Here is a 72,089-nt window from a genome sequence, read left to right on the forward strand (position 1 = left end):
GGATCCTGGACGGCTTATCGTTTTGTTTGGTTTTGTATTATAATCTGGTTATGTGGGATTTTTACATGCATCGCATGTTAATGGCATCAACACCGTTTGTTTCCAAAAAGACAAAGTGAGATGTGTCGAGTATAAGAAACAGGATTATGACTTGTAAATCATAAACTATGATTATGCACACACTAATTTAGTCCTCTAATCATCTGGCCTGTACACTGAGCTTCTTTAACTCAACCTTTTTACTTTACTCAATTCAACTAATCTCAGTAGTGATGCAGACCTTTTAAGTGCAGACGGTACCTTCTAATTCATAAAGTCCATCCTAGTGATATTTCGCCAAACATCTAATCTCTTACTAATGACGCTTCATTTTGTGTTTAACTTGTTCATCATGATTTTTTAAATTACGAATCAGACGGTCCCAAATTTTGTCCCAACTCGTAAATTCAAATGCATATGATTTTTTCTTTATAATTATAACTTTTTTTCACATTATACTTTATTTCTTAAGGTTCTGATTATGTGAACGAGTATTTTAGCCCCGAATCTTTATATATGATTCTGGTTTTGTTCAGAATCCAAATTTAAACATTTTAAAACGGTAGAATTGTTTATACTACTAATATTTTAAGTACGGTTTGGCTAGTGTGTGCCCATGGGCACATGCTAAGCGCGGAAATTTTTGTATTTGGGAGATTTTGATTGGTGTGGTTGGTGTATTTGCAGGGGGGTCCATCATTATCATGAGATAGGAGCCAATCAAAATGATCCAAGCACAAAATTTTCCGCGCTTAGCATGTGCCCATGGGCACACCATAGAAAAACCGTTTTAAGTATGCAAGCTGTAAAAAATTTCATCAACTTTGTGCGGGGTAAAATAATGATTCGCCGACGCAGAGTGGTTGGTAAGGAACGGAATTATTATTGAACGTCCAAGCACTCATTGCATTTTAAAGATGCTACCAGAATTTCTGGTATATGATTGGAGGCTTGGAGCCCCTACCTCTAATCATTCTCTTCCAAGACAGCTATAGCCAAACAACCCCTATCTACATTTTTTCTTATTCGGCTCCACATTTTTTTGTTAAAATTATCAACATACTTCAACCCTGAGTTGGCTAGACATGGCACCCGTACCAATGCAGAGCCATTATTTTTGCATCAATTCTGATTTTTTTAATGCTTCGTAATTGTAGTAGTAGTACCATTGATAAATAGGCCTGGCAGAACAGCAAAATCACATGGTAACAACAGTGGAGCTTTGTGTTAAATCATATCTCATGGTACTGTTGTATGGGGTTCCCGAGTTGATCTTTCTGGTAACAGATTTGATATTTAAATTAAAAAATGTATAAAAAATGACTAGTCACTCCTTTTGACGCATGGAAAATAGTAATTTACACGTTAGGAAGACTTTAGAAATACGTTTGGGTGATTTAAGGTAAAGAATAAAGGAGAGAGACTTTCCCACATGAAAGTCTATTTGGAGGCTTGAGAAAAATGGAAGTGGAGCCTATGCACATTGGAGTATTGGACTACTATTTGATTTCATATCTTCAAGTGTGGGATATGCAGATTTGTACGTGTTGGTCCTTCTCTATGTATTGAGTTGCTACTATATTCTACCAGGCACTAACCTAGATCTCAAAAAGCCAAAATCAAATCGTCCCAAAACTTCTATTTACTCCGTGTACGTATCCAGCTGGAAATGTGTGTTGCGTGATAAAGTTTACTGTTTTCTCCACGTAGGAATGCACTACTTTAAATGTACAACAAATACTTTAAATGTACACATACTCTACAAAACTTCAGAGCAGGGGCGACTTCGTTTTACACAGCATTAAGCATGTGTACAAAATTACGACTTTGCAATGAAAATTACTTAAAATGATCAAGATACCACCCAGGGACAAGCCCAAGCTAAGCTTATGCCAATATTTTATTTTTTTCTCAAAATATTAAAAATTAGAAACTGCTCCTTTATTTATATTAGTTGAGCTAGTTGATTTTAGGTACGCAACTTAAAATTCCTTAATCATTTAATTCCGAATTTTATTTTAACTTTTTTTTTGTAATTAAAAATTTCATATTCAAATTTTATTTGCAAGAATAAAATTTTGAAAATAAATTAGGTAACTATGCGGCAATGAATCTTAAATTGCACATCCAAAATTGACCCACTCATCTAATTTAGAATACATCTAATTTAGAATAGAAGTATTCATAAACCTTCTCTCATATTTTCTTTCTTTTTCTTTCTCTTTATAATGACAAAATGTAATACCTGGCAGAAAAAAACACTGTCCAACTTATAAAGACATGTATCGTACTACTACTATAGTTTCGTTACCAGAATTATAAACCTATCTGGACATGTAAACGGCAAGGACTGGGCCTAAATTGGGCTGCACAAACTGTTGATGCACTTGGGTTTACTTTATGCACCAGTAAATATTAACATTGAAAGATCTGGCCAATAATAAAATAAGAATTACAATTGTGTTTTAGCCTTTTAGGTGCAAGTGTTTGTGGGCTTTGTTACAACTGGATCTTATCAAGTTTTGAAATCGCTTTAGGTTATAAAGTGGACGTTTGGGTAAGGTTAAAATAAATGCTTTTTGCTTAAAGTAAAGAAGTGGAGAAGAAGTTGGAAGTAAACTGAGACTTATAAGTGGTTAAAGTGTTTGGCAAATAAGCGGAAGTCCTGAAACAAAAGTTAGCATTCCTAGCTTTTTATAAGTGCTTCTTGACTTTTTACACAAACGGTACGAATAAGTGCTTCTAACTTATAATCCAGAAGCTGGACTTTTAAGCCTTTCCCAAACACCTCCAAAGTAACTTATAATTTATGAGTTTAGGTCCCCAGCAAATGACTGCTGGGGAGCCGGTATCCAACATTCAATTTTTCCACCGTTGAATGGCTGGCTGAACGACTGTGATTAAAAGTTGGATTCGCCACGTCTAGCGATTTTTAAGCGCTAGACGCTAAATGTCTAGCGGTTAAAAAACGCTAGACGGTGCGAGATTATTATTTCACCCTTAGACAGCTGCAGCAGTTAAAAGAAATCAAACCAAAAACGCTAGCATATGGACCATAACCTCAAAATTAACGCTAGCATATGGACCATAACCTCAGAATTCAGTGCAACAGCCTTGTTGTATACTCCCTCTGGTCCTTATTATAAGGCGTTTAAGAGAAATGTATATGGTCCAGTATATAAGACGTTTTTATAAAAACTAGGTTTATTTATTACAGATACACGTATGTTCATATTCCACTCTCTTGAGTCAAGCTAGAAGTCCGTAACTATCATAAATATGACTCCTCTTTTTCTTTCATCTTTTTTTATAAATATCAACCTCTATTTTTTTGTGACATACATATACCATACATTCTTTTTCTCTCTTTATAAGTTTAGATATATCAAGATGAATCTTATGTGTGTTGAAGAAGATGGTGATGATGATAAGGTGACAAATACTGTGATGAAGAAAGGGTTTGGTGATCAAGATGACAAAAATAGGGCAAAAGAAAATAAGCCACGCACTACAAAATCAGGGTGGGATCTAAATGAGTTATCTCCTCCTGAGAAGTTAAAACTTTGGATGGAAGAACCTTCAAACAAGCATATCTATATGATGTATAAAATTTATTTTCCATTTGTATTGGGTATGAGTAAGACAGAAAGTGAGAGGTACATGGAGGATGAAGGTGAAATCAAGGAAGATTTGGTTGATCCTATTGATCTGAATTTATCTCCATCCCTGATTGAAAAAAAAGATTCTGGAGCTCAAGTTGTTGATATGATGACGGAAATTTATTTTCCTAGCATATTTTGGTAAAAATATGTGTATTTTAGTTTTTGAGTGTTATTGGTGGCATTGTCAAAATATCTGAAGTTTAATTATTTTTCATTAAATTTTGTTTTTATTTTTATTATTCACACTTGCTTTTTTTATTTGTGGATATAATCTTTCCATTTTAAAACTTATGTTTATAAAAAATTGTGTTATTTTGTTTTTTAAAATAATAACTTAGAGGGAGAGTTTAGAAAAACATATATAAACAAATTTATAAACTTAAAACTTAAACGAATGTATATAGAATTTTAATTTATTTTCTATAAAAAATAAATAAAGGAGACGTAAAAATAAAATTAGCTATATAAAACAAAGATAAATTGATGCATACAAATTTTAAATTTATACAAATTCAAATTAACAACTTATATATATAGTGACAGAGAGAGTTGAGAAAAACAAAACAAAACATGTTATTGTTAAAAAGTTAAACAGATTTTAATTTATTTTTAATAAAAAATAACTAAAAAAGATATATAAATAAAACTAGTTATGTAAAATAAATCTGAACAAATGTATACAAATTCATATAAATAACTTAGTTATGAAAAATAAAGATAAATAAATGCATATAAACACCATCCTAAAAATAAAAACAACTACAAAAACAAACATATTAATGTTAAAATATTTCAACTAGAAAAGACAGAATAATAAAAATAATTACTTAGAGAAGGAGTTGAGAAAACAAAAAACAAAAATCATTTTGGACTTGTAAATATATTGTACTTTGATAATTCTCTTAAAAAATATTATTATATGACAAATTTAATATATTTTATAGAAATTATTATATGACTATTTAATTATATTTTAAAAGAAAGAAGATTGTTAAACAAAAATACTCCAACATTATACTTCATCTTTTTATCCATTTTCTCAATAGTTTACATTGTATTTAGCCATGCCAAAGTGTTCTCAACAAGCTGATTGTCACAACTAAGTTGACATGGAAGTCGACCTTCTCTTTGCAAGCGAGCTTTGTTCATGTGTGAAATTTTATAGTTGTTGTCACCTCTCACTTTCATGATCTCCACCATAACTTGCTGCAGAGTCAAAAATATATGATTTGAAGATATGGGCGAAAAATCTTCATATGCTTTCTCCACTGCACTCACAAGCTCATCAACAGTTTTTGGTGACTCCTTGTAACGTAAAGACTGTATAGCGTTAAAAAAGCCAAGATCCAACACATTCAAATCCGGTGAGTTTGGAGGTTGACATCTAACATATATATTAAACCCTTCTTGTGCTGCAGCTTGACAAAATTCAGGGTCATCCGGATCGATGTGAGTTCTTGCATTGTCTTGTTGTATACATATACTCTTCCCATAATCTTCTCTCGGCCACTTCTCTCGAATTGCCTTTAATAATTTATTGATATAAAATGATCTTATGACATCTCTTCCAACTGAAGTCATTGCTTTAGTCTCAAGTGTCCCTGCAGGTCGATTAACACTGCTTCTTTTTGCTGGCTCCTTGGTTACAAATGGCCAGATTCCAAGCTTTCCAGAAAATGTTACATTTCCCTCGGCATCAAATCTCGGACGAGCGACGGCAGCTAAAAACATTACTTTATCAACAAAATTCTTGCTTTTGCAAGTGCGGTGAGGCTCACCTTCATCAAGAAGGAGATAATAGTTCTCCTTTTTCTTGGTCATATAGAACCACTTTTCATCAACATGAATCTTATTAGACATATCCTCAAATTGAGGATTACGTGGTATATGTTAGAAAATGGTAAGTTTAAGACTCGTTTTATATGGGTTCTTGATGGAATTACCTTAATCTAATTGTTGGAGGTTGTTCCTTGTAATGAGGACTTAAACTTTCATGTGTGGATCTAAGACATTTTCTTAGTGTAATCCATAAATAAATTGAGTTGAAATTAGTAGCTTGAATTAATTAATTAAATAAATCCTGACTTATAATTTTATTTTGAGCGCTGAATGTACGTGCCCCAGGGTGCTGAATGTACGTGCCCCTGAGCGCTGAATGTACGTGCCCCAGGGTGCTGAATGTACGTGCCCCAGGGTGCTGAATGTACGTGCCCCTGAGCGCTGAATGTACGTGCCCCAGGGTGCTGAATGTACGTGCCCCTGAGCGCTGAATGTACGTGCCCCAGAGTGCTGAATGTACTTGCCCCTGACTGGTGAATGTACGTGCCCCTGAGTGGTGAATGTACTGAAGTATATTCAATTAAAATAAAATGCATTAAGTCAGAATATTTATTGTAATTAATGCCATATCTTCAGTTACGTTTTATTTTGTATTATATACAGAATCAAAACGTTTTTGTGAGAGAGGGATATCAAAAAAAAATACAAAAACCCTAGCTGCTACTCTTCTCTATTTTTTTCTCTCTACAATAATACATACAGAACAGATTGCATAGGTTTTCTAGGCGAACTGAGGTCAGGTCGCTGTTGATCAATTGCGTGTCTGTGAACGAGTTGATCTGAGCTATTTTATCCTGGAGGCGAGATTGCTGCAACCCAACACAGCGTAAGTGGGGCAATTATCGTTTCAAGAACAGTCTAGGCTTTTCAAGGGCTAGGCGACTCAGCTGTGATTCTGATTTTGATCAGTATTTGATAAAGCTTTGCAAGCTAAGTGATTTCTGTCTTTTCTTGTCGATTTAAGGTACTGATTATATTTCTGTTTTGCCTTCGTGTATTGTTTCGTTATTTGGTGCCTTGCATGTTCTTGTTAATTCCTGATATATAACTGCCTCATTGTTGCGCTAATAGTTTATTATTTCCAACACTCTTGAAACGATAATTCGTGTTATATAGTTATTAGCAAGATGGTTAACGAAACTGAAACTCCTGTGGCTCCTAGTTCTGGTTCTGGTGGTACTGCTGCCATTGATTGGGCTACGTACCGTTTCCCTCAGCCTATTGATTTATCGGGCATGCCTGATAAATTCAGTGGGGGGGCTTCTTTTTCTCGTTGGCAGAAAAAGATGAAGCTCTAGTTAACGGTTAAGGGCTTATGGCCAGTGGTGCAGTATGATTCTCCTGTTGTGGATCAAGAGAAGGCTGATTCTACAAAGGTTTATGCTTTGTGGGCTGAAAAGGATGGGGTGGCTAGGGCTGCTATTTTGGCAGCGTTAGCGAACACTCTATTCGATGTATATTCATCGGATGCCTATACTGCTAAGCTTTTGTGGGAGAAGCTGGACCAAACCCACAATACTGATTCTCAAGGTCTTGAGAAGTATAGTGTGGCGAGGTTTCTTGATTTCAAGCTGGTAGATGGAAAATCCATGACGGAACAGGTGCATGAATTTGAGATGTTGGTGCATGCTTTGAAGGAGTCCGGAATGGACCTGCCTGAAAAGTTTCAGGTTATGTCCGTGATTGAAAAAACTCCCAAAGTCTTGGGAAGAATTTGCTCTCTCCCTGAAAAGACAGAAAGGAGAGATCACTTGGACTAATCTGATGTTGGACATCTCTGTGCAGGAGCAGCACAAGTCCAAACAAGGACATGTGATGCCTGCTGAGCATGGGAGTAGTTCGAAGGTGAACGTAGTAACTGTAGGACAGAAAAGGAAATCTGTCACTAAGAAGGATAAACCTAAGAAGGACAAGAACCAGGCTAAGAAACCAAAGGCAAACAAGCCATGTTGGTCTTGTGGACAGGTTGGTCATTGGAGCAAGGACTGTCCCATGAAGAAAGCTAAGAAAGCTGGTGTGGTAGCTCAGGATAATACTGTGCTTGGAACCACGAGTGGGCCTATGGCTAACATGGTTGTTGGTGAGGTTGTTGCCTCTGAAACCAATGACGGGTATGTTGCCTACAACCCTGAACTATTTTCCGCTTATCTGTCTCATGAATGGTTGATTGATACAGGAGCTAATGTGCATATTTGTGCTGATATTACTCTTTTTGTATCTTATCAACAGTGTCATGGAGTGACAGTGAGGATGGGGAATGCAAGTGCTGCTCAAGTGCTAGGAATTGGAAACGTGGACCTGAAGTTTGCTTCTGGGCGTATTCTGACCCTCACTAGAGTGCATCATGTTCCTTCTATTCATAGAAATATTATAAGTGGAAGCTATTTAGTTAAAAATGGCTTTGAACTTTCTTTTAAATGTAATAAAGTTGTGATTACTCAGACTGGTACATTTGTTGGCAAGGGTTACTTGTCGGATGGTTTATTTTTGATAAATGTGGAACCCGTTTTGGGTGGTTTTATTAATGTTCCTTCTGTTAATTGTGTTGAATCATCTGATTTATGGCACTCACGACTTGGTCATTTAAATTTTGGTGCTCTAAAGAATATGATGAATTTAGAGTTGATTCCAAAGCATTCCATTGATAAGAAATCTAAGTGTCAAGTATGTGTGACTGCTAAACAAACAAAGAAACCTTTTCATAATGTTGTTAGGGATTCTGAATTGTTAGATTTAGTTCACACAGACATATGTGAATTCGGTGGTGTTTTGACTAAGGATCATTATAGATATTTCATTACCTTTATAGATGATTATAGTAGATATTGTTATGTTTATTTGCTTAAACATAAGGATGAAGCACTAGAAAAATTCATTATGTTTAAAAATGAAGCTGAAACACAAACGAGCAAAGTACTTAAACGTTTGAGATCTGATAGAGGTGGTGAGTATACAAGTAACTTGTTTAATGAATTTTGCGCAAGCAATGGTATAGTTCATGAGGTTACTCCACCATACACACCTGAGTCTAATGGGGTGGCAGAGCGAAAGAACAGAACTTTTAAAGATATGATTAACAGCATGTTGATTAATTCGGGGTTGCCTAAATACATGTGGGGAGAGGCTCTGAATACGGCTTGCCATATTCTGAATAGGGTCCCTTTGAAACACATGGATAAGACACCATATGAATTATGGAGAAAACGTAAAACTAGTTTGAATTATCTTCGTGTGTGGGGGTGCCTTGCAAAGGTACTTGTACCTGAACACAAGAGAAAGAAACTAGGGCCTAAGACTGTTGATTGTATCTTTTTGGGCTATCTAGAGACCACAACCGCTATGAGATTTTTAGTTATAAAATCTGACATAGATGGCATTGTGGCTAATACGATAGTTGAGTTTCGTGATGCAACGTTCTTTGAGGACGTGTTCCCTATGAAGACTGGTATACCTCAGGGTAATTCTGAGGATGATCCGACTCTCACATCGAGTTCTATTCCCGATCATGTGGAAAAGATGACAAATGTGGGGACGAATCCTAGTAGTAGCTCTACTCCTAACGAAGTAGAGGAACCTAGAAGGAGTAAGCGTGCAAAGGTAGTCAAGGACTTTGGAAGTGACTTTCTCACTTACAATGTCGAAGATGAACCTTTAACTTTCCGTCAAGCCATGGACTCTTCGGAGTCAAGGCATTGGAAAGGCGCTGTAAAGAGTGATATGGACTCTATTGTTTCTAATGGAACATGGGAGTTAGTCGATCTCCCTCCTGGGTGTTCTACTATAGGATGTAAGTGGGTCTTCAAGAGGAAGTTGAACCCGGATGGCTCAATAGATAAGTACAAGGCGAGGCTAGTTGCTAAGGGTTTTAGGCAAAGAGAAGGTATAGACTATTTTGATACATACTCTCCTGTTGCTAGAATGACAACCATCCGAATGCTTATAGCATTGGCTTCTGTGCATGGTCTTATCGTCCATCAAATGGATGTAAAGACTGCTTTTCTTCATGGTGACCTTGAAGAAGAGATTTACATGGATCAGCCTGAAGGATTTATTGCTTCCGGTAACGAGAGGAAAGTATGTAAACTAGTCAAGTCCATCTATGGCCTTAAACAAGCACCTATCGACTGGCATAAAAAGTTTGATAAAACTGTTTTAGCATTCGAATTTTTAGTTAATGAAAGTGATAAGTGCGTCTACTATAAGGTTAGAGGAAATGAATGTGTGATTGTATGCCTATATGTTGATGATATTTTGTTGTTTGGAACCAATATTGCGATTATTAACGAGACAAAGAGTTTCTTGAAAAGGCACTTTGAGATGAAGGATATGGGTGAGGCTAGTATGATTCTTGGGATCAAGTTAACACTGTCAACTGATGGAATAACCTTGTCACAGTCTCATTATATAGAGAAATCTATACTTGAGAAGTATGGTTATTCAAATTGTAGAATCGCAAGTACACCCTATGATCCTAAAGTGGCCCTTGTCAAGAATAGTTCAGGTGTACCTGTGTCTCAGTTAAGGTATTCTCAGATTATTGGTAGTTTGCAATATCTTGCTAATGTGACTAGACCAGATATTTCTTATTCTGTGTCTAAGTTAGCTAGATATACAAGCTGTCCGAACAAGACTCATTGGGAGGCTCTGGATAGAGTTCTTAGATATCTCAAGGGAACTATTTCTCTTGGCTTGCATTACCGGAGATTTCCTGGGGTACTCGAGGGGTACAGTGATGCAAGTTGGATAGCTAAGAAATCCGGTTCCAATGGAGTGACTGGATATGTGTTTACCCTAGCGGGTGGAGCTGTGTCCTGGAAGTCTTCTAGACAGACTTTGATTACTCGGTCTACTTTTGAGGCTGAGTTGTGTGCATTGGATGCCACGGGGACGGAGGCTGAATGGTTACATGGACTGATGTCAATGTTACCTGTAGTAAGCAAACCGCTTCCTGCCATTTCTGTTCATTGTGATAGCCGTACAACTATTGACAAGATCAGAAGTGTAAAGTATAACGCTAAGACAAAGAGACACATCCAAGTTAGACTTAAGTCTATAAGGGGTCTTGTTTCTGATAGGGTTATAGCTATAGAGTTCATTGGAACTCAGGATAATATAGCTGACCCGTTGACTAAGGGGCTTGAGCATGCTGTAGTCCTTAAGTCGAGGTTGGGGATGGGACTGGTAACCCATCATGGTTCATCTACAGCGGGAACCCAATACACCTGAGAGGAGATCCCTCAAAGTGTATTCAATGTGGTAATAACAAGTTGTAAGGATGGATCGGTAGTACCTTTACTACATATAACTAGATACTTGTGTATCTGTGTCTATCCCCTGGAAACCTTAAAAGGTACTGTTACTGCATGTATAGCAAGAGTTTTAAAACTCTGAATGGGGTCAAGTCATTTGACGAGATGTTAGCAGTACATCTTTGGAGATGCCCAGCTAAGCGAATGTAATTGTGTGGTCGCAATTAGAGGAATGGGTTATTCCTTGAAACATTCGTCGAACAGGATCGAGACACGACCATTAACGTCTCAAAGCCGTAGATCTGTACCATAGCCTTTGACTTGTCGTCGTCTATGGAGTGTGGTTACACCAAACGGATAAAGATTCAAGGTGAAATATTCCATCTATATCCGGTAGCCATCGAAGTAGAGGACTTAGGAGGGTTCAAACCCGGAAGGGTACCTACTCTGAAAAACAATTCATGATAAAATCTGATATGCATTTCGGTATGGATTAGTGGGGGATTGTTAGAAAATGGTAAGTTTAAGACTCGTTTTATATGGGTTCTTGATGGAATTACCTTAATCTAATTGTTGGAGGTTGTTCCTTGTAATGAGGACTTAAACTTTCATGTGTGGATCTAAGACATTTTCTTAGTGTAATCCATAAATAAATTGAGTTGAAGTTAGTAGCTTGAATTAATTAATTAAATAAATCCTGACTTATAATTTTATTTTGAGCGCTGAATGTACGTGCCCCAGGGTGCTGAATGTACGTGCCCCTGAGCGCTGAATGTACGTGCCCCAGGGTGCTGAATGTACGTGCCCCTGAGCGCTGAATGTACGTGCCCCAGGGTGCTGAATGTACGTGCCCCTGAGCGCTGAATGTACGTGCCCCAGAGCGCTGAATGTACGTGCCCCTGACTGGTGAATGTACGTGCCCCTGAGTGGTGAATGTACTGAAGTATATTCAATTAAAATAAAATGCATTAAGTCAGAATATTTATTGTAATTAATGCCATATCTTCAGTTACGTTTTATTTTGTATTATATACAGAATCAAAACGTTTTTGTGAGAGAGGGATATCAAAAAAAAATACAAAAACCCTAGCTGCTACTCTTCTCTATTTTTTTCTCTCTACAATAATACATACAGAACAGATTGCATAGGTTTTCTAGGCGAACTGAGGTCAGGTCGCTGTTGATCAATTGCGTGTCTGTGAACGAGTTGATCTGAGCTGTTTTATCCTGGAGGCGAGATTGCTGCAACCCAACACAGCGTAAGTGGGGCAATTATCGTTTCAAGAACAGTCTAGGCTTTTCAAGGGCTAGGCGACTCAGCTGTGATTCTGATTTTGATCAGTATTTGATAAAGCTTTGCAAGCTAAGTGATTTCTGTCTTTTCTTGTCGATTTAAGGTACTGATTATATTTCTGTTTTGCCTTCGTGTATTGTTTCGTTATTTGGTGCCTTGCCTGTTCTTGTTAATTCCTGATATATAACTGCCTCATTGTTGCGCTAATAGTTTATTATTTCCAACAGTATACTTGGTGTATCAAGCATAGAAATGCAAAACTCTGCTCTTGCCCTTTTGTTACCTTCTTTCAACAATGGTTTGATAGCATTAGAGTGTCTTCTAAATTTTCCGAGCTTCATCTGTCTTATCAATGATGACTTACTAATTTTCATAGCAAAAGCCAAAGTACGCAGAGTTGTTCTTTTACAAAAAGGAACATTACGGAATTGTTCCATATCAATGGTCACACTCTTGCGGCCACATCTTTTGGTTTTCCTGTGAGACACGTCAACTTTAGCATGGACACTTGCTGTAGTTTTTGCCTGCTTCCAGATACGTTGAATGACACGTATAGATACACAGAAACGTGATGCAATCTCTTTTGTTGTCATTCTACCAATTTTACCATTTGTACTTTTCTCCAATAAAGCTAAATACACAGAATGACGTTCCTCATTTGACAAAAATTTTCTTTTTCTAACTGAGATGATTTCTTCTTCACCTGGAAAAAAAATTCAAAATATACAAAACACACACCAATTAATAAAAAAATGATAAGCTCGATTTTTTGTATAATTTACATAAAACTAATTTCAAAATTTTATATTTAAAATATGTTAAAACAAATTAACTATAAGATATACGTGTAATATAATAAATAAATAAAATTTAAAATAGCTATCACAACATTTTAAAAAAAACAACTCAATATTTTCATGTTACATGAATCCTACAATTAAAATAAATAAATCATGTTACATGAATCTTACAATAAGAAAAAACTTACATGATGCATGTTAAAAAAAACAAAAAAACTTACAATATTATGTATGATAAAAAAGAAATTGCTCATGTATTTTTAAGAGATAAAATAAACTTACATGGTGGTGTTTCATTTAGGTTAAAAGCATGTTGATTATGACTTTGAAACACGTTCCCTTGATTTGAATTTTCACCATCTGGATTGTCACTGATGTTTTGATTTGGACTCTGAGATGAATTTCCACGAGAAAACTCTACATCTGCAGAAAAATAAAATAACAAAGGAATATACAAAACACACACCAATTAATAAAAACAAATGATAAGCAAAATTATTTTTGTATAATTTGCATAAAACTAATTTCAAAATTTATATTTATTTTTTTAAAAAAATTATATATAAAATATGTTAAAAAAATTATTAATACAAGATGTATATGTAACAGGTTAATGAGAAACTTTAAAATAAGTATCACAACATCTGAAGTAAGAATGCAGTAGCTAAATATTTTCATGTTACATCTATTCTACAATAAAAAAAAATAAACTCACGATGTATGATAAAAAAAATTGTACATATTATTTTAAGGAATAAAATAAACTTACATGATGGTGTTTCATTAAGATTAAAAGCATGTTGATTAAGGTTTGGAAACAGGTTCCCTTGATTTGGATTTTGAACATCTGGATTCTCATTGTTACTGGTGTTTTGATTTGAATTTTGAGATGAATTTCCATAAGAAAACTCTACATCTGCAAACAAGAATGATTAAAGTTACAGTAAAACAAACACATGTGCATAATGATATAGATGGAGAAACATTACCCGGATTCACTTGAGAATTGAAAGTATTATTAAGATCAATAAAATATACTTCACTCTCAGCAGGGTTATTCAGATCAAACATAAATCCATCTGGCTCATTGTTTAAATCAAAATTATACAAGATATTCATACTTACTGTGTTTTCTTGTATTTGTATGAACAACACCAGACTCATCATTTTATAAGATAAAAATGGTGGGAAATATATGAAAGTTTATATTTTGGTGAAAAAACTGGAGGGAAGAAGATGAAAATTTTAAAATGACATAAAAGAAGTATTGGGTGTAGATGAAGATGTGTATACAGATGTATATATGCACGGTCAACTTCATTTAAACCTAGTTCAATTTTCTAGTTAAACATTAATTATATTGTCAAACTAAATAAGAGTGAAATCAAGGTGTTTTCTCAATTTTCTTAAAATCTTAATATATGTGCAAAGACTGCAAACGCCTTATAATAAGGACCAGAGGGAGTAAGCCATAAGCTTAGGTTTGAGTAATCAGACACAATAAAATTTGTTAAGAATTTATATTTCCAAACATTTATCTATAATTGTTATATACTACCTCCATCCCAATTTAGATGAGCCTTTTGCTCATTTCACACATACACATATTAAGGAGTATTAAATAATTGTTTTTTTTCCATCTCTGCCCATATTTATTGCGTTAGACTTTCTATAGTATTAGCTAGATGGCATGTTGGAAATGATAAAAAAGAAAGGGTAAAGTTGGAAGATGTTTGATAAATGTGCATGGAAAAGAGAGAGGCTCAACTATTTTGGAATAAAAAAATTTCTCAAAAGGGTCATCTAATTTGGGATGGAGGGAGTAAACTGAAGTACAACTCAATCATGTTAATTATTCAGTTTTCAATTCATTAATAATTTACCGGTACTTATTTGGAGTATACAATGTAATATTTTGTTGCTATCTTATTTTATTCTTGTGAACCAAGTGTAATCTTAAGACTTAGTGGGTGTTTGTCTAGGACTTATAAGTCCAGCTTCTGGATTATACGTTAGGAGCACTTATTCGTACTGTTTGTGTAATAAGTCAAGAAGTAATTATAAAAAGCTAGGAATGCTATCTTTTGTTTCAGGGCTTCTACTTATTTTTCAAACACTTTAATCACTTATAAATCTTATCTTGCTTCTAACTTCTACTCCACTTATTTATTTTAAGCAAAAAGCACTTATTTCAAGCTCACCCAAATGGCCCCTTAGTCTGCTACCTTGACTCATGACTAGCACTCTTTAAAGTAATGAATAATCTCTTAAAATGACTTCTGCAAAGCTGGAAGTTCTTCAAATTCAGAAGCAGTATAAGACTATCCTGAAAAATTTGCCAAGTGACTAAAAGCCTCTATCTTCCGTTGCAATGCTATTGACTAAAATTCATTAAACTACTAAAAATTTATAAAAGCCATACTGATTTGATATGAAACTATTAATGTGCTAATTTCTTTAAACTGCTGCAAACTGTCTAGCGCTTAAACGTACAATAATAATCTCAAACCATCTAACGCTTTTTAACCGTTAGACATCTAATGTTTAGCGCTTAAAAACCGTCAGACGTGGTGAATCCAACTTTTAATCTCAACCGTCCAGCAAGCCATCCAACGATGGAAAAACTGAATGTTGGATATTGGCTCCCCAACAGTCACTTGCTGGGGACCAGAATTCATAATTTATAAGGTATCTCTTAACGATCCAAACATGTAAATATATCAACAATTAATACCATTCATCTAATAAAATGAGATAGTGTTAAAATCCAAACTACTACCGTTTATGCAAATTTTCATCCAAATTCCTGTATATACTAGTCTTTAACCTGTGCGTAGCACGGACCAATATATAATTCATAATTTATTATTTGAATTTAACATCATCTTATTAGTATTTTAGTATTACAGAATTTAATTTTAATTAAATTATATGAAAATTTAGCATTTACAATTTCTTATCTATTTATAAATATTTTTCAGTTATTAATATGTGATAATTTATCATTCAATTAATATTAAATGAGATATTTCATATTTCGTATATCTTCGTGCGTATGAAAAAATATATTTATCGTGTACAATATTAGAGTTAAAAAGGGTTACGTAATGGTTACTGTTTAAAAAGATATTTAAAATTGGATATTTGTAATTTTATTTTTAACATCATTATATTTTTTTATAAAATATTATATGATAATATATTTTCACGAGTGTTTTTTGTATTTAAAACCATTTAACTATGTAAGAGTAATAGACATCCACATGTTATATACTTGTAATTTTAGAGGGAGGGTACTGAACCAAAAAATATAAATAAAAATTTGGATTACAAATTATAACCACGTTGGCTTATTATAGTACTATATAGTATAAATTTTATAAATATTATATTATATTATTTATTGTTTAGTCTTAAATTAAATATTTAATTATTAAGAACTATTTATATTATATTTGATGAATTAAATAACAACAAACACATTCATTTCATTGATTAATATATATTATATAAAATATAATTGATATGTACTATTATCAATTAAATAATTAAATAATCACAAAATCATTTTCAAATATAATAACTTATAAATATACAAATAACAAAATTATTATTTTAATATTAAAGCAAGCTGATGATGTTAGAACAGCTGCTAAGCTTACAAAAAATACTCTTGAGAAAACTTCATGTTAGCTCTGCACCATGTATGATTGCATGGACATTGAAGAACAGCAACAGAAGACATCTTCAACTTCATTGCTGTATACACACAACAAGCACGAGCAACGATCTAAATCTTTTCTCATTGTTTTACGAATTATTTCTACACCCTGGAATCAGACCTGCAAAGGCGTGATACGTCTAAGAAGAGTTCTTTTCAACAAAACTTGATACAAGGGAATTGAATAAGATTTCGGGTACAATTTATCATATTTTGTCGTTATAACCTACAAAATAATATAAGATGTACTTTACCAATGATATCAACGGCATCATGACGAAGAAACTTAGGCATTGTGCAAGTTTGCCTTTTATCAAAAAAAAGAAAGAAAAGAGGCTTATTATGTATTGTTGTTGGCTCAATTCTTTTGTAATATTAATTAGTCTACTGGGACTACTTTTGCTAAATCGAAGCAGAGAGGGAGGCATGGGCGGATCTGTGATTTCTCTAATATCTCTATATTTTCTAATTTTATGAGGCTACTTCTATAATTTTATAAAATTTAAAATGATGAAAAGATGTCAATTTCTTTTAGGAGGACACCCTCCTTACTAGATCCACCCCCGAAGGGAGCATCATTGTAGCAATTACTAGTATAAGTTGTATTTGCAGTTAAAAAAGCCGTTCATATATATGTTTATATGCAATGTGTGGACTAAATACTGATTATACCCAAGGTCTCACAAGTAGCAGCATGCAGATCCTCTGCAAAGGGCTTCAAGCCAGCAGACTCGTGAAAATTGCAATTGTTCTGATACATACATTTAAAGATTTTAAAAAAAACAAAAACAAAGGCAAAACTTGTTCCTCGTCCTGACATTTTAGTTGTACTAATAAAAAGGTTGCATCTTCGGATGATCAATTAGGATTTAATGTTCGATCATCTATTGTGAAAACAACTTGGGATTTTTGAAGACAAATCCATCAGAACAGAGGACATGGACAAGATATTATGGCTAAGGATTTATGGGTAGGCAGGATCTAGAATGCGGTGATATGTACACATGTTAAAGCTTATACATTAGTAACAAGATTGTTAAGATCTCTTAGCTTTGGCCTAAATATGATGGTTTAAGTTTAACTCTCATCGGAGACTCATAGATGTCAGTATCCATATTTCTTATAAGTTTGGTCTAATATGTCCATTGTACGTACACTGTATATCGTTTTTTGCACGAGGGAAACACCATCTGTGAAGAATAATACATTATAAAAATATATAATGTTTCAAGAATTATATTCGTGTTGTCCGAGTAGAAGAAAAGGCGTTGCTTCCCACACTGTCAGAAATCTGATCTCCAGATCAGAATAGGAAGCCACGATTAATTAGATAATGGTTATGTCTGGATCATTTAACTATTCATAAATGTATGCCCATATCGATTTGAATCCAATGCAGGCCTTGTTTTGCAGTAGTGATATATTTTTATAGGGTTAAATATCAACTAGGTGATTGATTGCGGCCCGATGACTCAATTTGGTCACTGATTGGAAAAGTGACTCAAATTAGTCACTCATTTAAAAATTTGTATCAAAACTATCACTTTATTCTTAGTCGAAATTCTGAAAATATTATATCTTGAGTTTCGCACATTTTTTATGAATGATATTATATTCAAATGAAAGATTTCGAGTTCTACTATTTTAGATAATATTGATAGATTTTTAAAATTTTATCAACTATTTATTTTTATTTAAATCAAATAAAACAATCAAAAAATTAAAAATAAATAGTTGATAAAAGTTTAAAAATCTAACAATATTAGCTAAAATAGTAGAATTCGAAACTTTTCATTTGGATGCAATATCATTCACAAAAAATGTGTGAAATTCGAGATATAATATTTTCAGAATTTCGACTAAGGATAAAGTGATAGTTTTGATACAAATTTTTAAATGAGTGACTAATTTGAGTCACTTTTCTAATCAGTGACCAAATTGAGTCATCGGGCCGCAATCAATCACCTGGTTGATATTTAACCCTATTTTTATACAATGATGAACTTGACACTAACGACGACTTTACCACCATCGTTTGTTAAGGGAAGTGGACTCATTTCACAGCCAGATTAACATATATTTCATGTTTCTTTGGTCTTAAGCTGTTGATTTGTACTGGTTGGATCTTTTCACCACTTTTTATTTGCTTTCCATTTTCACCAAACTAATCTGTGCATGATTACTAATTATATACATCCACCAACCTTAACAAACGTGGGCCAAACTAGTGTTGTTCTTGCAAAGATTCTCCAGGCACTACACAGTCACAGTCAGCTGTCCAAATTTGTAAAAATTATCAGCTACTGAGTTGCCAGGTCCTTGTCCAGATTCCCAATCCGTGCTTGCTTGACATGAATGTTATGCACATACATAAAACAAATTCAGCTTCACGAAATTTGTATACTATTAATTAATTTGTATGTAGATGATTTTACCTCTTCTACTATTTATGCGCAGATATTGTCTGAAGATTCAGTCCATTATTAAGATTTGGCACGACAAATTAATTTACTCATTACTTGGTATGATGATTTTTAGTGAAGACATCCACTGAAGCCTCAATTGAAATTTGAGACATAACTTGATTAACACGAGAAGTTATACTATTACTTGTTTGTCATCAGAATCTTGTAGCATAATCCAACCCAAAACTTGGATCTCAGTGGAGTAAAGAGTTGATAAATTAATAATGAATGAAAATTATAGTGTTCCGATAGAGAAACTGTTAAAGCGAAGGATATGTTACACAATTACAACAAAGAGAGGAATATGTGAGTTAGTTTATGAGGTAGAGTTGCTGCAATCGTTTTCATCCAGTTGAGCTGGAGAGTAAAAAAAACAGAAAGGACACTGAAAGAAAGGCCAAATGGTTATTGTTGTCACAGGATTTGACCTGGACAGTGAAAAAGAGGTTAGAAGTCTCTGTCCCTCTCTCAGTACACAACCAAATAAAAAATTTGTAGAATCAGAAAGTTCCAAGTGCATTTCTGTGGTTATAGTTTTTTACTCCAAACTGTATTTTTGTGGTTCTCGAATTTTGTCTGGTAAGAAATCGGACTAGATAGGAACAGGTCAGGACTTGTTGACAAAAAAATAAAATAAAATCAATTTCTTTTTTATCATGGTTGAGGAGAGGAGTCTGCAAAAATCATTGTTTGCTGTCTAAAACACGATGAGAACCTGATACTCAGAGACAAATGTCGAGAATCTCATGAAATGACTCGGTTAGTAGATTATATTTATTTATATCTGAATAATTTAATTCATCTAACTTCTGGAGTCAATGACTAGTTTAAAAAATGAACACGACTCGAAATCTCTCACTTCTGCTCTGATCCACACCTTCGTTGGCGAGTCGATCTAACATTTTACATTTTTCCATCAGTAACAATGGAAAATTTGCAATGGTTTTGCAGCAAATCTAATGACATGAAAATATTGATGTTTATGATCAAATCTAAATTATAAGAATTTGAAAGGATTATGCTGAATTATCTCATTCAATACGTTCCCGAATTCATTTCACATGTGACTTCTAGCATGAAACTTAAAGCTTGTATAGATAAACTTTATATGACAGAAATGGTGACCAAAATAGCCACAAATCTAAAAACATCTAATCCAATCGACGGAAAATTATAAGTTCAACTTGGTTTGTAATACAAATTGGGTTAATTGCAGTTTTTTGAATACAACTTTAATCACACACAAGAATCTATTAAACACAATTAACAACTCCTACATCACCAACTCCACATTCCATTCGATCGAAACGGACCAAAACAAATTAAGTGTCTGTTTGACTGCATAATTTAAGTATTTCTTTATCCGAGAAGTTTTTCTTGATCCGTTTGTGTAAAAAATTTAGAAAGTTGAGAATGCTAACTTTTGTTCCAAGATTTTTATTTATTTACCAAACAATTTAATAATTCATAAGTCTAAACTTGTTTCAAAATTCTACTTCACTTTTTTTTATTTAAGAAGCACTTATTTTAATCTAATTCAAACAGCGTTAAAGTCAATTGGGGGACGTTACAAACTTAATAGTGGTGGTGCACGAGCGAAGAAATATTTCAGAGGGAGGCTTTAAGAGCACCCACAGTGGAGTACCGTTTCTCGTCTCGGGCCACGCAAAATGGGATTAGTGCATGAAATGGGACTGACCACCCGTTGGAGGGAGAGAAGAAAAAGTGGGGAGTCCCACGGTAGTGGGCTCGTCCCACTTCTTACCTTTTTCTTTTTTTAATCAAGCTGTAGCCTGCAACTGTGATAGTAGTACAATGCTTCTCCTGCTTTATTAAATGTTAACGTTACAATAATAACGTTCAAATAATCTAACGTAAACTTAACCAACGGCTATATATTTCTACTATAAATACATAATTTTCATCCCTTTTATTGTTCATAATCTTCACTTCCTTAAAATTTTCAGATTCTTTTTTTTAATAAAAATGAATCCAAACAATCCCCCATCTTCAAATTCTCAAAACTCAAACCCTCATTTTCCATATCCATATCCAAATTCCTACTTTCCAAACACACAAAATTTTAATTTTAATTCTCAAATCCCGAATTCTCAATACCAAATTCCAAATTCTCAGAATTCTCAATTTCCATTTCCGTATCCTCAAAATTCTCCTTATCAATTTCCATTTTCCCAATTTTTAAATCCACAATTTGAAACTCAACAAACACCTATCAATATTCAAAATTCTCCACATTCACAAGTACCTCCATTTGGTAACACAAATATTATTGATTTAAATGATGATTGCGACGAAATTGAAGATGTACGAGAAGCGCTTGGTCAGTGGAAGTGGGTTGAAGATAAACTCCTAATAAGTGCATGGTTGAATGTGTCGATTGATCCACTTATCGGTACTGATCAAAAAGCCGAAGCATTTTGGGACCGAATTCATCAATATTGTGAAGAAGATAATCCCGGCGTCATCAAAAGAGGAGTTGTGGCTATGAAGAAAAGGTGGTCCAGAATAAATGAAGGTGCTCAGAAATTTGGTTCGTGTTATGATGAGGCTCAACGAGTAGTTGGGAGTGGTTCGAACTTGGATGACGTTATTGAGCAAGCTCATGTACTTCATTTAGCTAAGTACAAAAAGAAGTCTAACTTTGACAATCACTGGCGTGAGCTTCGTAGACAACCCAAGTGGAGAACTCCTGTAAGCAGTGCAAGTTCTAAAAGAACTAAATTAAGTGATTCCGGACATTACTCCTCGTCAGGAAATAACGATACACCAACAAATGAGAATATTGCTGAATCTCCGGTTCGTCCTAAAGGTACAAAAGCGACAAAAAGGAAAGGAAAAGGGAAGGCAAAAGTAGCAGAAGCATTTGAAGAGTATGAAGACATACGGGTAAATGCCTGTAGAAAATTGGACCTGATGCAGGCATTAAACGAAACTCGTCAAAAAGAGCTTGAGGCAAAGCAAACAGAGTTAGATTTACAAGTGATTTTGGCAGATACTAGTAAAATGACTGATGCTCAACGGAAGATGCATTCAAAAATGCTTGATAAAATCATGGCAAGAAGCTAGAATTGTCTTGTTTCATTTGTAAACTAGCCGTTGGAAGCTAGTGTTTGTCTTGTTTCATTTGTAAACTAGCCGTTGGAAGCTAGTGTTTGTCTTGTTTCATTTGTAAACTAGCCGTTGGAAGCTAGTGTTTGTCTTGTTTCATTTGTAAACTAGCCGTTGGAAGCTAGTGATTGTCTTGTTTAATTTGTAAACTAGCCGTTGGAATATATTCGTTTTTATCTTCTATATAAACTAGCAGTATTGGCTATTCCAATTCACTTCCATATGGACCAAATCCAGTATATCCTGAAGCGATATTTCGACGCAGATTTCGCATGGGAAGACATGTCTTTCTTCGTATTGTGGATGCTCTTTCAAATTTTGATCCATACTTCCAACAAAGGATCGATGCAGTGGGAAGAAAAGGTTTATCACCTTTACAAAAATGTACTGCAGCAATGCGTATGTTGGCGTATGGAATATCTGCTGATGCTGTTGATGACTACGTTCGTATTGGGGAGACTACTGCGACAGAGTGCTTGAAAAATTTCGCCTCTTCCGTAATTACGATATTTGAAGGTGAGTACTTGCGAAAACCAAACTCTAATGACGTACAACGTTTATTACATATGGGTGAGGCTCGTGGGTTTCCTGGTATGATGGGCAGTATTGACTGCATGCACTGGCAATGGAAGAATTGTCCTAAAGCATGGAAGGGCATGTTCATGAATGGTCACAAAGGAGTCGCAACAATTGTACTGGAAGCGGTTGCTTCATCTGATCTATGGATATGGCACGCATTTTTCGGAGTTGCTGGATCAAATAATGACATAAATGTTTTAGATCGATCACCGGTCTTTGATGAGGTGCTACAAGGTCGTGCTCCTGAGGTAAACTATACTATCAATGGAAATAATTATAATATGGGATATTACTTAACAGATGGAATATATCCTGAATGGGCAACGTTTGTTAAAACCATACCACGTCCACAAGGTGAGAAAAGAAAATTATTTTCAAAATATCAAGAAAGCCAACGAAAAGACGTCGAACGAGCATTTGGTGTGTTACAGGCCCGTTTCGCAATTGTACGTGGTCCAGCACGATTTTGGGACAAGGCAGATCTTGGGAGAATAATGAGAGCGTGCATCATAATACATAATATGATTGTTGAAGACGAGAGGGACACATATGCAACTCAATTTGGTCCATTACCAACTTATGATGATGCAATAAATGGCTTGTCGCAACCAAACTTAGGAGAAGAACCTTTTGTCCCGTATGAAACATATATTCAAAACAGTATACGGATGCGTGATAAACGAACACATCGTCAGCTACAAAATGACTTGGTTGAGCATATCTCGCAGTTTCACAATAATCGTTAATTTTTTTTAGTATTTGTAACGTTTAAATTTAATGTTTTCTTGTGTGCTGTTATTTATTTCATGTTTTTTTTAATAATATGATGCATTTTATTTAGGGGATATGATTTTTATTTTTAATAGCATTTTTAAACATTTTAATCATTTTTAATATATTATTACAACATTACTAAATTAATTATAAATTGAAATTCAAAACAATTTTTATTACATATCTATATTATAATATATAATAACTAATAAGAATGAAATGGGTTGTAGCAACTGGGTCTGGCCATTGGATGAGTTTGAGACACTTTTTAAGCAGTCCCATTCTTGCCAACGTGGAGACAAAATGTCAGTGGATATTAAAAAAGTGGGACGCTGCATTGCTGTTGCTCTTAATACAAAAACAATCCGTACCAACCAAACCTCTCAAAGACAAACAACACACATACAATGTCACAAGAAAACAAACGAGCATTCATTTCTCCGACCTAAACCCCCCTCATTTCTCTCTCCCTCCCCCTCTCGGCATTTAATCTCTCTCCTCCTCCTCCTCCTCGGCTGTCTTAAATGAATTCTTCAGTTTCATCTTACATTTAATTTTATCTCGTATTTCCCGAGGCAGTTCTGTAAGAAGACTACTACTCCACAACAAACATGCCTTTCTATGTCTTCTTCTGATTGTTCCTTTGTGCTTGTTGAGCTTCAATTAGGGCTTTGAATTTATATTGTTATGAATTCAGCTTCATTTTGAATGGTTGAATCATCATTATGCCTAGTATTCGAGCTCCTGCTGCTAAGAAAACTACCACTCTTACTGTTAGTTTTTGCTTATTCTCTGCTCATTTTTTGATTATTATTCTTCTTCATTCTGTCTTTTTTTGAAATTGTGTTTTTGTTGTATATAGGTTGCTGTGAAGTGCAGGAGGCCTGCAGGAAATGAAAGAGGTCTTAATATTGTAAGAGTCAACGATGATAAGGTAATTTTAATTTATAGTTTGTAAAATTGTGTTTATATTTGTTTAGCAAATTGTGTTTTGAATATTTGTCTGTGTTGTGCAATTGGCATTTCGTAGGAGGTACTTGTTTTGGATCCTGATTTGTCTAAAGGCTACCTTGATCGAATTCAAAACCGGACCAAAGAGCGTAGATATTCTTTCGACCATGCGTTTGGCCCCGAGTCCAAGAATCTGGTTTGTTTCTCAACTGTTCTGCTTTTTTGGATTTGTGCTAATGTCTGTAGGGTGTTGGGGTGAAGAAATTTGATTTTATTTCATAACATTGTAAGCATATAGATTTTTTTTGGGCTCATGTATATGTATGTTTCTATACAAACTTTTAGTCTGTCAGTCACATTCTCTAGGACTTGTTTAATTGCATTTTGTGTTTCATAGAACTGGTGACACATATATTCTTCTTTCATGCTAAGAAGATTATTATGGGACAGCTTATTCTTTTCCGATTAGCCCTTTCTGTGGAGATTGGAACAATTCTAATCTGTGTCACAAACATGTCTGCTCAGTGTACCTGATACTTTTGGTCCTTATTTCTAAATACTTATGTTGTGTTAAGTTTTAGGTTCCTTGCATATAGTTTCTGAAATAATGAGATGTTGACACAAATAAGTCGCTGATTAATGAATTTATAGCGACTTACCAATTTTTACTTTTTTTTAAATTGTAGACCATATGTAACTTACAAAATAGAAACTGAAATTATATACAACAATCTATGGACATATTTTGACGGTACATATTCAATTATTAGAATATATGCACAAGACATTTACTATATGGCATTTGATGTTATTGCGTTTTTTCAGTTTCTTTCCATTTATACGGCCCACTAAGTTGACCTTCCACCTTAATCTAGGATGTCTACATGAGAGGTATATCTTCTACAGTTGCAGGAGTCATTCAGGGGCTGAACGCTACGATTTTTGCTTATGGCTCCACCGGAAGGTACCTCAAACTCTATTGAACAATTATTGCCTGTCATTAGGCTTTTAACTCTGAAAAACTGTTTGATATAATGGTGATATATCCTTATTTCATGTCTGTGTCTTGAAGATAAGGATATGCAATTCCTAAGAAAGAAATCCTGTCTGAGGTTTTAGTACTTTTTGGGTATTGTTACAAAATGCAACCCATTTGCACCAAATTTACCTTGTTACAGCGGGGGGTTTAGTTGCAAAATTAAGGGTCTTAAATATCTTTGTAGATTCCTTGCATATTTTCTGTCAATTACATTTTTGGTAATTTCATTAGTCTTTATGTATGCCTGTATTAGGTAATTAACTTTGCTAATATCATTGGGAATGGGAAAAAAATGTAGGGGCTTAGGACTCAGCTGCCTATTTCACATTGCTTTTTAAAACAAGGACTCAATTGGCTTCTCTTCTTATAATCTTGCTAAAAATCTTACTCGATAGGACATTTTCTCTTATCTTATAAAATATAAATTTGATAAAGTTTTCACTGCTCAACTGATTTCCATTCACTCATATTTGTTTATTTAATTACTATCGAATTAGGCATAATTTCTGGTTTTGGATATCAATCTTACCTCTCAACTCCATGATCATGCATAATTTAGAAATCATCTCTCTGGGCTGAGAGTGTATATGTGGGTAGTTCCATGTATATGCATATATTTCATTTGTTTAATTGCTGCTTACTCTAGATAAAATTAGTTCCCCCAGTACGTGATCTATAAGCATGAGCTACATGCTGACACACTAAACTAGATCAAGAAAGTCAGTGCTATACGTGCTCCACCCCATGTAGATACTTGCTGGGATAAAAATGCAGATCAATTTTTTTTTTTCCCATGTATTTTGACCTTGCTGCTTCTGTAATAATTTACATATAAACTTTAAATTCTTTTTCCGTTCAGTATTAATTACATATATGTAGAACCTAACAGTATTTTATATTGCAGTGGCAAGACATATACAATGGTTGGGACTAGAGATGATCCAGGATTAATGGTACTCAGCCTACATACAATTTTTGATCTTATCAAAAAGGACAATAGCTCTGATGATGTTCAAGTGACCTGTTCTTACCTTGAAGTCTACAATGAAGTACGACATAAATGATTGCTAAAATCTTTACTTTAGCCTATTATCTCCGCACTAAAATATTTGTTTTAACTGTTTCGTTTAAATGCAGGTTATCTATGATTTGCTAGTAAGATCATCTGGTCATTTGGAGCTTAGAGAGGATCCGCAAAACGGGATAGTTGTTGCTGGACTTAGATCTATCAAGGTTCAGTTTATTGAACTTAGCCTCAAAATTGTATTGCAGGTTTAATGCAACATTTGCTTGACATGTAACTGAGACAATTCAGTCAGTCTCATAAGTCGTAAGTATCAGAGAATCAACAAATGTCAGTAAACTACTGTTTTGCACCAAGACTAGAAAGAGTTCATATAACTTAATATATGGACACTTTAACGGCAGAGTTACACTATTGTGTTTTGAGCTACCTCGTTGAAGTATAACTGGAATTTTCATATATACATCTGCAGGCGCAGGTTTAAGTGCACACCTACATGGCTACAGTGATTTTGTTGAAACTATCTTTTACTTTAGTTGTGGATTATAAGTAAATTACGTTAAGACAGTCAACAAGCCATGTAGGTTATAATTACAACATTTAGAATATATGATTACCCTTACACGATTTAGAGCCTACTTTTTTCTGTGTCTCTCTTTGTGCCATTCTTTTTAAAGCATAATATTGACTGCAGGAACGTCTTATCCTATTCTGGCCCCAAGTCACTATTCTTTGGTGCTTTTTCTGCTGCATTTGTCGAGGGTACTCCAGTGTCCTGAATCTTTATAAAGTTGCTACTTCTTTGCAGGTGAACTCGGCGGATAGGATTCTAGAACTTCTAAATCTGGGTAACAGTCGACGGAAAACAGAAAGCACAGAAGCTAATGAGACATCCTCACGGTGAGTGATCATTTTATTGCTTTTCAGCAGAATCGTGTTTGTGCAAGGTCTTGATAAAGGGCATCTCTTGAACTCATCATAGTATTAATGATATACAGCCCCCTTTACTCTTTCATGATTTTAGCTTTCTGTGAACAGATCACATGCAGTTTTGGAGATAACAGTGACTAAAAAACAAAAAAACAAATATTGTAATCAAGTTATTAGAGGAAAACTTGCACTTGTGGATCTTGCTGGCAGGTAAACCAATTCCCACAATACCTTTGTTTTTCCATGATCTTTTAAACTAAAATCTTAGATGATTAAGTGTGGGTTAGAACTACATTTAACATATGAAGTTGGCATGCAGTGAGCGTGCTTCTGAAACACAGAGTGGAGGCCAAAAGCTGAGAGATGGTGCAAATATTAATCGCTCACTCCTTGCTTTGGCAAACTGCATTAATGCTTTGGGGAAGCAGCAAAAGAAGGGTCTAGCATATGTCCCCTACCGCAATAGGTACCTTCAAAATAATTATACTACCAAGGGTAGATGCACACTGTTTTAGCTAATGTCCTGATCAATTTCAGTAAACTTACACGGATTCTTAAAGATGGTCTGAGTGGTAATTCTAAAACGATCATGATTGCAACCGTATCACCTGTGCATAGTCAGTACCATCACACTGTGAATACATTGAAATATGCTGACCGAGCAAAAGAAATTAAGACACACATCCAGGTGAGAGCTTAATTTCTAATTTGATATATTGTTGTGAGGAAAAATAAAACCCGTGTAGATTCTTTATGCACTTACAATTAGTGGTGAGCCATAACATATTTTTGACAAAGAACAGATCTGCTAGTGATGTTTGCTAATACTGCTATATGCCTCCTTTTGTTTGTAGATACTTTCTTGTTCAGAAGTGATATTTTTTGCCAAATTTTGTTTATGACAAAAATCTCTTTTAGTTTGACCAACTTCTTCACCTATAAAGTAAACATGGTCCCACCACGACATGTGCACCTGTATCTTAACTTTAATACTTTTCCCTCCCAAACTTCGAAACTGTTGAACAATTAGTACTAACCTTGTTTAAATTTCTACCATTGTTTGTTGTTACAAAAGAAGTGACATGGAGTCCCGGATATGTGTCTTAGGATTACGTAGTTTCTATATAGGCCATTGATTTAACAAGGCCCAACACCATTTCTTGTGTATATGTGTTGTCACTAGCTAGTACTTAATACATAGTCCTAATATTCATGTCATATCTTGTATCTTCATAGTACCATTTTTCATATAAAGTCTTTGAGTTTATAATTTGGGGATCGGGGAAGTTTGGTTACAAACTTGCAGTTCATTGCCAATCCGATCCCCTAGACTCGGTATAGTGGTGCTTATATTATTTTTTTTCGTGTTCAACTAATATCTTCTTGCAAATCTCGTACTTTGTCTAGTTTCAAGACGCTTATTAGTTCCTTTGATCATTAATCAGTTTTATCAATTCTTTTTGTTAGCACTAACATGTTGTTGGTAAACTTTAGAAAAATATTGGCACAATTGATACCCATGTATCGGACTACCAGCGGATGATTGACAACCTTCAGGTAAGTTTGTGTTTCTAGTCTGTTATCACCAACACCTATGTATCACAGTAAGTAATAACAACTGAATTTACTTTTGCAGATAGAGGTTGGTCGGCTAAAGGAAGAACTTGCAGAAAAAGAGTCACAGCTTGTTACTAAACCTACTGAAAAAGCTTCAGATGATGAACTCTCCTGGTTGAATTTATTAAGCCAAGAAACCACTGAAAATGTTCAGGAGCGAATAAATTTACAGAAGGCCTTATTTGAGCTTGAGGAGACTAATCTTCGCAATCGCATTGAATTGCAACATCTTGACGATGCTATTGCCAAGCAACAGGTCTGAACATATTTACTTCACAGTTTGATGGATTTGTTTGCTGCATATTTATAATTATAATGTTCAGTTTCCTGCATCTCATACTAAGTTGGATCATTTGTGTGCCACTAAAGATAACATGATGAAGTCATTTACAACTAAATCCAAAGTAAATTGTGATACTCTAAAAGGGAAGTAACTTGTGGAAAGATGCATCCTTCACTTTTAACCTTTTTTTTGACTCCGTGCTACATGAGGTTCTTCGTCTCCACCTATGCCAAAGGCATTCTTTGATTATATGTTGCTCCAGTCTTACAATCTGGCACACCAAATTTAGGAACTGTCGGTCCCTTGCCATCTGATTGCATTTTACCTCCTTTTTTACTCTAAAGAGGCAATCTGAAAGTCTGGAGTAGCTCCCAGTTCCGATTGACTAAAAGTTGATTTTTTTACATATTTACCAAAAATGAACTTTGTGAGGTAGAATGAACTCGTGAGATAGAATGTATTACTCAGTTATACTTGCCTCCTCAATTTCTTTCTCTCCATGGTCACATATATAAATTTTCTTCATATCCTGTATAGAAATTTTATGCTTATACAGTAGTTCGTCATCTGTTACAGGGAACTGAGAGTGATGGAACAGTTGTGCAGGCATTAGGGTCAAGGAGACAAGTAATACTCGACAATATCCGTGACAATGATGAAACTGACGTCAATTACCAACGAGTAAATTTCCGCTTGTTGCTTATGTACTCTGCTTTTGTCTTCCTCTAAATGCAGGACTAACGCGGTTTTTTGGCAGGAAATTGAAGCAAATGAGAAGCGGCGTTGTCAACTACAAGAGATGATTGAAGAAGCGATTAGTAACAATGGAAATAAAACCTACTTGCGCATTCTAAGTCAATACAGACTCCTGGTAAATATGTTTGAAAATCATATTATACCTCTGTGACTCTGTTTCCAATAAGAGTATTATTTATGATACATATATATATATATATATATATATATATATATATATATAATATACTGTACATAGTAAGGACCAAGGAGACATTAGTTTTTCCATGTTTGCCCCTGGAATTAATGAATGTTAGCCTTTTAGAAGTGATGTGATGAAGCAACAGCATTTTGAGTGTCATCTTGCTTAACTTTTATTATGGACACAAGAGGCAAATGAAATTAATGGAAAACATATAATTTGATTTTATATCATACTTGCAAACAATAGTACTAGACACCCTAGATGAAAATTTAAAATAGCAGACACATGCATACAAAAAACCAGTTGCAATAATTGAAACCCTCTATTTGGTTTCCACTACTAAATAATATATATGTTTGAAACATAAGACTTCTAAAACTTGTCAGTAAAAAATTGGCTCTTTGTTCTTATCCCAAGCCATATTTATCATGCAATATTGTCTTCTTGTTTTACTAATGGAACTTCCTACACTGTTATCTGTTTTTATCTTCACCCTTACCATTCTTTCTGTAAAGGGGTGGTGTTCTTTTATAGCCGGAGACTGGTTATATTTTAAATATTAAGCACTTCAGAATAAGATGGTACCGGGGTTAGATAATATAACAAGCGAGGCTTTGATTTTATATGGAGTATCATTTAATTTATATTCTGTGTAGGGGATGGCGAATACTGAGCTTCAATTTGAAATGGCAATGAGGGATCAAATCATTTATAACCAGCAGGAAACACAGAGAAACATGTGGAATGTACTAATGGGTTTAGGACTTGAAGAAAAACAGATATTAGAGGCTGCTACTAAGCAAGGGATACTGATAGAAGATGCAACAATGTCGTCTTATCAGGGATTGTCTGATAGGAAGCAATCACAAAATACAAGAAGTTGTATTTCCCTGCCCTACTCTTCTACGAGTACACAGTCCTTTTCTAGATCATCTTGCATGTTTCAACAAAGTGAAGACGACAGTGGCAGGCCATTCTCCAAAGAGAATCCGAACATGCCTCGCACAATTTGCAGAGAGGAGCACCACAGTTCATATTATTACATGACTAGGGACAACTGCCCATCTGCATTGATGAGGCCGAGGAAGAGTACTGAGCACTTTCTTAACGACCCAAGTTCAGAGTCTGTGACACCTTGTAAATACACTCCAGAGTTGCATGATATACACCAACACATGAGAACCATGTCATCATCGTACTGTGGAAGCCCTACACAAACTTCTTCTTTCAAATCTGATTTCTGGCAGCACCAAAAGGTATGCAAAAATGTAGATCTGCGACGCTTTCCTCCCAAAGAGTAGTGGTTTATAGCATCTTTTCTTGTTCTTTGATAGAGTTTTGCCAACATCTCACTCGTTCCTTGATCGTGTCAATGTTTGCAACACTGAATTTCATATGGCTTGTGCAGAAGGCCATGACTAGCATTACAAGACAAAAACCACATGCCAGTTATGCTGCTGGATCCGGTGCTAATCAGGGCCTAGATGGTGGATTGATGATGCATAAAGGCTGCTCTGCCCGTGGTCAGATTATGTCCAACCCGATAGAACAAGTTCCTACGCCTACGTCTAATCATATATTTCCAAACACTGCTCCTCGAGACTTGTCAAATATGTCCCAGATCCCTTCTTTTGCTAGTTCCAGGTAAATATATCTTGTCAATGTCCCAGTTCCAATCTTTGATTCTCACACCTCAAGTTTTGCAGAGCCTAGGACTTGTAGGGTTCCATCGTTCCTCCTCCCTCTTGTACCAAATGTACATGTATTTAGCATGGTAGAACCTTTAGAATAGTGACAGTGGGTCCCATATCGTTCATATCAGCAAAAAAAAAAGGTCGGAGAAATATGATGCGGATGTCAGAAGTTTAGATAATAGTGGGTATTATATTATATTTATTTCATGTTCTGATAGTCTAGAGTATTCAAATGTTGTTGTTTTAACAATTTTTACTTTGTATACAATGCGAGGGAGATTAAGGTGACGGAGAGAAAATATTAAGAAAAACTTACTCCATTTTACAGTTTGCAGACGATAGAAGCTGCCTATTACATTACTGGGTATATCCGCTGTGGTTTGACTGGATTGTAATCCGGTAAATGATACTCCGTAGCATGTTACTCCTGTCCCCTTTTTCTCACAATTCTATTTTTATGGGTCAAATTGACTAATTTTTGATCAAAAATTATAAGTCACTCTTTCATTATTTTAAAAACTGAAATTTACATCTTAAGGTAGATTAAAAGTTAATTCAGTAACATATTTTTTTTTCAATTTTCACTTGATAAAATATTAATAAATTTTAATCAAACTTTGGTCAATTTGACCGGCACAAAGCCAAAAGTGACAACAAAAAATGAACGGAGGGAGTAAATATTACTTGTATCTTTGCTGCGTTGTGCCCCAATACAAGAGCACCGGCTGCACTAGACCAGGTTCGTCCTCGACGGTAGCTTAGATATCTCCGACAAGTTCTTAAGTGAAAAAATAAAGAGTCATGCATAATTTAGAACTTCAAGAGAATTTGAAAAAAATATGATATAGTAAAAAAATATATCCAAGAGACATATTTTTTCATATTATATTTAATAGCCAATTAGGAGACTCTCGTAGATGCTTTTATCATATAAAGACTGCAAGTATTAATTAAGACTGTGATAAAGTTAATGCTACTGTTTCAAAATCGATTGAGTGTCATGATATGTGTAGTAGATGACTCTATTGCCGCAAACAAAAAGATACACCTTTTTTTTTATTGACAACTTCAAACATGATGTATTTTTAAAAAATTCTAAATCTTTTCGAAATATCTCAAATGACTTGAACATGATCAATATCTACGGGTTTCTGGCTAAAGAATAATAGAACAAATACAAATTTAAGAATAATAGAACAAATACAATGGCACTCATCAACTTTTTTTTCCCCCTGAACATATCTAGTATTCAATTTTCAAAATATTTGGACCCCAGGCTCTGCCTAAACTTCTAGATGTACATCAATTATTTCTGCAGATAATGTTTGAGTTATCAGATTTGATTAATATAACTTGTAATCGAGTATAAACTCTATATGAGTGTCGAGATGAAACAATGTCACTCTATATGAGTGTCGAGATGAAACAGTGTCAGACGCATGATTATAAAAAAAAAATTAGATGGATGACAATCGCAGAAGTTTATGTATATTTCATTATTCGTGTTGGCTGAAATAGATTTACATTTGATATGAGCCTTTATCTAACTTCAGATTCAAATCCACTACAACATGATAAGATTAAAATTGCAAACTCAGAAAAGTGTACATACACTTCACAATTTGTTGATGATAGTTGAAATAGATTTTTTACTTGGTATGTATTCTTATCTAACTTTAAATTCAAATCTTCTATGATATGGATCACGCTTCTGTAATTTGACATATTTTATCATGCTATATACTGATATATCTGTATGTTTTGGTAAATTAGTTAAATTACTGGTTAACTTCAGTAATAGGTTAAGTAAGACATGACAATTGACTCTTTTTAATAAGATCTTCTACTGTTAGAAACTGACTACGATGTTATCATTTCTCGTCATGTGTATTGCAATTAATTTCAGGTTGTCCATATAATCATTCCACGAAATGTAAGTTTTAATTATCAATATGACAAATTTTAGTATCAATTATTGGACAAAATTAGTAATAACAATATTAGTATCAGTAATGAGTTTAGTTCAAAATTTGGAGATAGATAAGTGAAGACGATTACTACACAACGTCATACACGTTTATTTAATGATTTATACGTGGACAATGATAATTATTACTTCTTCCGTCCCAATTCTTTTGCCTTGTTTGACTTTTTATGGTCAAATTGACCAATCTTCGACTGGTAATCAATAATTATTCTTATATGATCTTGAAAATTGAAAACATACATTTTAAAGTAGAATAGATGTAGATTCTAGTAATATGTTTTTTTTAATAATTAATTAATATATGTAAAGTTTCAGTTAAAGTTTGGTCAATTTGACCGCAGATTGTCAAACAAGACAAAAGAATTGGGACGAAGGAAGTATCATTTGTTGAGTCGTTGATTGCAATCAACTTTGAGATCTCCAAAATAAATTTTGCTGTAAGATGATGTTTAGAACCTATTCCGTTTTAGTCACCGAATTTCACAAAACAACTTAAACAATACTATTAAGCGAGTATTTTGATGATAACAATTCAACAATTTAAACGATACTGTTAATTGAGTGTATTGAAAATAAAAGATTTGAAATTTGCTGGATAGTCAAATTATGGAAATAAGGATATTTTGAATTTTGGTTGTGTGGGGCTTAAGGTGAAAGATGTCTCAACTTGCTATGTCTGTCAAAACCTTTTTTAACATGCCCGCCTTTTCAATTTATACAAGGATCAAACCAATGTAGTTTTGTAAGAGCACTAGTTTAAAATTAAAAATGGACACATTTTTCTAGTCTAAAAAATTTTAACCAATATCACAATGTTGACTGTATTTGTTGAACTTGTATCAATGAACTAAAGAATTAAGCATTTTCAGGTCTTTCGAATTCGAGTTATAGACTAAACTTAAAGCTAAGTACAACATGTAACACATATAAGTATTGGTCTGCTTATATATCATATGCAGATGTTAGCCAAAATTATGCGTGAAGGATAAATGATATATGTAAGTTTTGAATTCTTCCTATAAACAACACCCTCGTAAGCCTTCCAAGTTATACTTGAAATGATTTTCTAATCAGTATCTCAAAAGATTTTCCAAATTATATCCCGGAATATATTGTTACGGAATGTATTGTTAGTAGTTTTTCAAACGTAAGAATTTATTAAGAAACATCTTAATATCTTTTGAATACACTACAAAAGATATACGACGTTGTCTCTTGTATCTTTGACAAATAACAAAGAATAAATGCATTTTCCTACTCTTCATAATTAACATAACGTACCCCACATGAGTTATCGGTATAAAGTGAGAGTCCTTATTAACCAATTTGGCCCTTTCAATAATAAGCAGAAATATTTTTATTTTCATAATTTTCGCTTTCATATAAATTCAAGATATGAAAATAAAATCTGCGTGAAGACGACTTATTCGATGAAACAAATATGTTACAAACATTCGCTCAGAGGTTCTTGAAATCCCAACCACCACTTGAGATTTTTCAAAACAATATCTAAAAGGATTTTAAAATAACATTATTTTTGTGAGTCCTAAAATATTATTCTCTTGTGATTGTCAAAATAAGACTACTCTTAAGAACTCTTCGACATTATTTTTTAAAACTTTCGAATTATCATCATCAAGTCTGTTAAAACTACTAACATAACATTACTTCTTAAAATTTTCAGAATAATATTGCTTATTACGTTCTCCGACATGAAATTACTCCTTTAAAATAATAATACATCATCAATAACTTTTCATCTCCTTCAACATTATATTATCCCTTAGAGCATCTTCAACCATCAAAAACCCTGAGCTAAAATGTGAGTTGACATACTAAAAATAAAAAATTTAGCCAACCTCTCTAAAAACTCATACTCCAACCATACCTAGCTGTTGTCTATAATTTTAGCCAACCTCCTATGCATGACTAAATTTGTCGAACCTCTGTAGGTCTGTAAGAAATCTGTAGTAATATTGCACATCATTTATTACCATATTGAACCGATATATTCTATTTTAACAATCTAAAATATTAATAACATATTATTTTAGAATTATAGCCAACTAATATAGCCAATACCAAATGTCTTATAAGTTCAACTCTCAAATTTTTCATTATCTGTAGCCATATATGAAACATGTATGGTTTTAATTTATAATCAAGATAAAAGGACCACTTAAAATAAAAAGGTATCTTTGTTCCCCCGTATTTTCTTACTCGCTCCGTCTCACCATGTTCTTTACGTTACTTTTTGGCACGCATTTTAAGGATCCTATAAAGTATACTTACATTATATATTTATTTTTTAAAAAAATCCTGAAAAAAAGTTTGACGTTTAAACTTTTATTAAAAAAAATTTAAAAAAATGTTATTGAACTGTATTTTATAAAAGTCTCAAAATGCGCGCAAACTGTGAAGGTAAACATTAGTCCTATCAGGGAGTATTTAGTTATTTTCACTTTGGGTTTTGAATTTACAAAACTATCCCTTCTCCTTTTAAACCCCGCAAAAACCTGAGATTTCCCCTTCCACATCAAAAAGACATGGCAATACCAGAGGAACCCACAATAAAGCCCTACACTCTCCAACACACTCTCAACGCCCACAAGCGAGCCATCTCCGCCGTCAAATTCTCCGACGACGGCGCCCTTCTCGGCACCTCCTCCGCTGACAAAACCGTCAAGACATGGTCCCCACACACCGGAGCCCTAATCCAAGACTTCTCCGGCCACGACCTCGGCATCTCCGATCTCGCCTTCTCCCCCGACAATCGCTTCCTCGCCACCTGCTCCGACGACAAGACCGTCCGCTTGTGGGACCTCAACGCAGCTACCCCCATCAAAACCCTAACTGGCCACACCAATTTCGTCTTCTGTGTCAATTTTAATCCGCAGTCCAATTTGCTTGTTTCGGGTTCTTTCGACGAGACGGTGAGAGTGTGGGATTTAAAGTCAGGGAAGTGCTTGAAGGTGCTTCCGGCGCATTCTGATCCTGTTACTGCTGTGCATTTTGATAAGGAAGGGGCTCTGATTGTTTCGAGTAGTTATGATGGTTTGTGTAGGATTTGGGATGTGTCGACCGGGCATTGTCAGAAGACGTTGATTGATGATGAGAATCCGCCTGTTAGTTTCGCCAAGTTTTCGCCTAATGGCAAGTTTATTCTTGTCGGGACGTTGGATAATACATTGGTCAGTTTTTCTTACTTCTTACTATGGTTATTGCTTGTTGAATTTGATTTATTGTTGTATTTGTTGGTATCGAAATTATTGTAAAGATCATGATTTGTGCATGTCTTTGTTGTGGATTTATGCGGTTTCTTCAACTTGGAATGGGTTCTGAGTACCCTTAAATTTCCTTATTATTTACTTTGAAATTTGGGAGGGAATGCAATGCACTTTGTACTATTCTGTGTTTAAATTTTGTTTTTTGTCAACCTCCATTTATGTTTCTAATCTACAGTGCTTAATAACCTTGTTTTGTAGAGTAAATTAGGAAGTCGATGAAATACATTATCGCAGATCATCATTATCCAGCGTTTATAGTCTTTTACTTATTTGCTAAAAAGGCAGATTTTTTTTTTTTTTTTTTTGTATACATTATGTAGCTGATTGAATTGTATAGTGTCTTTATACTTTATTAGTGTGTTTTTAATCTTGATCCTACCGGGAAGTTCACATTATAAATTTGTGGTGTGCCCTTCCTGTTATTTATTTGTTGTATATGGACTTATTTCATCTTTAACTAGATTGATTAATATAACTAGTGAGTGACTGCATTGCGTGTTTCTTTGCTGTTTGTTAAACTTCATATAGTGTTTTCTTACCTGTTATTGAATTTATTATATTGTTCATTCTTTGTGTATGGTGTATCTATTGTTGTTTCTTCAACTTCCAATGTGTTATAAATTCTGATAGAATATCCTTTTTTTTTGTTTCTATATATATAGTATTATACACCAATCGAAAATGAGTACCTAGTAGCTAATACCCAACCCATCTTCATAGTTGTAAAAAGTGCACCTAAATGATTTCCGTTTCATTTAAAAAGAGTTGAGCGTATTTTAATAATTGAGGGTTAATCCAAAAAATTCGGGCTTTTGCAAAGTGAGGTAAAAAGATTAAACCTTTATAATATTGGGCTTGGCAAAAATTATTATAACAATTGGGCTTGGCACACTATGCTAGGGCTTTTCACACGCAACTTTGGTGATTGTAATCAATGTTTAATTAGAATGGCGGACAGTGATACAAATTGCAATGAAGATTATGAGACTTCACATGAAAAAGCAATGTGTAAAAATATGAATATAACATATTTTCATTGGTATTTCTGCTTCTATTATTGACTCTAATTTATTTGAACTAGCACGTTCCGAATATTGGTAATACATTATACATCTATTATCTAGTAGAAATATATTAATCATGTTCATATAGTGTGCTTCTATTCAGGTAAGTGGCTTCACTTTGCTTCTCCTCTGCGCTTCAGTTTGCTTTTTCGCTTTTGATTACTGACCTATGCTTTTCGCTTTTATAACTATGCCTATATAGTATGTCTCCATCCCATATACTTCCCCCATCTACCCAACCATATACTTTTCGCTTTTATAGTTATGCCCATATACCCAACCCTTATAGGACACTATATAGATTTTCGTTTTCTTGTGTCATGTATCAGAATGATGGTCATAGGAGTCACTACATGGGAAGATCGGTCGGTAGTACTTTTAGTAACTGTGTTAGGTTTTAAGATATAATCAAGATTAGATTTTTGTTTGCCAGCAACTCGCAACAAAAACTTTATCTGATAAGTAATTAAGAGGTGACTTAGGTTCCCCTATCTCTTTATTCTTATTCTGGCTGTCACTCCAACTTCCTTTGGCAGATTTTGCCCCCCCACAATTTTCTGCCGTCTTGGTCCGGAAAACTCTGAATAACTTCAGAAGGAAACAAATTGATGTGACGCCTTGTAAATTATTTTAAACTAGATTTTTATTAAGGTTAATTTCTTTATGATCTGACCTATACCCTCACTCGTGTCACGTTCGGTTGACATGGGCAGTGACGCATCCATGATATTAATTGATGGAGGGCTAAAATTGTGGCACATGGGATCTTAATCAAGGGAGGCTAAAAATCATAACTCGGACAGTCTGATATGTATGAAAGACTTAAAGCAAAATGTTCCGATGGACAGGGAATCAACGATTGATTTATGTTCAAGTATATAGTTTTACTTACTTATAGGCAGTTATAGCTAATATGTTCCGTAAGAATTAATAATTTGGATAAATGAATAACACAAACTAGTAGTAACTTGTCAATGACAGAACAACCTAAAAAATGGCAAGACATAAATGCAGCATGTGAAATTGAACTTGACAAATCCTTCTAGGAGTTGACCTTCAACAATTGGTGCTCTGAGAACGTAAATATGAGGTCAAAAACGTAGAATTACAGTAATATCTTGTACTCATTTTAAATGTCAGGGAGGGCTATGACCTACCCTGGGCTTGGGGCAGGTCTGCCATTGGACATGGTATGAGGGAAAAATTTGTGTAGTCCTTGTAACAGAGCTAATAAGTGTTCAATGGTGTTTATACAATGCCTTCATCTTCTACTCCATTTCTTTTATGAGTCATATGACATTGTTAATCTTAATCAATTGTGTATACAGTATGTGTGTGTGTGTGTATAAATTAATATCTAACATAAAAGAACCTTTCTTACAGCAATGTAGTACTTTCGAATTCCAGCACAAGCAGTTGCCTGCAGTCGCTTTGCGCATGTATATGTGTAGAATAAAGTATTGCAGAGATGGTAACATGAGTCGTCATTTATAAAAAGATTAGTAGCAAGGGACTTTAGTAACTGTGTTTGGTTAAAAGATATGACAAATTATGTTTTTTTTTTATGCAAGTAGCTCTAGAGAAAAACATGATCTAACAAGTGATAAGTAAATAATAGGTGGCTTGGGTTTTCCCTACCTGTTCTCTTCACTCTTTTTTTTGGCCATCACTCCAGCTTTCTTGGGCCAATGATTTTTCTCTACCATGGTTTTCTTCCTTCCAAGTCCAAACAACTTGGTCTAAACAAGATGTTTGTGAGGCCTTATAAATTATATTGAACTAGATTGCATTGAGGTGAAGTTTTCGGTTTTTGGTATGTACGAGAGGGTAAAGTTGAAGAGTTAGCGTAACGGAGCTAACAAGTTTTTTAATGGTAATGAAGCCTTCATCTTCTACCTTCATCTAATTCCTGTGACTTTGTTCTTAATCTTAATTGTAAGTGTAGGCAGTACACAAACACACACAAATATGTAACATAAAAAAAATTCTTTCTTTAGTGTCTAGTGATACAGTGCTTTTGGAATTTCAGTATAAGCACTTGTCTATAGACGTCAGGGTGCATGTACACATTTATAGTGAAGTATCAGAGATGTGAATAGGAGTGTTTACAGATGAATTTTATCGAATATTAAATTTTTGTATGTGAACTCACGTCAAAAAGATGACCTGATAAGTTATTTATAGGTAGATATCTGTACTTCTCTTTCTTCTTTTCCGTCCTTCACTCCAGCTTTTTGGGGCATATATGGTGGTTACCATGTCTTTCTCTCTTCTCAGTCTGAAACTATTAGTTTTAGTAAATGTGTTTGGTTACAAGATATCATTGAAGATTAAATTTTTGTTTGGTTAGAAGATCGATTGAAGATTAAATTTTTGTATGCCTACTGATGATGATTACATGATCTCATAAGTAATAAATTGGTGTTCATAGCCTAAGGCGCCCAGGCACACCCCGTTGCTTGCTCTTTTGTCGGATTGATATCTTCTTAAGCATTTTCACTTAATATGCTTTGCACTGGAGATCTTACCCCCTTAATGAGATTCCTTTAGCTCTTTAGAACATAGAAAAGTTGGTGTCCAAACATTGGACAAGGTGACACTTGCTTATGTGTCTTCCCAAACCTGAGTTTAAGTTAGACTGGCTTTGTGTTTCTGCACGAATATTTACTCATAGTGGAAATTATAGTGAAATAGTTGGCCGTTTAGTATGGGAGAGCAGGAATATGCCAAAAGAGATTAGTATGGTAACCAATAAAAATATTTAACTTTAATAATGATTAAATATATGATGATTACCGTTACATAAATGCATACAAACCTACACACACACACACACATCCATATCCTTATACTTGGAGAACGAGTCTAATCCTACTGGATAACTACTACCTTTTAAACTACTAAATTTGATTAAGAGGATAACTATATCATCATATTAGAACAGCTAACAAATTGATCTGTACAAATACATATTAAATTAAGAAACAAACAATATCACCGTGTTCAGCATTATCAGGGGTAAATTATAGAACCTGGAATTCTGTTACTCCCAGTTATTGCATCTTTTATCAGATGTAGGTTGGCTGTAGAAATGTTAGTATATTTGGAACAAAATCTGGTCTTACAGGCCACATAAGAGATAAGATCAGGGAAAGATGTGGCACTGCTGATGTCTTTTGAGCCAACTTTTCAGACCTGTAACTTATTGCTTTATGCAATGGAATATGTTATGGAGTTCAATAGTTGCCATTTGATGGCATTGTGAAGTTGCATAAAGCAATAAGTTACAGGTCTTATATAACAGTAATAAGAACAAGGTTGTGTTTATTTTTAACTGGAAGGGTTATACAGATTTGTTATATGTTTTACTTCCAGAAGTCCCCTTCATTTTTAGAATATCAAATGCAGTAGTAACATTGTTCTGATGCTTTTCCTTTTATCTCAACCTGACATCTAATACTGCTTTCTGTTTGCAGCGGCTCTGGAATTATACAACTGGCAAGTTTTTAAAGACGTACACTGGCCATCTTAATTCAAAGTACTGCATTTCGGCTGCATTTTCAGTAACAAATGGGAAGTATATTGTTAGCGGTTCTGAGGATAATTGTGTGTACTTGTGGGAACTCCAGTCCAGAAAAATTGTTCAGAAACTGGAAGGTCACACTGACACAGTTATATCAGTATCTTGTCACCCAAAGGAAAATATGATCGCTTCTGGTGCTCTAGCAAATGACAAAACAGTGAAGATATGGACCCAGAGTGATTAAATTCTTCTGCTATGAAATTTCAATCTAACATCTTTTTCAGTAATTGAAACATGTTTCGTGTTGCGTAATTAAGCACTCGCATATGAAATTATTTGATAGCTTCATTATTGAACGTATGTAATTTCAATCTGATGGTACCAACAACAATTTTCTCTGATCACTATCTTCCTCCTCCCCTCGTTATTGTTATTTTAGTAACATGCACGTTTTCTTGTTTGGTCGAGAACAGATTGTCTATATGTACAAATTACCATCTACCGGGCCGCTGCCTCGGTTGTAAAAGGATCATCCAATCTAGTCTTTTCATTTTTTTTTTCTTAGAGACATATTCGTCTTTCCATTGAGACCTGGATAACAGGCTGTCAGTATTGTTCTTTTTGTCTTTTAGGCTAAGAGCTCACGGAGATTACATGGAGCAGTAGTGGAACACATTCACCAACCGCCCAGATGCTAGATCTGCAATCTCTTAAACACGGTTTCGTCTATATAATATGTGTGCACAGCCACACATGGATACTATTTTACGTGCTCGAGAGCGCTAAATACTGTGAGTTGGGTTCTTTGTAGATCTGCTGATGGATTCTTTGGTGGGCAAGGTTTGTTTATCTAATCCACTCACATTTCGCATAACTTTCGCGTTGATAACTTATTGTAATACCTGAACTGATTGCTATCAGAGTGGTAATTTTATCTCCACCTTTAGAACTTGGTATTACTCGTAGAAGAATGCCGTTCATGTATACCAATCATGAACAAAATGTCAATTGTCCCGAAGGATAGTTTAATAATTCATTTATTTGATCAAGAATGTAAAAAAATCGTTGATGAGAAAAACCACATGGCAATATAGCTTTCTTTTTGTGCAATAATGTAAATTAAAAGTATATTATAGTGATGATTACGACTAATCTCTCTGATTCATTGCGAACTCCTCTGGCTATAAATTTAAATTACAGTGTGTTGAATCAGGCTGATGTGGTGAGTAGACACAATGATGTGACCTGTTAAACATCCCCTTGACATTGTGACTGTGCTGTTACATCGGATAGATACAGTTCAATTTAAAACAAGATCTACCCTGATTATATAATTCGGTAGCTATTACAACAGGTGCTTCTTTAATTTCTTGACAATGTCTTCGATGCATTTCTGTAAGTAACTTCGAGGCCGCAATAAAAAAGTCAAAGGAAAAAGGAGAGTGTTGGAAGTATTACTAATAGTTGCTTTAAATCAACAAATAAAACCAACTCTTTATAATTAAGCAGGTTTAAATGTTTGGTGCCGACTACTTAATTTGAGAGCACCTGCTTCGTCGAAGAGTTGATTGTTGAAAACTTGCCAAATTCGATTTTCTTTCCAAATTATACAATTTGAGGAAGTAGAAATATTTCAACAAGTTGTGGGGAGAGAAGCATAAAGCGGAAAACTAATTTTTTCTATATCTTCTACTTCATTTCCCAAATATTCTAATTTAATCATTCAAATATTTTCTTCTTATTATTCCGTCGTAAGATTTTCACATCAATAAATTGCATCAAAATACAATACCGAAAAGTTTGGAAGAACTTTTTCATACATGAAAATCTTTCATCTAATCAGAAGGTAATGTCGAAATGTCCCATTAAAATTTAGATAAAAAATTTTGATGTCTAAAAAAGAAGCTCGAAGAAAAACAGAAAAAACTGAACAAATCCAGATATTATTAAAATTGAATTCCAGCCGTCTAACTTGTCATTTACTTATCCCATGTAATTTATCACAGAATCAAAACTTTGAACAATATCCATGAAAAATCTGGTGAGAAGTATTATTGAAAAATAAAACAAATAATTTTTTTAAAAATAATTGAAACTTTTCATTTGTGAAAATCGATAGAAGTTCTCGCAGTGACGAGAAAAGAAGAGAGAGTTAGAGAGATTTTTTCTAGGAGACTAGGATTTAATCATCCAAATTTAAAAACTTACAATTCACATTATTCAAATACTTTAATTATTTATAAATCATAACATTCTTATAAGTTATAATAGAGATTTTTACTTTGAATATAAGAACTAATTTTTTTTAAATACATACTTTTTTATTTTTTTTAGATATAAAATATTAAAGAGTGTTTTATATTCGTTAATGAGCCAAAAAAAAAGAGGACTTATTTCAAAAAAAAGTACAGTTCTATATACTTTTCTCTGAAAATAGACCCTTAATAATGAAAAATAAGTTTAACCAAATAGCCACAATCATATAACCTTTTTTTAAATTAAACAAACGGTCTCACAATCTTAGAGATTTCTCAAGTGATATAATAAAATTTTGAAAAAAATTTGTATTCCCACAATCCCATTTTACATGTTCATTTACCAATCAATTTGATTATATTTTGAATTAGATTTTCCTGTATGATGTAATTAGAAAAAAATAATAAAAAAAATATATCATTAGAAAATATATTAGCCTATTTTAATACAACTTTCAAATTTTAAAAATTTTGAATAGATAATTTATAATATTTAATTAAAATTAGTCAATTTGACTCATAGAAAATTAAAATAAACATATAAAAAGTAACCATGGGTGTCTTCTTCTTTCACCGAATGGAACAGACAGACAGGCGGTGAGTGTAAAAAGAAAGTGTAGGGTATAAAAGAAAAAGTCATGCAGCAGCGAGGTTACGTGTGTTTGGCAAGCGCTTAAAAATCCGGCTTCTCGATTTATAAATTAGAAACATTAATTTGTATCGTTCGTGTAAAAATTAAAAAATATTAATTTTTATTTCATAACTTTTACTTATTTTTCAAACATTTTAATCATCTTATAATTGTTTAGCTGCTGCCCCTTTATAAACATGAAATGATAAATCCAGAAAGGTGGGAAGATGTTGTTTTGTGAATAATTACGGCTACCAGCTGTTCCACATGACAAGCCTATGCTTATTTAAATCTACACCAATACAAGTAAGTTAGATTTTGTCCTCATGTGGTATTCTATTGTTTTAAATTCTTAACGTACTCGTCAGATTTTAAACAATAACGCTAGCTTGAGTCGTCCAACTCTATTCTTACTTTAACAAATAACATACTCCACAATGTATATGAACACGCCAGGTCGCTAGATATCCTAATATACACGAATAGCTTTGTGTTTCTACGCTGCCCAACTAATTACAGGGAGAAGAACAGCTTTGTCAGAAGCTTCAATCAGTACAGAATTTAGAGGTGGCAATACAACTTTCTATCTCTCGCTTCACTAATATATGCGTACGTGTCTGCAGTTAGGTATTGTATATACACGTAATTTTTTTTGTGGTATGTCAGTTTGTTTTCACCGATCTTGATAATACTATTACTAAGTTCTTGCATGTAGGGCTTCGAATTATTCATTAGTTGCTGAATACTCGTAAGTCGTATCTAGCTATAAGATTATATATTCGCCAACCTCGATCAAACCAAGTGTTATGGCCGTACTGTCTAATATGATTAGGTTAGAACAGACTAATATTTAATTACTAACGGCGCGGATCAAGCAGGTTTATGCTTTAAAGAGGTTTCAGTCTTAGTGGTCGTCACTTATTTCTAACGTTTGCAGGCTCTCTTGTGTTTCTTCCGGCACGCTCTCTGATCAAGTAAACTATATGATCGATGGATTATTCATCAGAATACAGCTTCTCACAGTTTGTAAGTTTTACTGTTATATCTTTACGTAATACACAACACAGTAAGTAGAATTTATTATGTTAGTAGATTGGATCAAATGGTGCCTAGCCATTCGATGTTCTGGGATCTTCTGATTGCCTTATTTCATATGCAGGGAATAGAAGATCCCAACTTTTTTCTTACCAGCAATATTGTGAACCCCATATATAATGATACCGACTTTGTGTCTCCTTATCTTGAGAGCTACACGAATTATGAGACAAGTTTGAATCAGCAGAGTGTGGAAGGTGAGGTACTTGAGATCAACACAGCAGATGACAAACTTTCCCGCTCTAATCAAGTGATTAATACCAATATTCCTGCTTCTTCCACGGACAGAAATTTAATATCTTTCCGATACCCTAGCTCCACACCACTAGAAGAACATCATCATCAGTACGATGATGGATTTGTCCACAAAGCAGCAGTGCAACCTCAACAACTATTTGACTTCTCAGGCAACGAGTCAGAAGCTTCGTTACATAAATATAGTCAAGAATATCTATGTGGTGATCAGGCGATGAAAATAGACAAAAGTATCACGAATAAGAGTCATTTACAAGTTCATGAGCATGTTGTGGCAGAAAGATTAAGGAGGCAGAGGTTGAACAAGCTGTTCATAGGTCTTTCAGCTACCATACCAGGCTTAAAGAAGGTACGCTACTTACTGATTCTACCATATACTAACGGAATCAATTGTCTCTCTTAAATCAGTATATTATTTCTTCAAAATTAAGTTAGATTCATGCAGTCTAAAGAATGAAGTTCAACTGTTCAAGTATATGAATGCACATGATGTTTTTTGATCTGTTTGCAGTTGGATAAGGCGTCGATCCTGAAAGACGCTATTGAATACATAAAACGACTAGAGGAACAATCGAAGGCACTTGAAGAGGAGGCTGGCAAGCAGTTAGGAAAACCAAAACATCCCAATAGGATCGATACAAGTGACTACCACTCGAGTGCATTGATCTCTGATATCCAAGCAAGATTTTGTGAAGGGGAGATACTTATAAAAATACACTGCAAACAGCCCAAACAAGTGACACATAAATTACTAGGAGAACTCGAGAAGCTTCACTTGACTATCATCAATTGCAGTGTCATTCCATTTGACGAAAGCCACGACATAACCATCATAGCACAGGTACTAAAATCGAACGCCTTTGATATTCAAATCGCATTTGTGTGGTGTATATGAATCTCTCCGCGAATGTTTTATATATGATGTCATGTTATCCTGAATATATAGTTGATTAGTTCTTCTTGTCCTTGGTCATTTTGAGGATGAACCACTACAACAACATTACTCATTACCTTGGAGTCTTGGAGTCCTCATTCTTTAAAATTCGATAAAATATAATCTCCTAGTTTCAAATTTATTTTTGTTCTACAATATTTTTAAATATCTGACAAACTAACGATTATGTTGTACAACGTAATCAGCATGCATAACAATTGTTTTTATAAATCGTAGGACTCTATGTTCTATAATATGTAATATGACCCGCGATTTATAAAATTAATTGTTGTGCACATTGATAACTGTAGTTAATAATCTTTAGCTTGTTGGATGTTTTAAAATATTGTAGAACAAAAAAAATTGAAACTAAAATCGCTATATTATATTTGATCCAATTTTAAAGAATGAATACTCCAAGACTCCGATTAAATGAGAATTCCAAGAAACTTTATTCTATGATAATAAATATCATAGAATTTATAAGTAAAACCTCTTAATTATAAAGCAATTCATGGTCTTTCAATCGCGGACACAGAATCTAAAGCCGACCAAGTACTCTTCCTCTATGACACGCACAATATTCTTTCCCCGATAGCTTTTGATATTTTTCTTCCACATTTCATTTTATTCAATGGTCTATTGCAACCATTAGAGTACATTTGCCAAACCCTAAAAGTAGGAGCAACCATAACAAACAAACATACAAGATATGCGCATGCGGCCTTGCGGGCACTGAACAATTGTCATGCACAACCAAATCCATTTATTAAAGGTACAATTCTTCATAACCGACCAGGTTACAACCCGATCAGGTTTTCGTCCTTAAACCTGACCAATTCTTCGTAACCGACCAGGTTACAATCGACCACCTTTTCCGGTCGGTTTTAGTGGTAAAACCGACCGTTTTCCTTCTTAACCGACCGTTTTTTGGCGGTCGGTTTTGTCCTTTTTTTTTGTAGTGAAGGGAAAGGGGCTTGAACTAAAATATACACTGTTATTGCTAAATTTTGATATTAAAATTTTCTTTTGATATTTGATGGCACCATGACCATATCCTGCCGCCCTACAACATACTACCTTTTTGGTTTAGGCCCCTGATTAACGCGGAGGCGTTCTACGAAATTCCATAAAAGAAGTCTTCCTTTCGTTCTAGGTTCCTAATTTGAAGGGGTTCTATGAAATTTCGTAAAAGAAGTTTCAGAATCATGTAGAACCCCGTTCTTTTTCCGTTCCGTCCTCAAACATCCTGTCAAGTGAATCACCCGAAATCCTGAAACAGAACACCCTTGTTAATAGATTTGTTCCGTCCTGAAACACCCAAAACATCCCGTCAAGTAAACCACACGAATCCCTGAAACACAACACACCTTTCAACACCTTGCTCTATCTCACGTGCCAACTTAGAGGAAAAAAAGGATAAAAGGAGGGAAAAAAGAAAGGAGAAGGACGAGTGGACAAAAAATACTCAAAACAAAACTCTATTGAAGAAAACCTTTGATTGGATTGTAACAAAAATCCTTACGACCCATCAGATACTATGATAGCATTATAACCGTTCCCTCTGTCCCACCCAAATGTTTATATTTGGGTTGGACACAGAGGTTAATAAAATTTGTAAACTAAGGATAAACAATTAAGAATAACGGTGACACACACACACATATTATATATATAATGTACAAAGTAGGTATATCATAATATGGTACAGTTAATATCCGCTCCACAATTTTTTTATAACACGTTGTGATGCTTTGCACGTATCTACATTGAGCAGAAATTATTGTTTTTGATCAGTTTTTCCCTAGTCGTGATATATTGAAGGTCCCAAATGTCATTATTTTAAGATAAATGGGCCTCAATGCTAGTTTTTGAAAAAATGGCCTGACGATCATTCAAAACACAATTTCATGTTGTGAACACAACTCGAAGTTACATTTTCAGCTGGAAAACATAATTTGAAGTCGTATTTTTATAAACGCAACATGAATTTACATTTTGAAGTGACATTTGGGGACTTTTTGAGAAAATGACAATAATGATCTTTTGCTGTTAATCATTGACATTTGTGGCCAACAATATATCTAATATATTTTCCCTTTGACAGAGAAACGATGAGTGTCGCATTTCAAGAAAAGAGCTTATTACAAAGGTAAATCAACTATTCTAAGTGTGATATTCTCAAGTCGGGTGGAATGCATGCATCATGCATGCTAATGTGTATCTGTTGACCAAGATGTGCAATCAACAGCTAAGAAGCTAATGTATTAAACAACTCAAGGGTCGGTTTGGGTTTGCTGTTACAAATTGCTGTTTGATAATTTTTTTGATATGTGTTTATTTTGAGTTATAATATTAAAAAAATAATGTTTTTGATGAGGTTTGATAGTGAAATCTGTAACAGCTTCCTACAAAAATTGAAAAGCAACATTTTCTAAAAGTATGGGAGGACCTGCTTTTTCTAACAACAGCTTTTCAGCTAAAAGACGCTGTTCGGAAATGCTGGTTTTAGATTTACCAAATAGTTTTTCATCCGCTTTTCAGAAAAAAGCTGCTGTTGATGTCTGCAACAGCAACGCCAAACAATACCTAAGTCGTGTAATTTATATTGAGTTTGATTTGTTATTTGTGTAGCTTCTCCGTTTATACTTTTTTATCTCTTCCTTTCTCTAAATCGGGTTATGTATGTAATTAATGTATGCACAAGAGCATGAGATCGTTAAAATAAAACTAAATTAAGTTTGTTTTATTTTTTGTTGTATTATAGATTTAATTTTGATGCCTATTCAAATTAATTCTCAATTGTATACCAAATTAAATTAAAACCTTCACGTATGTCTTACTAAAACTTCATATCTTTATATTAGCAATTTTGCAACTTTAACACAAGAATACGTATCGTAACAAGTTGTATATTAATTCATTTTCACGAGGACTAATTAAGCTGCTAAGTACCAATAACTATCAATCTTTCAATTCAAGTTAAATGAACTATGATGAAAATTTTAACATATACTACTCCTGATATAAAAATACACACAACCTTAATGAAACAAGATTTAAAATATCTAGGCCTTTAACTTCATCTTGAGTTTACAGTATCTTTCATCATCTCTATTTTTATGTTCAAACCACTAATTTAAGATGCATAAATATTCACAATGACCTTCTGTATCTCTTTTGATTTTAACTCATAAGATTAGCTCCCATATCCTTATACAAAATTTATCATGAGCAACATTAACGCATATCCTTAAATTGATCACTTGGAGTGATCATGTATATTCCTATCCTAAACACAAATTAAAAAATATGTTAATCCCAAGTTACATTGTTTCATTCGGTCTAATCAAGGTTGTATCCTCCAAGCATCACAAAGATTATCAAATATATTTCAAAGTTAATTACTCCTTGAGAAACATTACATACAAAGCAGATTTAAAATACTATGATGAAATTTTTAACATATACTACTCCTGATATAAAAATACACACAACCTTAATGAAACAAGATTTAAAATATCTAGGCCTTTAACTTCATCTTGAGTTTACAGTATCTTTCATCATCTCTATTTTTATGTTCAAACCGCTAATTTAAGATGCATAAATATTCACAATGACCTTCTGTATCTCTTTTGATTTTAACTCATAAGATTAGCTCCTGTATCCTTATACAGAATTTACCATGAGCAACATTAACGCATATCCTTAAATTGATCACTTGGAGTGATCATGTATATTCCTATCCTAAACACAAATTAAAAATATGTTAATCCCAAGTTACATTGATTCATTCGGTCTAATCAAGGTTGTATCCTCCAAGCATCACAAAGATTATCAAATATTTCAAAGTTAATTACTCCTTGAGAAACATTACATACAAAGCAACATAATCAATTATACAAACACAGAATACAAGAATCAAGAAAAACACTTATATATAACTCAAGAATCCATCAAGACTCAGAATAACATCTCAAATAATGACACAACAAAAAAGATAAATAAGATGAAAGAAGATAAAACTCGTTGTGATGCGACTTTAATATTCAATATCCTAAATGTTGTTGTCTTTCTCCAAGTGCCCTGTGACTTCTTCTCTCGGTGTTTAATGTTCTCCCTCTCTCTATATATTCTATGTGTTTGCACTAACTTCCCACTACCTGAAAAACTGAATAATAAACTAAATAATATCTAATATATATATATTACATATACAAGTGTTTTTAATGATATTTTATAGTAATATTCTTAAATTGAATATACTTCTAACAAGAAATTTCATCAGTTGCTATTCGTGGGCTTTTTTGACAGTTGATGGCAGATTTAAGTATTGAGCCCATTATAGAATTAAAGGCCTTTTCCTAAGATTTCCAATAACTGCTTAATTGCGGGCCTAAAGCAGACTGGTAGAACTTGAGATACAGCCCTAACACGAAAAGCTGCAAAAGTTTTTTAAAAATTCGAATTTTGTATGGAATAAGCCCAAATATATATTGCAGTTCAACTTCCAATCCACCAGTTTCTCGAATACTATAACAAAAAATTTAAAACACATTCCAATTTCATACAAAAATATACTAAAATATACGGATAAACTAACAATATATACCCACGTACCAAATATCCCCACACTTAATATTTTGCACGTCCCCGGGCAAAAAAAGAAATAAAAAGAAAATTATTACATCTAAACTTATTAACACCATTTTTGTAGGTGACACAATTGCATTGAGCATATGCAGAAAGAATTTTAAAGCTCTAGACAACCCCAGTAGGATGAGTTTTGTCTTGTGAGGCCGGCCTATCGTGAATGTACCCTCAAAATCCATCTAAATCATGTGACTTGACAAGGATGATAAGAAAAACAAGTACCTATGAAATATCAAGGATTCAATGCACTGTAATGTAACTCCACGCAAACAAGCTCACATATATTCTCTTAACTTAAGAATCGAGGTAAAATGTGACGTCTTGATGTAAAAAGTTAAAGTATTCATATAATTAACCATTTGGATATGTTTATGGACTCAACCTTCCATGTCAAATGCAAAATATGTTGATAATCATGAGAGGCATACAAGAGTGTACTTTTAAGAAACTTGGGATTTTTACATGTAACAACAAGCAATACCTTACCTTTCATTCACAAAATAAATACTCACTCAAGAATAGGCTAACTGTATCACTCAATTCCATCATAAACATAGGCATGCTTGACACTTGACATCGATCCAACTAAGAGACCACATGCATGAATGATGATAATCAAAAGGTCATTTATTTAGGTTGTCATGGGTAGGGGAGAGCATGGGCCGGTTCGGCTTGGTTTTAGGTCAAAACCGGAACCATAACCATATATCTTTGGTTTTTAAAATCAAAAATGGAACCGCCGATTCAGTTTCGGATTCGGTTTAAAAACCCCGATTCAGTTATAATCGGCTTGGTTTCGGTTACAAAACCGGTAAATATAATATATAAAAGTAATATATAAACAAGATAAATTAATACACGCAATTCATACATAACAATTAATACCAGAGTATAGTTTAGCACAAATAATAGGAGTATATAAAAGCTTACAGAAGGTGCTTTGTTTTTTGTTCTGGTCTTTGAAAGTAATCTACAAGTTGTCCACTTTCTTCTGACATGAGAAAAATGGAGAAAAGGCAAAAATAGAGAAAAGGTAAGCATGTCCTCTCCGGGCTTCAATTTCAGAATGCAACATATAAACTGAAAGTTAAAGACTGATGTGTTAAACATTCGAATAGCATTTTTAATATCTAAATGCAATATACATCATATATTTATTAATATATTACATATATAATATTTATTTTTTAATTATTATTTTAATAATCGATGCGGTTCGGCTCGGTTTTCATCGGTTCGGTTATATGGTATAACCGGAACCAAACCATTTTAATCGAATCGGTTTTTAATTTTTCGATTTCGGCTTCAGATCGGTTATATTTGGATCAGTTTTCTCTGGTTTTTCACGATTTCGGTTCGGTTTCGATTTTAAATCGGTTTTTTGCTCAGCCCTAGTCATGGGGATATGGATAAGGTGTGTCAGGAAAGGCCAAATAAGGTGAATTGTCAAAAGCTAGTGTTAGGTCCCGGCTGAAGGGTTAATTAAGCTAGAAGGGGGAAGGGGGGGGGGGGTTTTGAGTAGGTAAATCACCAATTAAAAATGATTATGTCATTTTAAAAAGTTTTCACCCCTTTTTTAAAATCTTGTATCGAGAGTTACGACAATTATATGTGGAGGTGTAAGCAAAGAAAGAAATAGATACCACACGAGGGATTTTTATCCAGGTTTGTGATGGCGAAACCCCTAATGGATCCGCTCACCCCTAGTCCAGTCCCTGAGCTCCTCCCCGGACTTAAGATGTTCACTTTAAGAAGAAATATACTCCTTACAACATGCGGAAAAGCTTTTACAAATATAAATCTTGGTCAGTAACTCCCCGTACTACCTCACTATAAATATAACTTACAAGACTCGTCTTGGAAGTTGGAACGTAACTTCCTGTTACTTCCTCAAAGTCGTTGTATCTCTAGGTGTAGTCTTTATACTTCTAAACCTTTTGCCTGTATTGGATCTTAGGTATTAGGTCTTGGGTCTTTCCTCATCTTCACGGTGTGATGACTATTAACTCCCCTTCAATACGTTAAGAACTTGGGTGTTAATTAGAACGAAGATCACCTCACTTCACTTCACCACACTACAAAAGTTAGAACACAATATCTACGAACAAATATCCTTATTTATAAAAGTTTTTGTTTCCGCAAATTTTAGTGCAATCTTAACCACGTTTAAATTAGTCGATTGTAAAGGTGATTATGTCGGTGTTTAAGTCGATGGTTCAATTCGACAAATTAAATCATGCGAAAAAATATGAGTTGTTGATTTTAATCAATATCAAGCAAGTCACACAAATTGGACACGCTACGAATATTAAGATTAATTATTGATAAGTGATTTTGAAAACATCAAAGTCTAACAAAAAATATATCACACCCACTCACACGTACGAAATTGAAACAAATAACTTGTTCGGTTAGTATCCCTACGAAAGCTAAACACATATAGGGGCGTTCACCGGTGCAACGACAATTATATCATACGAAATAAAATCACGTTACTTAATCGATTACTACCCAATGATAGCAGTAAGGCCCAAATGAGATTTTTCACCGAATAAGGACATTTGTATATTTGTGCGAGAAATACACAAATAGCACGTAGCAAAAAACAACACTAATTAATAATAATGCACCCACAATGTATCGAGTGGCTAGCTCGAGTATTTTTGAATAAAGAGAGCTTTAAGATGAAGAGAAATTTTGTTTCAAAAGCCTTAAAAAACGGTCGGTTAAGACACAAATACATGAAGCTAAAAATAACCACTTACACGACAAAATGCAAAAAAGTTCGCCGGAAAAATTCGTCAGAGTTTAGAACAGATTTTGACTTATGAACGCACTTTGGGCAGCTCTTCGGTAGGCCGGAAAGAGTGATGAATGAGAAAGCTAAGTGGTGCGAGGCTTGGTTGGTTCTTGGTGATTAAAACCTTGGCTATATATGAGTATATATGAAAGAAAGAAGGTTTTAAGGATGAAGTAGATGAAGAGAGTGTTTTCATATCTTGAAAAAGAGCATCTACTTCAAAAATCTCATCATTTAGATGGTTTTTAGCTTTGGGGAAAATGAATAGGGGAAGGTTTGTATTTATAGGCAAAATGGATGGGTTAAAATGTGTATTAATTTACATGTAAGTTAAAAGATAATTCAAATACATCTTGACTACCACTCAACCTTATCCCCCAATGTCATTAAGTACCATTTATGAAAAGCATCTTGACAAAATTCTCAGCATTTAAAGCACCAGAAGGCAGACACGCGTAACGAGATAACAATTAAAATCAGTTACATTAAAATTTTAATTTTTCGAACAACCAAAATAAATTCCGTAAAAAATATTATAAATCTTAAAATACTAAAAAATTACATTTTGTAAATTTTGGTCAATCCTATCTAGGTAAAATACCCAGCCAGTGATTGGGTCAACACTCGGAAAACGCTCTGAAATGAAAGATTTCGAAAAATTACGAAACTTTAACAATGCACTAAGAATAATATTTAAATGATTAATCTTATTAATTTCAATTCAATTTGTCAAGTGAGAGTATTTTATTAGGATTTAAAATGATTAAATCAGTTTTATTGGGTTCCGAAAAAATATTATAAATCTTAGAATATTACATTTTGTAAATTTTGGTCAATCCTATCTAGGTAAAATACTCATCCAGTGATTGGGTCAACACTCGGAAAACGCTCTGAAATGAAAGTTTTCAAAAAATTACGAAACTTTAACAATGCACTAAGAATAATATTTAAATGATTAATCTAATTCAATTTGGCAAGTGAGAGTATTTTATTAGGATTTTAAACGATTAAATCAGTTTTTTGGGTTCCAAATAAAACACAATAATTGTTTTGAAATTATCGGTGAAGGATTTTGGCCAAATTTAATACTTGAATAAATACTTAAAATATATTCCCAAAAAGATAAAATACTTTGGTTCGTTGGGACTAATTTTAGATTTTAAACCGATCTTCTAAGATAAAAGCGTTTGATGAAAAACCAAAATAATTCATCTCTTCAAAAATCGAGGAGGACATTTGACGAATTTTTTGACACTAAAATACTTAGAAAAATATCAATAGGTGGTCAAACCTCTTAAAGATGCGTGTAAAATATGGACTAGAAAGAGTATTATTTTAAGTATAAAATGCGAGTTCAACTTTTGTTATCAAAAACACCCCTTCAAACTATGTTCCTGTTGGCATTTCTGATACTATGTCAGCTTCAACTTTTTTTAATTCGTTTGTGTATAAAGTCAGAAGCGCTTATAAAAAGCTGTGACAATGCTAGTTTTTATTTCAGGAATTATGCTTCTTCCCTAAATAGTTAATCATTTATAAGTCTTGATTTACTTCTCACTTCTAATTCATTTCTCTACTTTAATAAAAAAGCACTTTTTTAGGTTATCCAAACAATACTTATGTTCCGTCAAAACGTAACTTCAATTTTTTTTTTTAATTTCTCAATATTTTTAATATCATTCATGTAATGTGTTAGCCATTAGCCGTATTAGATGTGTTTTTGGTGAAAAACGTAAGATCACCGTCTATCTTTACTTGCAAAAAGCTATGTTGGGTGTTGATAAATGACTATAATGACCCCATTTTGGTTGTTGTAATTAGGGGTGAGCGTTCGGTCGGTTCGATCGACCGAGAACTGAAATTTCATTTTTTTCGGATCGGAATTTTATTATGAATCGATCGGAACCGGTTTGGTTCGGTCTGGTCCCAAAGAACGAAAACTTTAAAAATTAAAATTTATATCATAAAAAAAATCAAAGTTCATGATTTTGAAAAAGTTATATTTACTAATCACCACCACTCCACCAAAGATATATATATATATATATATATATATATATATATATATAACTAAATTTACAAATTATATATTATAATTATAACTTATTAGATATATATTATATATATATATATATATATTATAAATATAAATTAATATTTTATAATTTTTGGACTATTCTGTTTATTCGGTCTGAACCAAAATATTTTTAATGGACCGGAACGAATATACCGAATTTTGAGAAATTAAGACCGGACCGAACTGAAATTGAACGGTTCGATTCAATTCTTCGGTTCTGATCCTGTTCTGCTCACCCCTAGTTGTAGCCGAGTATTGATAATGTGTGTAAGGTGTTTGTTTTTTGTTGAGAAATCATACATCTAAAACTATTAACAGGGACGTGTCTGAGGGTGTGCGGGCTGTTCGACGGAACAGGGCCCATATTTTTGAGGAGCACAAGTATATGTATGTATTGTTTGAATTGAAAAAAATATTATCTTAGCAAAATTAAAAAATATTATATTAGTCTTAATGATAAAGTAATTTATAATTTTTTTAAAATAAAATTAATAAGAAATATATGTAATAAGAATATTAATCTATTTGATTAGTAATTTAGACTACTAATTTTTAATAATTAAATACAATGGTCAATACTAGTATTCGTTTAGACAACTTGTACATTATATTATTTTTAATAATTTAATTTTTGGATATCTAATTTATTTTAAATTAGGTTTCTATTTAATGTTTATATATTCAATGAAAAAGTTAAATTAGAATTAATTAATTAATCAGTTAGTTAAAGTTTTACATCAAAATTTAATATATTTTACATTTAAATTAGTTTTTGTATGATTATTATTTTTTATAATTATTATATCTTACTATTTTTTACTTGTTTCCAGTTTTTTAATTTTTTATAATTATGTTAAAATAATAAAAAAATAATTATTGTTATTATTTTATATAATACTATTATCTTTTTGTTGTTGGGGCATATATTTTAATTTTGCACAGGGCATCTGGAATCTCAGGCACGGCCCTGACTATTAAAGAGTTAAATTTTTTTTAAGAAGAATTATATTATATTTCAACACTTCAGCTCACTCGAAACTTGAGACCTCCATCAAACTGAACTTTTTTATCCTATTAAGAATTGTTCATATAAAATTTTAAGACATAAGAGACGGACCCAAATGAATTTTATAATATATTTGACAGCGTGTCTGCAGTACTCTGGTTATACCTATATTATTTTGCAAATGTGAAATTATACTACTCTGCCTCGACTCTCCCGGATCTACTAACGTGGCAGGCTCACCTTATTATTCCAGGTTTCTAAATTGAAGGAACCATTATATTACTTGAAATCTCTTTCTTGAAAATAAAAGGAAGCCCAAGTCACAGTTGGCTAGCTAATTAAAAAGGATAATGCGGTAGCCGAGTTTCGAGCTGGACGTAATTCGAGCCGAGCCGAGCCGACTCGTTTAACTAATCGAGCCTAAATCCCTGCCCGAATTCAACTCTTTTAATTTCACGAGTCGAGTCGAGTCGAGCCGGCTCGTTTAGCTAAATGAGCCGGTTTTAGCAAGTCGGGCGAGCCGGCTCGTTTAATTTTACACTTATTCGAGTCTAAACCTCTACCCGAACTCGGCTCGTTTAATGTCACGAGTCGAGTCGAGTCAGCTCGTTTAATTAAATGAGCCCGAACCTTTACCGAGCTCGGCTCGTTTAAGTAAACGAGCCGAGTCGAGCCTAGTTAAACGAGTTCGAGTAGGGCGAGCTCGCGAGGCGCCCGACTCGAATTACAGCTCTAAGTATCCTCGAGCTCCGTGGCCCATTAATTACAGTGAGCCAACATATTTATTTAGCTCGTTCTAATTTATAATGATAATGTTATGAAGTTTAACAGAAAATAATTTTTTTAATAACAAATTTAAATTAATTTAATAGTGTATAATTAATAATGTGTACAAAACAACTCAAATAAATTTGTTTATAATTTGATAATAATAAATACTAGGTAGCACAAAGTTGTTTCTAATATTTTTCTAAATTTTTCTTGGAATTGTTTATTAGTTCACTCAAATTAATAACAATGAGAGCCTTCCTATGCACCCATACCATCGGATTAAAATAAATCATTTATGTTATATAATATATACTATAAAGAGAGCAAATAGAAGAACAAAATGACTAAGAGAATGGTGAGGATTTTCATATCATTTCAAGCAATACAAAATGCCTTTATATAGGCCATGAGATATAGGTTACAAGTATAATGGAGAGTCAAGAGTCTCCTATTAATGGGAGCAAGTTAAAGGACAAAGTCATCCACAAGCCAAAGGTCACCTAATAAAATAATTACATAACACTCCCCCTTGGATGACTTGTACTAACATCATGCCTCATTAAAACCTTACTAGGAAAAACCCGGTGGGAAAAACCCTAGTGAAGGAAAAAGAGTACATGTGTTGTACGTAGTTTAAAATAATGTCTCCCCCTCATTTTAACATAACTACAAGATGTCCCGAAGTTTGCGCATTCCAATCTTGTGTACTAACTTCTCGAAAGAAGATGTTGGAAGTGCTTTTGTAAACAAATCTGCTGGATTTTCACATGAGCGAATTTGACAAACATTAATATCTCCCCTCTGCTGAAGTTCGTGAGTGAAGAAGAATTTCGGATCAATGTGCTTTGTTCGATCTCCTTTAATGTAGCCTTCTCGAGTCTGAGTGATGCATGCTTCATTATCTTCAAATAAAATAGTAGGGCTTCCTTTGACTAAAAGACCACATGATTCCCGAATATGATGGACCAAAGATCTTAGCCACACGCATTCCCGGCTAGTTTCATGTAGTGCCAATAATTCAGCATGATTCGAAGAAGTTGCTGCAAGAGTCTGCTTTGTAGACCTCCAAGATATTGCGGTATCACCATATGTGAATACATAACCTGTTTGAGATCTACCTTTGTGGGGATCAGACCGATATCCAGCATCTGCATAACCAACTAATTCAATTTTTTGAGTCTTTAGAATAAAACAAACCCATATCCATTGTTCCTCGAAGATATCTAAATATTTGTTTCACGCTAGTCCAATGTCTTCGAGTTGGAGCAGAACTATGTCTTGCCAAAAGGTTAACAGAAAATGCAATATCGGGACGTGTACAATTGGCAAGATACATTAGTGCACCAATGGCACTAAGATATGGTACTTCAGGATCAAGAAGTTCTTCTCCCTTTTCTCTTGGGCGAAATGGATCCTTATTCTTTTCTAAGGATCGTACAACCATAGGTGTACTAACAGGATATGCCTTATCCATAATAAACCGTTTAAGAATCTTTTCAATATATGAAGACTGGTGGACAAAGATTCCTTTAGATAAATGTTCAACTTGAAAACCAAGACAGAGTTTTGTTTTACCCAAGTCTTTCATTTCAAACTCTCTTTTCAAATATCCAATCGTCTCATGAAGTTCATTTGGGGTTCCAATGATGTTTAAATCATCAACATATACTGCAATGATAGTAAACCCCAATTTTGTCCTTTTAATAAAAACACATGGACATATTACATTATTGGTATATCCATCTTTCAAGAGATATTCACTGAGACGATTGTACCACATACGACCCGACTGTTTCAATCCGTATAATGATCTCTGTAATTTAATTGAGTAAATCTCTCGGGGTCTTGAACTATATGCTTCAGGCATTTTTAACCCATCAGGGATTTTCATGTAAATGTCACTATCGAGTGATCCATACAAGTAGGCAGTTACAACATCCATTAAATTCATTCGGAGCCCTTCTAGAATTGATAAACTTATTAAAAATCTGAATGTTGTTGCATCCATTACCGGGGAATAAGTTTCTTCGTAATCGATTCCCGGTCTTTGTGAGAAGCCTTGAGCAACAAGGCGTGCCTTGTATCTCACAATTTCATTTTTCTCATTTCTTTTACGCACAAATACCCATCTATATCCGACGGGTTTTATACCTGCAGGTGTTTGGACAATAGGTCCAAAAACTTGGCGTTTTTCAAGTGATTTCAGTTCAGCTTCAATAGCTTCTTTCCATTTTGGCCAATCATTTCTTCTTTTACATTCATAGATCGATCTAGGTTCATGATCCTCGATTTCCTCAGAAATGTCAAGTGCAGCTGCATATGCAAATATATCATCCATGACAATTTCTTTTCTGTTCCACCTCTTTCCTGAAATGACATAATTTATCGAGATCTCTTCATTGTCAACAATTTCAGGTGTTTGATCATCTTTGGAAGACGTCTCTTCAGTGATCAATTCTACGATGTCATTTGATGTTCCAGCTTTATTATCAAGTCTCCTTGTTTTTCTTGGAGTTTTATCCTTGGATCCAATAGGTCTACCACGCTTCAGGCGTGCTTTAGACTCATTTGCTAGCATGATTTTATTATCTTCTTCAGGAAGTTTAATCTTACAAGGAACATTAACAGCTGGTATATGTGACTTTGTCACATTTTTGACATCAGTAAATGAATCAGGCAATCTATTTGCGACTTCTTGTAGGTGGATAATCTTTTGAACTTCAAGTTCACATTGATTTGTACGAGGATCATAATGAGACAGGGATACTGCATTCCACAAAATTTCTTGCTTTTCTTTTTCAAATTTTGTCTTATCTCCCCCTAATGCAGGAAAAATTGTCTCATCAAATTGACAATCGGCAAATCTTGCCGTAAAATAAATCACCAGTCTTGGGCTCCAAATATTTAATAATTGAGGGAGAATCAAATCCAACCCCTAATCTTCTTTGGGGTCCCATTTTTGTTCGTTGGGGAGGGGATATTGGAACATAAACAGCACACCCAAAAATTTTCAAGAGTGAGAGATATTTGGTTCTTGACCATTTACCAGTTGCAGTGGGGAATATTTATGATAAGAAGTCGGTCTTAACCGAACTAAAGAAGCCGCATGTAATATTGCATGTCCCCAGACAGTAGTTGGTAAATTTGTTCTCATAAGTAATGGTCTTGCAATTAGTTGTAGCCTTTTAATGAAAGACTCGGCAAGACCATTTTGAGTGTGTGTGTGGGCAACAGAATGCTCCACTTCAATCCCAATAGACATACAATAATCTTTAAAAGATTGGGATGTAAATTCTCCTGCATTGTCCAATCGTATTTTCTTTATATTATAATCAGGAAATTGTGCTCGTAATCGAATTATTTGAGCAAGGAGTCGTGCAAAAGCAACATTACGAGTGGACAATAAACTAACGTGTGACCATCTTGTTGATGCATCAATGAGTACCATAAAGTACTGAAATGGCCCACTAGATGGGGTAATTGGTCCACATATATCTCCTTGAATTCGCTCCAAAAATTTTGGGCATTCAATGGCAACTTTCACAGGAGATGGTTTTTTTATCAATTTTCCTTGAATACAAGCAACACATGAAAAATCTTTGGACAATGGAACAATTTTATTTTTGAGCGGACGTCCATTTGAATTTTCAATAATTCTTCGCATCATTGTTGAACCCGGATGGCCTAAACGATCATGCCATATAATAAAATTTATCGGGTCAACAGGACTTTTATTAATAGTCATATGTGACTCAACTGGATTTATGAAAGTATAATATAATCCAGAATTATATGATGGGAGTTTTTCTATCACATGTTTTCTCCCTGAGACTATAGTTGTGATACATAAATATTCATTATTACGTTCATTTGTCGTCTCAATATGATAGCCATTGTGGCGTATATCTTTAAAGCTCAAAAGATTTCTTTTTGATCGGGGGGAAAACATTGCATTTTCAATCAATAAACATGCACCATTAGGTAGCATTATACTTGCTCTTCCGGAGCCTTCAATTATATCTGATGCACCCGATATTGTATTAACATTAGCTTTGGCTAATTGTTAGATGCGAAAAATATACTTTATTTTTCAAAATTGTATGTGTTGTTGCACTATCCGCCAAACAAAATGATTCTTCATCTTTCATGTCACATAATGAAAGGCTACCGGCCATATTTCTTCAAAAGAAAAATATATAAATATTTTAGAGAATAAAATATTTGAAATAATTTAAACAGAAGGAGATTTCATAATATATATTCAAGCAATCATTTCAGAGTTCGAATGTAAATATTTTTATATTCAATAAGCAAAGCAAGGCTTTTAAATATATGATTTAATTATCGCCACCATCAAATTCGGTCATCTCCACATTCACATTTTCAAAGAAATCACTAATTCTGATGTGATCCTTTAGGGCATCACATTTTTCTTTGGTTTCTCCTCATTTTTCCTCCAATTCTAGAGGTGAGCATTTTTTTTTAATTTTATTAAAAATGGAGAAACTGTGGTAATCATGACCTCGACCATTCCCAAAACCACAATCACGGGCATGTCCATGACCACGTCAAAAGATCTTATTATTATTATTATTTTTTTACAGTCATGAATAAACACAACATTCACTTCAGGGAATGGTGTTGAACCAATCGGGTTCATGGTTTTGTTCATCAAGGAGCAATACTTAAAATAAGCTCAGAATATTTTGTGAATCCACGTTCACGATATTGTTGATGAAAGAGCATGTGACGGGGAATGTGGAGTTTGTTTTCTCCAACATATCTTTATCAGTGATATTCTCGCCACACAACTTTAGTGGGGATGTAATTTTAACCATTGCAAAGTTATACTTGCTCTCACTTTTATAGTCTTGCAAGCGCAAGTGATGCCAATCATAGCGAGCCTCGGGAAGTATCACTTCCGGTTTTTTTTTTGTGTTGTCATATTTTTCTTTCAGATCCATCCAAAGAGTGTGGATCTTTTCAAAAAAAAAAAAAATCATAACCTTTGCTTTATCTTACTCAGAGGCCTTATTTTCCTCATTTATTGTGTCACCAAGGCTCATGGCACTTAGATGGATTTCCGCATCCAAAATCCATGTCAAGTAATATTTTTTTTTTTCGGGTGACATCAAGTACATTGAACTCAAGTTTTGTAAGATTTGATATTTCAAATACTAAAACAAATTATCTAGAGAGTAAACATCAAAGTAAGATTTTAATAAATTTATTATGTGTATCACAAATAGGTCTATACTAACCAAACATCCTAGTTGTGTTAAATACCAAAAACACATACTCAAAAATCACATGCTCAAATATCTTAAATCTTCCCAAATTAAGAATAGTATCAAAAATAACATCAAAACATATTAATCCAATATCATGAATCAAAGAATAGCAATTTACTCTATGATAAGTCATAATTCTATGATAAAATCAAATCTGATCAGTTTCAAAGAATGTCAATTTACACTATGAAGATGATTTTATCTGGAAAAGTATAAAACACGAAAAACGTAGAATATTCCAAGATCTTTTCAGAATGGTAAGGCTCGTTAAAAACGAACAAGTAATGAATTCAGAAAACAAATATTTGTGGACTGCAGATGCAAAATCAGCTTCTGATTATGATAGTATTTTAATATTTAAAACATCAAAATCACAGAATATCGAAATGGAGTGTCAATACAAAAAGTAGATATCGAAAAGAGGTTTCCAGAATGGTATTGCTCATAATATTTGGAAAAATATTCAATTTACTATGAATTTTAGAAGTGACAGCATATCAACTTGAATTATAGAATCAGATTACACAAAATGCAGATTTTGACATACTTATGAGCATATTTTAGAAATATGCAAAGAAGATCAAAAGACCTTTGCAACGAATATAAGATCAATGTATTCCGATGAACAATGAACCAAATACGAAATTTATAAGACTCAAACACATAATAAGCACATAAAGATCATACTATTGCAAGTAAAGCAAAGTAAGCTACAAGAAGTGTACTTACTTGATGGACAAAGCGAAATAACAAGATTTTCGTAGAATCCTTCCACTTCTTGGATTTCCAATACCTATTTACACTATCGTGCTGATAACGTGTTATATAATATATACTATAAAGAGAGCAAATAGAAGAACAAAATGACTAAGAGAATGGTGAGGATTTTCATATCATTTCAAGCAATACAAAATGCCTTTATATAGGCCATGAGATATAGGTTACAAGTATAATGGAGAGTCAAGAGTCTCCTATTAATGGGAGCAAGTTAAAGGACAAAGTCATCCACAAGCCAAAGGTCACCTAATAAAATAATTACATAACAATTTACTTATTATCCAAAAAAGATCAACAAAAAAAATTGAGATATTTAACATTACTATTTAATGATTAACCTATTATTAATTTAATCAATCCATATGAAAGAAGGTGGACGCATTAATTTGTAGCACCAAAGAACGAAGAAGAATAAGCAAGCAAAATCTTAGGGATATTCTATAGTATTCGTATTAAATTAGCCACCAGTGCAACTTGAAAATTTAAGCAAACAGCATCGAGACAAATAGATGGTAGAGCCCCAATTTCTTTGTCTCTTATCCCTAATATTTTAGGCCCACCACAGGCAATTATAACTTAGGTCCACCACACACGATTACATGTTTGGAGATAGAAATACCTTAATTCAACACTTTCGAGCAGTTCATATAAGATATAATTAAGTAATGTCAGCCCAGCTGTTATTAAAACAATAAAAATTAGCTAAATCAAGAAGACAAAATCAAGAAACTTGTAACAAATGCAACTTGCGGCTTAAGAAAAGATGCAGTCATGATTTAACGTAGGTTTCCGCACTTGCTCCGTTTCAAAATTAACCCATTTTACATGTTTTTTTGGAAAAAAAAAATTGTTCCAAATATTTCTCCCTCTCTTTTTCAAGACAAATTTTTAGATGACTTTTACTAAAATGCTCCCAAAATAGTATTTACGATGTTCGACTAATATACATATACTCACAACATAATTTAATTTAATGTAATTATCAAAAATAGACAAGAAAATTAAATACTAAACTAACATTTTGTCAAGATGCTTAATTTTCTCAAAAGTGACATGTAAAATGGGACGGAGGAAATATAAACAAGATGGAGATGTAACAAGCATGCTGTTCTCCGTGAATCACCATCTTTTAATATGAGTTAATAGTATTTAGATCACTCAACTCGCTGCTAACTTTCAGTAAGGTCATACAATTCAAAAAATTTCAATATATGAGGTCAAGAAACAAAGAATTTTTTTAATTTAGTCATTATACACGTTAAAATATTCACGACCGTTAGGTCGTGTTGACAACAGATAGAACTCCGTAATATTGCCAGATCAATGTCATATCACTTGTCACATCAGTAAAATAACATTCCTAGTTCCCTCGCTGAAATACACCACATGTTCTCTCTCTCTCTCTCTCTCACTCTCTCTCTCTCCCCTCTCTATCTCCGTCCCGTCCCGTAGTGACAACTTTCACGGTTGCTGAAAAAATTGCCTAACCGCGGCTGTTGCCGTTTCCCTGCAACGTTGTTAAAATTGAATTTCAGTTTGCTTTTAATAGATTTAGGTATTAGGTTGGGTGAAGGTTTAGAAGAGTTCCACATGTAATATACGGGAAATAAAATAAAAAATGATGAAACAAAGGAGGGGATCGACACCCCTTCGGCAAAAAATGTTTTATTATGATCAATTGAAGTCTATATGATAAAGAGAGAAAGAACACATCCTCATGTATATTAAAAAATATATATGCAAATTGTTACACCTGATAATATATGTATTTAAAGCAAATTTTTGTCTTGCGAAGACAAGGATGAAATAAATATGTATCTAAGAGATATTATTATTACTCAAGAAGCAAAACACATAAAAGATTACAATGGAAATGCATGCTGCTACCTATCTGGAGCATAGTCTAATTTATAGGAAAGAAGAAACCTAAATCAACTAAAAACAAGGAACACTACGAGCACTACTCTGACTAGTGGAGTTGACACTCCTGGTTTTATTCAACTACTTCCACTACAATGATCTAATCCCTACAAAATAGAAAACAGAAAAACAACAAACACTTATTCAAACTTTCTTCTCAACGGCTAGTGATTTGCACTAATTTGTAACACTCTTCCTTAGTGCAAACTCACTATCAACAACACCAAGAGCTTTACGGAACACCTCAAATTTAGCTTTAGCAAGAGGCTTAGTGAAACCATCAGCAACTTGTTCCTGGGTTGGAATCCACAACAACTCAATATCATCTCCCAGAACTTTCACCCGAACAAAATGGAATTGAGTTTGTATGTGCTTTGTCCGTGCGTGAAAAACTGGATTTTCAGCAATCTTTATAGCACTCTCATTGTCACAGTAAATAGGTACTGTATGATTAGCGCTTTCAACTATTTCTTCGAGAAGTCTCTTAAGCCAAATGCACTCCTGAGTTGCCATACTTGCTGCTACATATTCCGCCTCGCAACTTGAAAGAGCCACTGTACCTTGCTTTTTGCTGCACCATGTAATTGCTGCTGAACCTGTGCTGAAACAAAATCCAGTTGTGGAGCGCCGATCATTTCTATCACCAGCCCAATCTGCATCTACAAAACCAGTCAAAGAGTACTTCATATCACGCTTATACATCAAACCATAACTGAGAGTGCCCTTTATGTAACGGAGAATCCTTTTTGCTGCAATTAAATGATCCTCACATGGTTTATCCATAAACTGGGATATGACCCCAACAGCATATACAATATCCGGGCGTGTTATTGTTAAATAAAATAAGTTGCCAACAATTTGACGAAACAAACCAGCATCTTCCAGTTCCCTTCCCTCAATTTTAGACAACTTTGTGCAAGGCTCCATGGGAGTTGTCATAATCTTGGACTCCTCCATTCGAAAACGTTTTAGCAGGCCTGTTGCATACCGCTTCTGAGACACAAAATAGCCGTCTGACTTCTGAATTTCTAAGCCAAGAAAACAGCTAGCTTTTCCCAAATTCTTCATTTCATAACGAACAGATAAAGCATCACGGAGGTGAGAAATTTCAGCATCATCGTCTCCCGTAATAATCATGTCATCCACATAAAGAAGAAGCATAGTGCATTTATTGTGTGCCCTTTTGATGAATAAACTTGGATCTGCTTCTGAAGATTTAAAGCCACAAAAAACAAGATATTGAGCTATCTTACCAAACCAAAGACGAGGAGATTGCCCGAGGCCATAAAATGACTTTTTGAGCAAATACACATAATCAGGGAACTCCTTTGATATAAAGCCTTTTGGTTGCTCCATAAATATATCACGATCAAGTTCACCATATAGGAATGCATTTTTCACATCTAGTTGCCATAACTTCCATCTGTTGCTAGCAGCCAAAGAAATGATTGTTCGAATTGTCACCATTCTAGCAACTGGGCTGAAAGTCTCTTCATAATCACGACCATACTGCTGAGAAAACCCACGAGCGACTAGGCGAGCCTTGTGCCTTGAGATTGTACCATCAGCATTCCTTTTCAATTTGTATACCCACTTACATGAAACCAATTCTGCATCTGCTGGTTTTGGCACAAGTTGCCAGGTATCATTTTTGTTTAAAGCTGCAATTTCCTCTTGCATAGCCTCTTCCCATTCACGAATTCCTTTCGCTTCTTCATAACACTTGGGCTCATCTTCTTCATTCGCAGAAAAACATGCCAGCACCGAAAATTGATTTGCATCAACTTCATAATCGTTAAGATATGAGGGTTGTTGTCTTTGCCTTGTTGATCGTCGTCTAATACCTTCCTCTGATTGGTTGTTTTCTTCATGTAAAGAACTATCAGTTTCCTTACCAGAGGCTTCATCTTCATAAAAAAGAGGAAGATTTGATATACTGTTCTTGCCTTCATTTGAACCAAACTTGTAGGCTGACACTTCATCAAAAACCACATCACGTGAGATGGTAATATTCTTTGTCTCAGGATCCATACATTTCCAACCCTTTTTACGCGTATCATATCCAACAAATACACAGCACTTAGCCTTTGGATCAAGCTTTGTTCGGTAATGCTTGTGCACATGAACATAACAAGTAGAACCAAAAACACGGAAATAGCTAACATATGGCTTGCTTTCATACAAATATTCAAAAGGACTTGGGTGTTTACCAGGCCATGGAGGCAAACGATTCACAACGTGACAAGCCGTTTCAAAAGCAGCAGCCCATAACTCTCTTGGAAGATTATTTCCGTGTAACCAGGACAAGCATACAGATGTCAAGTGAGCAAGCTTACGCTCCGCGATACCATTCTGTTGCGGAGTATCCGTACATGTTAGTTGACGACGGATCCCATGTTCCCTGCAGTAATTGTTAAACTGGGCAGACACAAACTCTCCACCATTATCAGTGCGCAGGCATTTTAATGGGCGGTTAAATTCTTTCTCTAAATCGTACTTAAATTCTTTGAATTTAGACAAGGCTTCACTTTTGCATTCTAGAAAGTACACCCATGTGAAACGAGAGAAATCATCTACAATTATTATTACATAGCGACAACCACTATAACTAGGTGTTCTTGTAGGTCCCAAAAGATCACAATGGACTAACTCTAACACCTTGCTAGCTCGATTACTAGAATCTTGAAAAGGAAGGCGGTGAGATTTTCCGTATTGACAACCAGAACAGACCACATTCTCATGAATATTTTTAAACACAGGGACACCATCTAAAAGTCTATCTTTAGAAATTTTATCAAGTAGCTAATACCCAACGTGACCTAAACGAGCATGCCATAGTGTTGAATTTACATTTCTACTTGTCTTTTCAACATAAGCCTCATTTGCTGACAAAACGTACAGAGATTCTTTTCTTTTTCCAGTAAACAAAACATCAGCACTAATATGATCCACATTTGAAAGTACTTGAACATTATCTGGACCAAAAAGTACGTACCTTCCCGAATTTGTAATTTGTGAGACTGAGGCAAGATTCTTCTTTAAGCCCGGAACGTGATAGACATCGTCAAGACGAACACCTTCAGAATTATCTTCTTTGTAGAACCCTTCCTTGATTACTGGATGTAAAGAATTGTCTGCCGTCACAATGACTTAATTCCCACAATGCGGACGCACATTTAATAATAAATCAATATTTCCAGTGGCATGATGAGAAAAATCTGAATCAACAATCCATTCCCTAGTGTAATCAATTGATGAATGTGCCGCTGCATTTGCGTCAGTCGGGTGCAAAACAGAAGTCACATTTGATGCTTGACTACTAACTTCGATTGATAGACATTTTTCCCAATTTGCCTGTTCACCACTGCTTTCATGAACAACATTTGCTCCTGCTTCCTGCATTTTAACACGACAATTTGCTTTAACATGGCCATGTTTCCCACATCGATCACATGACACTTTCACTCGATAATCCCTTTTGATGTGTCCTGGCTTTCCACATCTATAGCAACCCTGGGAAGAACTCCTTTGCTTCTCCTCATTTGCCGCAGAGTACTTTCGGTCACCTGCAGAATTCCTTGTAACAGAGCTCCTCCTTTGCTCTTTAGAATAAAGAACATCCTCCTTAAAAGGCTGATTACTGCCACTTGCTGCTTGTTTCACCAAAGCTTCCTGGTTAGAGAGTAGATTCTCTAACTCAATGATAGAAGGTTGTGTAGCCCATCCTTGAACTGATGATATATATAAAGGGCATGAACTCTTTCCGCAAACCACGAATGAGATAGCGACGCAAGCGTGCATCCTTCACAGGCTCCTCCTTGTCCAATGCAGAAATTTCTAAACACAAACTCTTAACTTTAAGAAAATATTCTTCAACGGAAAGTGTACCTTGAGTTGTCATTGCTAATTCATTTTCAAGAAACTGTAGCCGAGCAGTATTCTTTTTGGTAAACAACTTCTCAAGTGTGTCCCAGACCTCCTTTGGTGACGATGAGTCCCGTACATGCTCAATATAATCTTTGCTAATTGATGTCCTCAAAGCGAATAAAGCTTTGCCACTCTTGATCTTCCATTTCCGCCGTAATTCAGCATTCTGGGGTGTATTTGTTGGAATACTCGTCTCATCACCTGATATTAGATCCCACAAATCCTGGCCCTGCAAGTAAGCTTCCATACACAGCTTCCAATAATTATAGTTATTGCCGACAAGCTTGTCAACCGAGGCATTAGACATAGCACTGCCACCATTCATATTTCGAAAATAATAAGAATACCAATGTTAACCTGGCTCTGATACCATGAAATAAATATATATCTAAGATATATTATTATTACTCAAGAAGCAAAACACATAAAAGATTACAATGGAAATGCATGCTGCTACCTATCTGGAGCATAGTCTAATTTATAGTAAAGAAGAAACCTAAATCAACTAAAAACAAGGAACACTATGAGCACTACTCTGACTAGTGGAGTTGACACTCCTGGTTTTATTCAACTACTTCCACTACAATGATCTAATCCCTACAAAATAGAAAACAGAAAAACAGCAAAGACTTATTCAAACTTTCTTCTCAACGGCTAGTGATTTGCACTAATTTGTAACAAAGGAAGATCGCGCCTACATGTACTGTACATGATTACTGAACGAGGCCCACCCTTTGAAAGAAACATATGAATATATGAAATGGTGAATTCATCTGAGCAATATGGTCACTTATTGAATTGTTGATGTGATCAATCGAGAAATGTTGGAAGAAATCTTGTTGAAATATCAGAATACGTCTTTTATAATTAATGACTAGTATCAAAATATTGATTGTGAGAAATTGATATTTATGACATGGGTTGTAGTAACGCGCCTTCTAATATGCAAAGTTGGTGGAGTGCTGGATAAATATGTTAAATAAAAACCTATTCAAGCATTATATATACATTAATTATACACGAAAATACAGATTGACAGGATATTCCATATAAATTGAATATATGGACATGGAAGAAGAAAGGAAGAATGTCCTCGTATAACTATATAACAAGAATTTTTTTTATTCCTATAAAAGTCTTATTCACATTCTTAATATAAAAAAAATTGAAGCATTTATATGTGTGTGTATTATATATATATATATATATATATATATATATATATATATATATATAGATGTATAGTCACATTAAATAGATTGAATACTTAGAGTATAAAAGCAATCCACAACGCCATTAATCTCACTTATCAATTAACAGTCAATTAACAGTCAATCACCAGGCTTCCATAAACTCTCTATCAATAAATCACTGTATCAAATGTTGATTGCAACGACAAACATGATATTTGTTAATTATCAGATTTTTCCATCAATAATATCAATTATAATTTTGATTTAAATTATATTATGACAAATATTTAACATTAATATGAGTGGATTTAGCATGACAAGGAAGTGTTAGTGGTTTGTGTTTATTTTGTATCATCAAAAATATTATGATTTGTTATTTCCGCTACATAAATAACATGATTTTTTTTATATAATAAAGTGTTTTAAAAGAATTTAGATTTATATATCATTTGAATATTGGGCATCTACATGAAACTCCAATAATTTCTGCTGTGAAATTTCTGTTAGAAAAAGTAAAGGATTAAAAAAACGTGTCGAACTGTGACATAATTTCTATAAATTATTTATTGGGGTGATAAAATTGTTAAAAGAAAGTTGCCCATTCTTAACATGCG

General features: G+C 34.1%; 6 protein-coding genes across 8 annotated transcripts; 5 read left to right on the forward strand and 1 right to left on the reverse strand.

The window, feature by feature from the left end:
* Window positions 1-4,748: 4,748 nt before the first annotated feature.
* LOC108212511 (uncharacterized) lies at window positions 4,749-5,561 on the reverse strand. The gene has a single exon (XM_017384235.1). The coding sequence runs from the start codon at window positions 5,559-5,561 to the stop codon at window positions 4,749-4,751; it is 813 nt and encodes a 270-aa protein (XP_017239724.1).
* A 15,494-nt stretch (window positions 5,562-21,055) lies between these two features.
* LOC108212512 (glutathione S-transferase T3-like) lies at window positions 21,056-22,156 on the forward strand. The gene has a single exon (XM_017384236.2). The coding sequence runs from the start codon at window positions 21,056-21,058 to the stop codon at window positions 22,154-22,156; it is 1,101 nt and encodes a 366-aa protein (XP_017239725.2).
* A 302-nt stretch (window positions 22,157-22,458) lies between these two features.
* On the forward strand, window positions 22,459-23,528 carry LOC135151710 (uncharacterized). Its single transcript, XM_064090823.1, has one exon. It carries the CDS (start codon window positions 22,471-22,473, stop codon window positions 23,521-23,523), a length of 1,053 nt encoding a protein of 350 aa, XP_063946893.1. The 5' UTR covers window positions 22,459-22,470; the 3' UTR covers window positions 23,524-23,528.
* Window positions 23,529-23,936: 408 nt separating this feature from the next.
* On the forward strand, window positions 23,937-32,363 carry LOC108210490 (kinesin-like protein KIN-8B). The gene is made up of 16 exons (XM_017381806.2): window positions 23,937-24,324; window positions 24,414-24,485; window positions 24,582-24,698; window positions 25,378-25,466; window positions 26,446-26,590; window positions 26,679-26,774; window positions 27,374-27,465; window positions 27,604-27,705; window positions 27,815-27,961; window positions 28,033-28,183; window positions 28,990-29,052; window positions 29,132-29,368; window positions 29,972-30,076; window positions 30,153-30,266; window positions 30,992-31,591; window positions 31,744-32,363. Exons 1-16 carry the CDS (start codon window positions 24,277-24,279, stop codon window positions 31,981-31,983), a joined length of 2,418 nt encoding a protein of 805 aa, XP_017237295.1. The 5' UTR covers window positions 23,937-24,276; the 3' UTR covers window positions 31,984-32,363.
* A 4,161-nt stretch (window positions 32,364-36,524) lies between these two features.
* LOC108211192 (COMPASS-like H3K4 histone methylase component WDR5A) lies at window positions 36,525-42,313 on the forward strand. Its single transcript, XM_017382722.2, has 2 exons — window positions 36,525-37,207; window positions 41,844-42,313. Exons 1-2 carry the CDS (start codon window positions 36,563-36,565, stop codon window positions 42,132-42,134), a joined length of 936 nt encoding a protein of 311 aa, XP_017238211.1. The 5' UTR covers window positions 36,525-36,562; the 3' UTR covers window positions 42,135-42,313.
* Window positions 42,314-45,202: 2,889 nt separating this feature from the next.
* On the forward strand, window positions 45,203-49,626 carry LOC108212513 (transcription factor bHLH18-like). 3 transcript variants are annotated; one of them, XM_064090761.1, is made up of 5 exons: window positions 45,203-45,403; window positions 45,714-45,802; window positions 45,936-46,475; window positions 46,638-46,967; window positions 49,168-49,626. In XM_064090761.1, exons 2-5 carry the CDS (start codon window positions 45,767-45,769, stop codon window positions 49,228-49,230), a joined length of 969 nt encoding a protein of 322 aa, XP_063946831.1. In that variant the 5' UTR covers window positions 45,203-45,403; window positions 45,714-45,766; the 3' UTR covers window positions 49,231-49,626. The 3 variants fall into 3 exon arrangements, with proteins under 3 accessions (XP_063946831.1, XP_063946832.1, XP_063946833.1); XM_064090762.1 differs by having other exon boundaries at window positions 45,203-45,385; XM_064090763.1 differs by having other exon boundaries at window positions 45,203-45,343.
* The last annotated feature ends 22,463 nt before the right edge of the window (window positions 49,627-72,089 follow it).

This window comes from Daucus carota, chromosome 3 (genome assembly GCF_001625215.2).
Source record: "Daucus carota subsp. sativus chromosome 3, DH1 v3.0, whole genome shotgun sequence".
In the NCBI taxonomy this organism is placed as follows: domain Eukaryota; kingdom Viridiplantae; phylum Streptophyta; class Magnoliopsida; order Apiales; family Apiaceae; genus Daucus; species Daucus carota.

What these genes read in the sequence shown, in the direction of transcription:
- LOC108212511 (XM_017384235.1), bottom strand. Translation starts at nt 5,561, where the DNA reads ATGTCTAATAAGATTCATGTTGATGAAAAGTGGTTCTATATGACCAAG.
- LOC108212512 (XM_017384236.2), top strand. Translation starts at nt 21,056, where the DNA reads ATGAATCCAAACAATCCCCCATCTTCAAATTCTCAAAACTCAAACCCT.
- LOC135151710 (XM_064090823.1), top strand. Translation starts at nt 22,471, where the DNA reads ATGGGAAGACATGTCTTTCTTCGTATTGTGGATGCTCTTTCAAATTTT.
- LOC108210490 (XM_017381806.2), top strand. Translation starts at nt 24,277, where the DNA reads ATGCCTAGTATTCGAGCTCCTGCTGCTAAGAAAACTACCACTCTTACT. An exon ending in ACCTTGAAGTCTACAATGAA is followed by an intron (nt 26,591 to 26,678) that starts GTACGACATAAA and finishes GTTTAAATGCAG; the next exon opens with GTTATCTATGATTTGCTAGT. An exon ending in TATGTCCCCTACCGCAATAG is followed by an intron (nt 27,962 to 28,032) that starts GTACCTTCAAAA and finishes GATCAATTTCAG; the next exon opens with TAAACTTACACGGATTCTTA.
- LOC108211192 (XM_017382722.2), top strand. Translation starts at nt 36,563, where the DNA reads ATGGCAATACCAGAGGAACCCACAATAAAGCCCTACACTCTCCAACAC. An exon ending in GGACGTTGGATAATACATTG is followed by an intron (nt 37,208 to 41,843) that starts GTCAGTTTTTCT and finishes TTCTGTTTGCAG; the next exon opens with CGGCTCTGGAATTATACAAC.
- LOC108212513 (XM_064090761.1), top strand. Translation starts at nt 45,767, where the DNA reads ATGGATTATTCATCAGAATACAGCTTCTCACAGTTT. An exon ending in AATACAGCTTCTCACAGTTT is followed by an intron (nt 45,803 to 45,935) that starts GTAAGTTTTACT and finishes TTTCATATGCAG; the next exon opens with GGAATAGAAGATCCCAACTT. An exon ending in ACATAACCATCATAGCACAG is followed by an intron (nt 46,968 to 49,167) that starts GTACTAAAATCG and finishes TCCCTTTGACAG; the next exon opens with AGAAACGATGAGTGTCGCAT.